The sequence below is a fragment of the Malania oleifera genome, chromosome 8 (assembly GCF_029873635.1).
Source record: "Malania oleifera isolate guangnan ecotype guangnan chromosome 8, ASM2987363v1, whole genome shotgun sequence".
In the NCBI taxonomy this organism is placed as follows: domain Eukaryota; kingdom Viridiplantae; phylum Streptophyta; class Magnoliopsida; order Santalales; family Ximeniaceae; genus Malania; species Malania oleifera.
The window spans coordinates 2,680,166-2,752,254 of NC_080424.1; the positions used below are offsets into that span (position 1 = coordinate 2,680,166).

Below are 72,089 nucleotides of genomic sequence, written 5' to 3' on the forward strand. Positions count from 1 at the left end.
AACCTGGAACAGTAACCTCAAAAAATGAGGCCATTTTGTTAATGGTCACTGTTTCAGTGATTTCTTTACCTTTTCCTCCTGCCACAAAGCACTGCAGCCGTCTGCACCCCTCCCCAGAAGCCCAATAGAGCCCTCTTCTCTCCTCTCTTTCTCTTCTCCTCACCACAAAATCCCATTTTGCACAAGATGGCGAGCTGGCCAAGGCTTGGCCTCATCCGCCATGGCTAACATCTGATTTGCCACCCTTTTCTCATCGTGCAATGCCTCTCCCCTAGCTCATTAGTCATTACCCACTACCTACTGCCCTATAAAAGCCCTCCAACACAACAAAACGGAACAGGGACAGGCAGAGGATACCCTCAATTGTTAAAGTCTGATATTCATTGTTGGCCCACAGCCTAATAGCTTAAGCTTCTAGGTGAAATGGTGTTCTATGTATTCAAAGTCAGGTTGCTAGGAGATCTTGGGTTCTAGTCTTATTGCCCGCATTTATTGTGTGATGTTTAAAAAAATTATTGTAAACCTCGTAATGGGTGTTATCTATTGTGTGTTTATCTCTCCACGTGCTGTTGGGCTGCACGTTCGGGAGAGTGTTAAAGCCTGATATACATTGTTTGCCCATAACCTAATAGCTTTAGCTTTTAGCTGAAATGGTTTTCTAAGCTTCTCTGCAACTGGTATGTATGCATGAATGGCATTTTGATTTGTGCTTGAACTTTTTCTTGTCCCTCTCTCTATCTTTCCTTTTTTCTCTTCTCCATGTCTGCATATATGCATGTGACAGTGTGTATGTGAAATGATGCATGGAGCAGAGGTGCAATGGGTATGTGCAAGAGTTATGTGGAATTCAAATGAATGCATGGTTGGGTGGTGCATGCACAATGCATGTTCTTTGAGTGCATTTGAGATTGATGCAGTGGCAGCATGTGTGTGGGAGGTGGTGCACATGTATGTCATGATGCATGAATGAGATAGCATATGATTATATGTTGCATGGAAAAAGGATGAATGTATGCAATGGCAGTTTGTGCATAAGAAATAGAGTGAATATATGCGATGGAATAGGGATGGAATTTTGCCTACGCCAATGGTCGAGATTCTTAAGAAGGATTTAAAAGCTTGAAAAATCTTTTGGATAAAATGGATTTAGAATTGAGTGACATTGGAGGAAATGAAGTGCATGTGGATGGTGGTAAAAATTGAAAGATGAAGGGACAAAGGGAATTAGAAAATTTGAAGAGCTCAGTAAACTATGATGGAAAGGGTTTGGGAAGGGAATTCCTTGGCTAATATTGTATATTTATTATTTGTTTTTTCCTCTTTTTTATTTTTTCTTTATTTGGTGAACTTTTTGTACCTACATGTTGTACCTTCTCTTCTTTTCATCTAATAGATCTTGTTTTGTTATTAAAAAAAAAAAAATCTGAATGTATATTTATGTGGATGCACATGCATGAGTGTGAGCATGGGGATGGTAATCATGTGCGCATATGGGACATGCATAGGCATGTGCATGAGCATAAAACATGTATGCATGTGTTTGCAGAAAATGACATGTAGGTATATCATGATGCATGAGTAGAAGATAGTATGAATGCATGTATGGACATGAACTCATGATTCATGGATAGGCATGGAGGGTTGAACATGTATGTATATGTATGAAATAGAGTATGGGTCATGTGAGCATAACATGCTTATGCATATATGTCATGGGCCATGTATGCTACATGATGTATGTGTGCATAGTTAGCTTAGATGTGCATATGCATGTATTTTACATAAGAAGTGATGGATGCATGACAAGTATGGAAATGCATATGCATGGTTGAGAGGATGTATAAATGGCATGTAAGCAAAGACATGTATTGGTATGGAAAAATGTTTGAATAGATTTCTATGACTATATGCCAAGTCGTTGTGAAAAAATGCAAATACAACAGCAGCAAGCTTTAAGTCCCACTAGATGGGGTTGACTACATGAATCATTTTTTGCCAATTCACCTGATCGAGAGCGTTTTCCTTTACTAGATTAAGAGTTGTTAATCCTTCTTCCCTACACCATTCATAGTTATTTTAGGTCTGCTCTTACCCCTTTTCATATAAAAAACAATAACTAATTCACTCCTTTTCAAAGGTGTGTTGCTAGGCTTATGTTTAAAATTCCCAAACCATCTAAATAGCTCCTCCCTTATCTTGTCTTCGATCGGTGCTATGTTAGTATGCCTAGATTATTATGTATATGTTCATTCCTTAATTTATCTTTCAATGTTTATATCACTCATCCACCTTAATATTCACATTTTGGAAACTTTTACTTTTTTTACATGTTTCTTAGTTGCCCAACATTTTGAACCATAAAACATAGTTGGCTTTATAGCCATCTATAAAATTTTCCTTTCAATTTTAAAGGTATTCTATGATCGCACAACATGCTTGGTGCATTCCACCATTTTACCCAACTTGTTTTAATTTTATGTATTATATCCTCTTCAGTTTCCCCTTCCGCTTGCATAATAGATCCAAGTTTTCAAAATCTACAAGTGCTATAAATTTCTTGATTATCAAGTTTAATATTTTCTCTACTACTTTTCCTTACGTTACTAAAATTACATTTCATATATTCTGTCTTATTACTACTTATCCTAAAACCTTTATAATCTAAAATGGTTCTCCAAAGTTCTGACTTAGATTCCACTCCACTCTTACTTTCATCAATTAAGACAATATTATCTAGAAACATCATACACCAAGGGATCTTGTTTTGTATATTCCTAGTAAGTTCATCAATCATTAAAGTGAAAAGATAAAGGCTTAAAATGGAACCTTGATGTACACTTGTTGTGATAGGAATATCTCTAGATTCCTCGCCTACATTTGTAATGCTAGTCATTACTCTATCATATGTATCCTTAATGACCTTAGTATATCTAGAGCATATCCCTTTCTTTCTTAAGACTTATCAAAGAAATTTTCTAGGTACTCTATCATATGCTTTCTTTAGCTCAATGAAAAACCATATGCAAGTCCCTCATCAACTTTTTTATTATTCTTAAAAAATAAATAGCTATTGTTGCTAATCTCTCAAGCATAAAATCAAATTGATTCTTTGAAACTTTTGTTTATAGTATTATTCTTTGTTCAATGACCTATTTTCATAGTTTCATTGTATAACTCATAATTTTAGTTCTGTGATAGTTATTAGAATTTTGAATATGGCCTTTGTTTTTGTATGAAAGTGTTAACGTGCTTTTCCTCCTTTCCTCTGGCATTTTTTATAATTATGTTGAGTAGATTAGTTAACCATATACTTCCTTTATCCTCTAAACAATTCCAAACTTCAATTACTGGGTCTTATAGATTTCCTACTTTTTATCTTTTTTAAAGTCATCTTAACTTCAAGGACTCTAATTTTGCGAATAAATCTTCTATATTTATTCTTGTCGTCATTTGTCACTTCCAAGTTCAATCTTTTCTTTTTTATTTTCATTAAATAACTTACCAAAGTATCTTTGCTACCTCTCTTTTGTGTTTTCTTCTCTAGTAATAACATCATCATTCTCGTCTTTTATACATGTTACATTACCTACATCTTTGCATTTTCTTTTTCTAGCTCCAGCAAGTTTTTAATGTCTTTTTCTCCTTTTATATCTAATCTAGTATATAAAGTATCACTAGCTCTATGTTTGGCTTCACCAATAGTTTTTTTTGCATTTTTTCTTGCCTCTTTATACTTTTCATGGTTTTCTATATTTGTAAAAAAAGGGAATAAATATAGTGATAGTTTGATTCTTCGTTGCTGTAGTAAATAGGAGAGAAATTCGAATTTTTTCTCGTCTTTACAAAAACAGGAGAAAAAAAAAAAACAAGTAATTCAAATAAAAAAACTATGGTAAAAAAGAATCCTTTTGTAGCGAATCATTTATTAAAAAAATTGATAAGCTTAACATAACGACTTTTTGGACTTCTTAATCCCACCACCAACTTCCTTTATTACTCGAGTATCTGCCTGTGGCCTCACCCTAAAATCTTTTGCTATCATTATGATAGATTGATAGATTTAGCCATCCTATTCCTTACAGTATTCACATCTATCTTACCCCCTATTGCCCAATCACACTCTTTGATTATTTTATTTTATTTTCATATTTGAATTTTACTATATTTGCTCCCTTCAAGCTCCACTACCTAGTCTTCTTGTGTTGATTTATGTTAGTCTTTCTCTTCCATTTTTTAGTACTTATATCTAATACTAGGACTCTGTCGAAATATGCAAATGCAAACATGAAATAAGGATTAGTATGCATGTGCATGGATAGGCATGGATGTGTGCATGATTTGGCATGAATATACATGGAGATATGCATGAATGGTAGTATATGTGAAGAAAGCATGTGATGGTGATTTTGCTGGCAAGTATGTTCATGAATTTGCATGGGATATGTGTGTGTATATGTGTATATTCAAGCATGTGGAGCAGATATGGATGTATGTATAGAACTATAGATAGTTGTGAATACATGCAATTATGGATGTTCATGAGCTTGAGATCAAACCTGAATACAAATTAGCATGATTGGCTGCATGTATGTGTGAAAGTGTATATAGAGGGTACATGCATGCAAACAAGTGAAAATGAGTGAATTTACACATACCAATGCATATTGTGATGCATGTAGAATGCTAACATGGGCTTGAACATACTTGAGTAGTTGTCTTTGCTATTAGTGTCAAAAATCATCCCCCCCCACCCCCCCCAAAAAAAAATGAGGGTCAAAACCTAGGAGCAAAAGGTTTCTCCAAATGGTAAGATTTTGTGCTTTGTATGCATGTGCTTATAGGATATAATTGAAAAACACATAGGAGGAGGAGTGTCGTCTCCCTAAAGATTTTTTTTTTTGGGGGGCAGGGGATTGTGAGACGCCTAGCACTGTAGTACAGTGTATTTTTTTGTCTTGTTCTTTGGTTAATAGTTTTTGTAGTGGTGGGAATATTCAATATTAAAGGGCTGGTAAATTGAACAAATGTGAAAAGAGTCACATGTCGTGATTGATTCAGCTTAAAAGGTAATCATAGGCTTATCAAGTACCATTTGTTAGGATGGGTGTGTAGGGGATATTAATAACTTCGTCTCGCATATCCATTCTCCCAAACCCTACTCTGATTATGTAGACCGAGACTACTGGTTCTAGGGTTAGCTTAGATGCCAAAATTGGTATTAATTAGGTGATTTAGCCATAACTAGGGCAAATAATAGGTTGATGACGATTCCTTTAGACATTTATAGATCCACAACCTCAAACCCACACTTTCAGTTTGCCGTGCGAGTTGAGGCGGTTTGGTTCATCCCCAGTTCGGGATGAGTCAACAGTCTACTATTGGTAACAACCAAGATCTTTTATCATTGATACTGATATACTTAATAACATTATTTGCTTTATGATTCTTTCATGGAATCTTTTTTTTTTTGACAAGATTTATTTAATTTAACCAATGATATTAGACAGTTGCACCCTCTCTCTCTCTCTCTCTCTCTCTCTCTCTCTCTCTCTCTCTCTCTCTCTGTTGTTTTCTGTTATGTTTCCAGGAAATTTTGGGAATGTCCAGTTGTGGTTCTCTGTTGTAGTGACTTTTGAGTTACCTTCATCTTCAACATGGCACACACAGGCACACTAAAATCATGCAAGAGTGAAGGCTTTAAATTATTTTCTGCTAATTTCCTTGTTCTGTTTAGCATTTGTTCTCTTTCGTCTGGTTATTGCCATGGTATAACTTGTACTTGATCCATTAGGTGGCGTATGAATAGACAGACATCCTCTTCTGTTTTTATTGAGGAAGACAATATGGTTTTTTGACCTGGTTTTACTACCCCACCCCCCCAATTAGGTAACTTGGATGAGAGAGTGAGCGAAAGGGTTTTGTATGATATTCTTATTCAAGCTGGGCGACTGGTAGACTTATACGTTCCTCGAGACAAGGAAACTGCTCGGTCCAAGGGTTATGCCTTTGCAGAGTATGAAACTGAGGAGATTGCAGAGTATGCTGTTAGACTTTTCTCTGGCCTTGTGACTCTCTACAATCGTACACTTAAATTTGCGGTGCGTTCCTGGAGTCTATGCTTCTTACAATCTAGCATTGCACAAAATTTTTTTCTTAAATCTGTGTCCCCTCTAGTGGAAGCCCAGCTTGCTAGAAATGGTATATTAAGTTTCTGGTTTGAGCTTTTCATAGAAAATTGATCTTAATTTATATAGTCATATTTTTTTGAACTGTTTGAACTCTTCTATAATCTGGTTTAGCTTCTTGACAATGACTGGCTTCATCAGTCTGTTTTCATTTAGTGTTTGTGGGACAATAGGGGAGGAAGGGTATTTTTCAAATTTTACCAACCTGGGGAGAATGGCTAGACCTTAAGTCGAATTTTGCTGCTATAGGCTTTTAGCAAAATGATAGAACCACATTTGTTAATTGTCATTACTTTGGTGGTTCATGACTGTGTGGCAATTGTGGGATCTGTAGTAAACAGGGAGATTGCATGATGACTTATCTCTTAGTCTTGCCTTTTTATTTATTTTTATTTTAATCTAACTTTAGGTTTTATCTAATGACATATATATGGCTGTGGAAAAAACAGATATCTGGGAAAGACAAGCTCCTTCCTAACTTGTCTGTTGCAGTCATGCCTGCATCAAATTCACCACTTAAACCAAGGCTTCAACCTCCACCATTTGACAGAACAGAAGATTCTGAACATTCCACGAGATTATCTACCCCAGGCAGTTTTTCAGACTATCCAGTAAATTATTCTGAAGGTGATGATTACTTTCTTTTTTTATTCAATTCTTTTGGTGTGCTATTTACCCCTTCATACTCATCATTCTATTACTGAAATTCTATTTTTTTGGCTTTTTCCGTCATTCTTTTTGTTCCATACATGATGAATAATATCCTTCTCTTTTATCCAGTGCCAGTTTCCCATGGTTTGATACACCATTCTAATGGGTATGGGTCAAATTATGATGGCTACGATTATGGTTACAGTCGAAGAGTTCTTGGGGCAGCATTGGATAGTTTTACCCGCACTAGGTCGAGCCGCTATGATGCCAGTAACCCAATCACTCACTCCTCTTACTGATTTATCTCAGGCTGGTTAGAGATCAAGTCTCAATTGTAGTGCTAAATATGTGATGCTTTTGTATTCTTTGAGCAATTCAAGTTGTGCAGCTGTTGTGTGGGAAATATGCAAGGTTAGTGGAAGATACTCCAGTGCAATTAGAATAGTTTCTGACAGTTAGTCTGGTAGTCATGTCAATTGGTATACTAGTTCTGTTTATTATGTAGTGCTCCCATCTGTAGACTTGTCTAGTGGCATCTCTCATTTGCTTTTGCAAATGGTCTAAACTTGTTCCTTCGATTTTGAAGGATTCTCATCTATATTGGTAATCTGAAACTTATATATCCCAAAAAAGGAATGCCCCATTTCATTGCTCTCCCTCGACCCTGTTCTGCCTAAAAAAATCTAGCTTAAACTTCTAGTGCTGTGCAGAGAATTGGTTGCTGTTTTGTGCTACTGCAACGTTAGTCTACATAGATTTGCTGCAGTTTCGTGAAGTTCAATTTCTTTGCTTCTTATATTAACAAAATTATATGCAACTATTCTCTTCTGATTTTTTTTTTTAATGGATATATAGTTTATCAAGAAGGATGAACTGTTTCATTCTTTGAGATTGGGGCTGTAGCAGTAATTTGGAGGGAGTTGGTTTAATTGGTTCTACTGTGTTGACTTACTCTCACATTTTTCTTGGTTAGCAAAATTTTTACCAGTTTCTATCTCTGAATTTTGCTGTTATTTTCACTAATTCCTGCTATTATTAGCAACTGGTTTTGCACTGTTCAGCCAGTTATTCCATTCCAACTGAAAGTATGCATCATCATCTTCATTTGTTGAAGCACACAGGTTGTGTTTGGGAATGTGGATTTGAAGTCTCAGATTTGGATTTGTATGGATTTGATCGAAATTTAGTACAATTTTGTATTATATTTTGTTCAAATTCACACAAATCCAGATTCAAGCTCCCAAATATAGAGTTTGTGTCTAAATTGAACTCGCGGGAGGGGGTGATAGGGGAAGGTCTGAACAGTTGCTATACTTTACATTGCTCCCTATGAGACAATCCAATTCAATTGTGAGAGAAGTCAGATTATCCACCAAGTGAATAAGGTTGAAGTTCGAGAAAAGAAAAACTTTTTAATCAATTTTGTATGCATATTGTATGCATTGTATGATGACCGAGCAGAACCTGGGAACAAGTAAGGTTATGAGTGAGTCAAGTTAGGTCAATTAGTTGGCCTTGGGCTTGACCTTGTTCAAGTTTGAGGCATGCTCGAGTTACTTGCCTAATTTAATAGGATGAGTATCAAAGAGCGACGCTGGCTGCATACTAATGGTTGGATATAGAGTGGAAAATTTTTGATTTTTTTTTTGCCTCTTTTTGGCAAGTCCTTTATTATAAACAAATTGAACTTAATCTAGTTGTGTTCAAGAATTTAACTTAATTTTGGGTTTGAGTCTATTAATTATGAGGTACATCGGGTTACACAACAACAACAAAATCAAGCCTAGGTCGACTAAGTGGGATCGGCTATGTGAATTCTTTTTCGTCAATTAATGCCATCATGGACTATATTTTTGATAAATTTAAGAATATTAAATTCTTACTATTTCCTCCTCATCGGGTTAGAATTTAATAATTGTATAATCCATTAAGTTTAGAGTTGAATTTCAAACTTCACATATTTAAGTTTATTATATTTAAATATTCTATTGTCTCCTCCAAATTCACTAAATTCAAACGCACACTAAACACAAGTTATTTAATTAATACACATACAAAATTTGGATGAATTAATGAACCATGAAACAGAAAACACATTTGTATCCTAATTTATAAATTTGATTCTATTTCTCTCATTTTGGTTTCATTTATACGTACCAAATGTGTAGCTATATATGAAGATAAAAAATAAAGAAACAATTTAGATGGGACTCCTTTTACTTATTGGGTATGCACATAAAAAAATTAAATTAAAGATTTATGTTGCGTTTGGGAACATAAATTTCGGACCTTGAATTTAGATTTGAGTATCTATGCATTAATTTTAATACAATTTAATATTATATCTTATTCAAATTCAATGGTCTAATCAAATTTAAGGTTAATTCTAATTGTTAATGTGATAAAATGTCTATACAAGTGGATTAACAAGTGCCCGCTTCTATTACTTCAACTCTTTCACATGATAAATTCTAACAGATAATGTGACATCACATTATTTTACTATGTTTGGTTGTTTAGGTTTTGAGACTTCGATTTATATTTGTATAGAATTGGTCACTTTTATGTTTTGTTTGGAATTCGGAAAATATTAGAGTAAAGAAAGGAAAATATCATAAAAAAAAAAAAAAATACATTTTCATGTTTGGTTATCAAGGAAAGTGGAAACAAGAACAAAAAATTTATTGGATCTATGAACAAAATTTTAATTCTACAAGTCATTAATATTTAGTTTTTTTACTCATATTAAAATAAACTATCATTTTTTATAGTATTTAATAGAGAATGAAAGTATAAGGAAAAATGGATTTTCTTCTTAATTTCTTTTCCTTTCCCTTAACTAAAATCTTTAATCCAAATGGATCTTTATGCCCTATTTGGAAATCAGAAGATATTAGGAAAAGGGAAGAAAAATATTAAGAAATTAACATTTAAAGAAAATAAAAAATAAGTCAAATTTATGAATAAAATTTTAATTTTACACATTATTGATATTTAATTTTTTTTAATTTTTTAGTTATATTAAGACAAACTTATGCTATTTAATATAATAGGAAAATATTAGGGAAAATGAGTTTCTTCCTTATTTTTCTTTCATTTGGAACTCAAAAAATATTGAGAAAAAATAAAAAATATCAAGAAATTCACATTTTTATGTTTGTTATCAAGGAAAGAAAAAAAACTAAAAAAAAAAAAAAACCAAATCCATAAATAAAATTTCGATGTTACACATAATTAATATAATTTTTTTAAAAATTTTAATCATATTAAAATAAACTTTCATTTTTTGATAATATTTAAGGGTTCGTTTGGATCAAGGATTTTAGTTAAGAAAAGAAAAGGAAAGGAAAATAAGATGAAAATTTATTTTTTATTATATTTTTCTTTAATATCAAATACTATTAAAATTTTAATATGCTAAAAATTAAGAAAAATCAAATGTAAGTATGTAAAATCAAATTTTTATTGACTAATTTGATATATCTTTTGTGTTTATTCTTACTTTTCTTGATAACCAAGTATGAAAAAGTGAATATTTTCATACTTTCTCAAAAATTTTCCAAGCTCCAAAGATACACTAATAGAGAAGGAAAATGGAAAGGAAAATGAGTTTTTTTTTTTTTTTTTCTGAAGTAAAATTCTTGATTCGAAATTCAAATAGACCCTTAATGAATTTTAATCTGAGCATAACCAGTCAAATTTTTTTTCACAATAATCTCACAATTTTCATGACTATTTATTAGTGGACAAATCAGCCATGGAAGCCCTTGTACGTCGTTGCTCCTTGGTCCATCATCTTGTTGAAATTGAGCTAGAGGAAACAAAGAAACTTATGAAGTAGAGAGAGAGAGAGAGAGAGAGAGAGAGGACCAAAAAGTATTGAACAGTAAAAGTATTGTGAGGAACAGTTATGTTTAAAAATAAGTACTAATTAAAAATTAATATATTTAATTATTTTTTACTTAAAAATTATAATTAAAATTTTAAAGTAAAAAAAATATTGGTAGTAAAAAAGGGGGCTGAGAATTAAAACTAATTAATTGTCATCAAATTTAATGTGTTATTTAATCAAAACTTTTAACTACTTAATTATATTCTGTTAATTAATAGTAATTATATGTTAACATATTCAATTAAAAAATTTAAAAAATTGATTTCTATTAAATATTAAAAAAATTTAATTTCCTTTTAATTACTTATAAATTATCAAAATAATAATAATAATAATAATAATAGTAATAATAACAACAACTGTATCACTTCTCGTGCTAAATTTTCTCCCAGAAAAGTAATTTTGAATCATATATATTCACATGTAAGCGAAACAATATTTTTTTGCAATATTAATATTAACGAAAAATAATGCAATAGCATTTCAAGTAATTAAAATTTGTAATATTTTAGCTAAAATGCAACATATAATTAAAATTAAATAATAGAGATTAAATGCAAATTGTCAATATTTGTTTAGTGAAATATCATATGTGAATGAATTGAAAAGGTTTAATTGCTATTGAATACATAACTTTAATTTAAGAGTGATTATATGTTAATAAATTTGGTTTCTATTTAATGCATAAATAAATTATAAAATAATAAATTTGGTGTCTAAATTGAGACGGAGGACAATAAGGAGACGAAGTTGATGGCAGAGCCTAGCCTTTGCATGAGCAGACCAAGAGTATAATAGTTACCAAAAAGTGGTTTCGGGTTACTTCTCAAAATCTATGTTGAAAATTTCACTTGTGAGCTTATTCCATATTAAAAAATTTGAGTAAATGATGAGTGTTTATATACATGGTTGGACCCAAGACTCAATAGGCTTAAGCTTTTGGACTCATAGAGTCAATTATCTATATACTCCGTTTAAGAGAAACCCTATACTTGAATGTATATAAATTTAAATAAGACATAATACACAATTATATTAAATTTTGTACAAATCTATCTTAATCTAAATTTAATATCTGAAATTTATATATATATATATATATATATATATATTGGGGAAAAATAATAGAAGAGATAAATAAATATTATAAAATTAATAGTAAATAAAAACAAATACTTATAAGAAGTTGAGGTGTGGAAGGATCATTATTTTTTAAGCCAATTTTATACCTATAGAGAAAATATCTCGATTTCCAGGATTACTAAATAAGTTTGATTTTGTGTGCACTTTCAAACGCCAGAACTATTGAGATGTATGTGATTCAGTTACCCAACAAAATATAAATCATAAGAAAGAGTAAAAGATAGAGTTATTTTGAAGAAGAAAATCCCGCTTAAATTATTTTGAAGAAAAAAAAAACGCATCTTCATACGAAGATGGATTAAGACTCATAATTAATGTGAAACGTTAAGGTAACCATTAATATTTGAACAACATTAAAAGTAAAACATTAATAAAAAATAACTTTAATTAAGAGTGGTTATATAATATTTATTAAACAAATATTTGTTAAATTTGAAACATTCAACATATCATTCACAACAAATACTTTGTTAAATTTGAAACATTCAACATATCATTCACAACAAATACTTGTAAACTAAGATATCTTTCCAATCTTGATTAAGCAAAATTACAAATTTCTAACCTTCTCTTTTTGAGAAGTAGGGATATGCATTAATTATGATTTGTGGAGGGGAAGAGTACAATAATCAAAACCCTAAACCCTTCATCCATCTTTATTCTTAAATTCTTGTTTTACTTTATAGAGGGTTTATTCGCTAAATCGCTGCTCTCTACACCTTGCCACACTACTACTAACTACTTGGAATTGGCAGCAAGGTACGCCAGGGGTCCGACGACGGCAGCGTTGATGTACGTGGTGGGCTCCGATTGGCCGTAGTTGTTCCGGTCGTTGGCGTAGTGGTCGCTGCTGTCGGGGCCGCCGACGATGGCGCCGGTCAGCGTGTTGGGGTCGGGGCTGGAGGAGTAGAGGTACTGGAAGCTGTCTTGGCAGTCGATGGGCTGTGGGTGGACCCGCTTTGAAGGGGAGGATGCTCCTCTGTGGTGAACCTTTTGGGGAAAGCGTGTTCCATACCCTACCATGTAGGACATCCCCATGGGGTTCGCCCCTAAAATGTAGTCCACCTGAAATTTCACAAAATTATATTTATTATTTAAAATATATTTTTGTCAAGCTGGTCATGTTAAGCTGAAATTTTTAAAGAAAAACAATATAAATAAAAGAAATTTAAAAATTCTTACGACCAAAAAACATATAGGAGTCATGTCAGTGTACCTGTTGCCTAACAAGGGCTTGGAGGGTAGCTGGGGTGACCTGGTAGGAGCCACAGTTAAAGGTATACCTTGCTGTGGCCATGTACTTGGAGTAGGTGGCGAGCAAGAATGAAATTGCCATTGCATATTGCGTATTGCTTCCATCAGACTTGTACAGTAGCCCCCCTGCATCCATTCCCATCTCCCACTATTAATCTCTACTTTAGTATTATTATATCATTCCACATCTTTCAATATTCACCGATCTTAATCTCAGACTAGTGTTGTAAGAGTAAACAATTATAGAATTTGATAATTAATTAATTAGCTAGTTAATTAACATTGCCCGTGTAATTTGTTGTTGGAAATATTTTGGTCATGAATCCAACAAATCGAGCATGCAAGTGAAGGGAATTTCAAGCTTGGATTGAATGCATTTGAATTTTTAATCCTTTTTCCAAGAACAAGGAGGGTTTTCGAGGGGTTTAATGATGCGAGTTTGAAAACAAGGCAAGTCGAGCTTGTTAACTGAAATCTAATAATTAAAGAAAAGGATTTTTCATTACCTGGGGTATATTGTGTGCTCGAAGAAGGTGACTTTGGTAGAATTTGACAAATGAAATTTTGGGCTGCTTGTGTGAATGGTTGGAAGGTGTTGTCCTTGTTCACCAAAGCTTTCTGAGAAAGGAAAGAAAACTATTTATTAAAAATAAAGAAGTAACTCACAAATGATATCCCTAGTACTGTGAATCATACATCATTAATTTCTGGTTTGATAAAATTTCATGTAATTTCAGGATGTTTGGATTAAGAAATTTGCATTAAATAAGGATGGTGACTTGTGTCGACCACACCAAACTTATTTTGAAAAATCACGCACGTTTTCTATCACAAACTTTTTCAGTGTATTCAATACTATGTGCTAAGCAATCGAAGCACATTGCCATATTTAGATCGGTGGGTCTCATGTGTTTTTACTAGGGCCCACCAAATCAAATCAGTAATCTCTCTCCCTTCTTTTTCTCTCTATGTGCGTGCGTGCGTGCGTGCGTGCGCATGCATAGTCATACCTTTGATAAGAGGACACGAGCACCTGCGAATTTATTGTCCCAACTGAATGTATTGCTTGCGTCGTTGGCTCCGAGTGAGTTTATATTATTAAGATAAGAAGGGTTATTTGTTGCGGTATATAGCCATGCATTCCCCCACAGCAGCTCATCCTGATGATCGCAAATTCAAATAAATAAATTAGTTGCCCAGCCCCATCCACATTTTGTGCCTAATGGGCCTACTGGGTTTCTAAGCTTTCCTCACCATGAAGCCAGAATAGGAGCAGTAGAAGGGGCAGACGACTGATGAAATGGAGTTGCTATATGCTCCCCTATGCTGCATTGCAAACTGCATCACCTTCTGTGCAGTGCCCAGGAGCCTATCTGAGTACCTCCCGTCGACGCTTCGGAACACCATCGAAGCAGCTGCTAGGGCAGCAGCGATCTCTCCGGCGACGTCCGAGCCCGGGTTGTCTGCTGAGACCGAGAAGACAGGCCGACCAGGGCTCATGTCCTCCGGCCGCTGCCAGCAGCTGTGGTCTTGGTAAGGATTGCCTACTTGGACATAGAGCTTGCCCGGGGTGGCAGTGGCACACTTTAGAAGGTAGTCTGCAGCCCATGCAATGGCGTCTCGAGTACTTCGTAATTGGGGGCCCAACTCCTCCGGGTACTCGATCGCCGCCCATGAAAGCAGGGTGGTGGTGAAAGCCATTGGGAGGTTGAATTTTATGTTATCGCCCGCATCGTAGTAGCCGCCCGTTAAATCCACCTATAGCATCAGATTGAGGATCGCAAAAATCTAATAACTAAACAAACATAGAGTAAAACTATCAAGCTAAATTAACATTAATGTCATTATTAGTAAGTATATCAAACCTATCATTGTTAATATCCTAACCCATATATTAGTCTCATCATCGCATCATTATTATATACTCAATTAGTAATGCATCATGACATTAATATTTTAACTTCTCAATCAACATTAGTGAATTAAAATTAAATAATAAGTCCATAAACACACTTGTAGAAAAGCGTTTTAAAAGTCAACACTACTTCCATCATTTCCTTACCATCTTATTGTAGCTGTATGATTCTTACAACCATGCCCGAAAAAAAATTAAAACAAGTAACCTCGAATACATTTTGGGTCATGTTTGTCCTCCTTGTAGTTGGGGGTAATGTAATTTTTCATTATACACAAAGCACTTAAGGAGCTAGTATAGTTTTCATGGCTCAACCTTGCACTTACATATTCTTAGAGGTTTTCAAAAAATGAAAGTTGTTCTTGTCGTGCTTGTCAAACATTGCGTAAAGAGAATCTTAAGAGGAGAAAATTGATTTTACGGATCATTCAGTATTATAATGTAAAAACTTTGATTCGACATGAAGGTCAATCTTAACTTATTATTAAGAGAGAGTTGGAGAGTGAATCACATCCTTTCTGAGTTTGGTGGGGCTGAAAGAACTAAGGACTTGTCTAGATTGAAGTTCCGAATTATAAAAATAATAAAAAAACCTAAAAACATATACTTACATTAGCAGTTGAACCATCTGAAAGTGCAGAGTCGGACCTCCATGTGATTTGTTCGTTGGAGGGAAGCTTGCCAGACCTCTGGGCTTGGAAGAACAGCAAGGACTTAGCTAGGGCATCTCTATAGTTTGGAGAACTTTGGGCACAACTCAAGAGAAAGAGAGGCATGCAGAGGGATAAGCAAAGTAGGGTTCCCCATGTTGTTGCCATTTGCACTTGCTAGCTAACCAAGTGCTACTTGAAAAAATTTTTGGCTTGAGTATGATTGATGCATGGCAGGTGCATTATATAATGGGAGGGATGAGTTTTTTTTACCCCCTCAAAATTGTTTTGCAAAATTTGTAGAGTAAAAAATTTAATACTCAATTTATTATTCATTAATGGAATCAATTCTTTGAACTCGACTGCATAAAAAAGTTCAACATGGAATTCCCACTTTTACTTTCTTCCCAAATTTAAACCACTTTCCTTTTCTTTCACTAAGCAGTCAACCATAAAAAAAGACAAATTTGGCTAGGGTTTTTCTAATTGTTAATGCACTGCCCAATCTACATCCATTTTGTCACCAAATTCTTAATGAAAAAATTTTTAGTGCATTACTTTTATTACATCACATTACTTTTTTCATCCAAACAGAAAAAAAAAAATATTACAACGATGCTTCCTACACATAAGAGGCGTTTGTTTGATCTGAAAGACCTTTGAATAGATGCTATGTTTGAACTAGTTTCCTGAATAAGTGAACTATTAGAAATTAGAACTTTTGTTGGCAGCTTTGAATTTTCTTAAAATTCCTTTGATATAGCCTAGACATGGAAACATGTTCGATTCATATTCAAAGATCTCTTTTTCTAATTTTATCCCTCATTAAAATTTAAATGACAAAAAACTCAATACTCAAGTGATTAAAATTAAAATTATAAATTTAATTTTGTATAGTAATAAATTATATTTTTTATTTATAATTATCAATTAAATATACGGCAAGAAAATATTGTTTACGTTAAATTTAAGACTTTAATATTATGCATTTGTTTATTAATTTTATCAAATATTTATGTTCCTAGAATTAAAAAGGTTAAAATTGAAAAAAACGATACATATTCAAAAATTAGATACCAAATAGTTAAGGGCCAGTTCAAATTCAATTTGGAACTAATCCTCAAAATTTGAATTCAATGCTTAGCACTTAATACTTAATTTACCAACTATCCCATAGTATTTAAAACACACCAATTGTAAGATTTCACATTATCATTGGGCCCACACAATTGAGTCATAATTGTGAAGGACCCCTCCTCCGTAAGTATTTTACCAAGAGAAGCTCACTTACCAAAATATATTATAGATTGCTCTATAGATAGATACTAAAAATTAAGGAGATTAAAAGTTCCTATAACAACAACAACAAAACCAAACCTTAGTCCCACTAGGCGGGATCGGCTATATGAATCCATTTCTGCCAATTTATACGATTATAAACCATTTCTTTTGATAGATGAGATTACGAAGTTTCTCCTCGGTGAAATTTGCAAGGCACCAATGAGCGTTTAATATGATAAAACATAAAGATAAAAATACTTTTGAAGATAGAAAAACATTAAATTTAACCTAAGACATTCGATACATAAATAAAAATATGCATAAATTCCCAAGCCCCATAATTATAATTTATACCTACTTTTTAAAATAATATTGTCCAATACATACATAAAACAGGAAAAAGGTACGAGTAAATCTCGATTCCATCGATCATCAACATGAATTTGCATGCCCATGATAAACAATTAAAAGATTAGTTATTAATGTGATTTTAATATGAAGATTATATTTGAGAATTTACTGAAGGCAAGCAAATTTTAATTTCTAACATTTTTTTGAGTAATTTGTTTAACTTCCCAATTGAGCCTCATTTTTTGAATTTGATCTTTTTAAACATGTTCTATGATCCGAGAGGATGTCGTCTCCGGAATAAGCAAGCACTCTTTTGCTACTCTTAATAGAAATCGTTGCAAATAAACATCTTGCGCGGAAAACATCACAAGTAAGCATCTCTTTCGTGATGCTTTCTAAAAAAAAAAAAAAATTGCAAATAATTACTTTTTGTTATTATTATTTTTTTTTCAAAATTTTCTAAAAAAATGGTTGACTTTTTTCTAGTGACATGAAAATGTTAATAAGATGCAATTTTGACCAAAGTGAAAACATATTATCGAAGTGAAAACTAATAAAAGAAGTAGGATCTATGCTAATCATAACAAAGAAATTCTTAGTTTGTGAGGTTATAATAATCACAATCAACTAATTTAGCCTTATTTTCACTTATTTATTTAATTTTTTAATTACTCGAACTCTTAAGGCGGCACCAAAGCGGGGAAGAATGCGATTTGGTGGCTATCTGCCATATTTGGTGAATAAATTTCCTTGACTTTTTTACAAAGCTGTTTCAAAATTTTGTTTTCATATTCAATAAGTAGCTTCATTTGGTTATATCTTACATTCTTTTTACATATTTGGTGAGTAGTTCTTTTAAATGCATATTTTGTTAATATTTCCTTGATTTTTTTTTTTTATATATGAGTATATTTAAAAAAAAAAATACATTTCCATAAATATCACTAAAATATGCTTCCATATTAATTAATGCATATTTTTCTTAGTTACTACCCTATTTTTTTTTTTATTACATAGAAACTTTAGCCACCAACGAGCTCTTCGGACCCCCTAGTACGGGACCAAACCTACGGATCAGCGTCCTCCACCCCCAGGTCTCACTAATTAGGGGAAAGTCCGGAATGTGGATACGGCTTTCGTGCATCAGTTGGACGTTCGACCAACTCGATCCCTGGGACACATCTCCATTATCATTAATGGTCCCCACTGGCTTATAGAGAACTCTCATCATCCACGGTCCTTGCTAACTCATAGAGCGAACTCTCACCATCCACGGTCTCTGTTGGCTCATAGAATAAACTATCACCATCCACAGGTACCGCTGGTTCCGTGAGTGTATTTACCTAGAATTGAACCCTCGATGCTCCTTCTTACATGTTGATACCTTTTCACCGTGCCATGCCTGTGGTTACTATCCTAATCTTTTTTATATATTTGGTGGATTGTTTTAAAATTTTTCTTGAAGGAACATCTCATTACTACTGACCCGTTTGACACTTGGAAAATGTTAGGGAAAGAAAAGGAAAATAATAAGGATTTCAATTTTTTACATTTGATTTTTTAAATGGTATTTGACATGGAGAGAATACAATAGAGAAAATGAATTTCCTTCTTTTTTTCCTTTCTTTTCCTTTTTCAAAGAAAAATCTGAATACAAACTAGTCATTAAAGTTTGAAACTTTTAGGTTAAAGAAGGTTTCAAAATTTTGTGAAAAGTCAAAAGAGATATGAAACAAAAGATGTACTACTTCTATGCTAACATGTGTTTCCGAATTGACCAAACTAATTGTTTCCTAAATTATGTTTTCATATTTGGTGAGTAGTATTATTATTGAAAAAATTTTGTAACTTTTGCCTAAATTTTGTTTCCATATTTGTCAACTAATTAAATTTTTTTTTTTATAAAACTATTCCTAAATTGCAAAACTATTTTATAATTAAGAAAAATGAAATAACAAGATTAGAAAACTCTATCCATATCTAAACGTAATTTCATTAAACTTGTTCTTGATTTGACGTAGCACAAGTGTAATCTCAATTTGCAACATAATTAATAAGTAAAATTAGGATATAATTAACTTCCCAAAACCTCAATCTCAAAAGTACCTTAATGACGTCGAATGTGAGTGGGCCCATGCTCATACACAGGGCCCACCCACACCCTGTGTCTTTTCAAATACTGATGGGATTAAAATTTGAGCAGCAATATTATCTATCTAATTAGTAAGAATATTTTGCACTGATATATGCCAAGGGTCCGACTGCGGCGGCATTGATATAGGTGGTGGGCTCCGACTGCCCGTAATTGGGTCGATCGTCCGCGAAGTTGTCGCTGTTGTCCGGGCCGCCGGCGATGGCTCCGATTAAGGTGTAAGGGTTGGCGGTTTGCGCATAAAAATATTTAAAACCCTCTTGGCAACCGATGGTGGTTGGAAGAGTTTTCTTTGAAGGCGAGGATGCTGCTCTGTGATGAATTCTCTGCGGATACCGTGTTCCGAATCCATAGTGGCCCACCATGTACGACATTTTCCTAGGATTTGCCCCTAGTATATAGTCCACCTGGAATTTTTCATATTATTTAGGGCCTGTTTGGGTCAAAAATTTTATTTAAAATAAAGAAAAGAAAAGAAAAATAAAGAAAAAATTCATTTTTTATAATATATTTTTCTATAAGAAATACAATTAAAAATGAAAGTTTATTTAATACGATTAAAAATTTTTAAAATGTAAATATTAATGATTTATAAAATCAAAATTGTGTTCATGGATTCGATATATTTTTTATTTTCTTCTTCAATTTTCTTGGCAACTAAATATGAAAATGGATGCCTTGAGATTTTTTTTTCTTTTAAAAATATTTTTCGAGTTCTAAATTGGGTCATAGGGTCTATTTGAATCAAGGATTTTAGTTAGAAACAGGAAATTAAAGAAAAATAAGAAGGAAACTCATTTTTTTACTATATTTTCAATTTATATACCAAAATACACTAAAAATGAAAATTTATTTTACGATGGTTAAAAATTAAAAAAAATCAAATGTTAATGATTCATAAAATCATATTTTAATTCATTGATTTGGTATATTATTTTGTTTACTTTCTTACTTTCCTTGATAATCAAATACGAAAAATTCAATCTTAAGATTTCCAAGTTCCAAATAAGGCGTTAATTTATATGCTATGAAATAAAATTGGGTTCATCACTAAATCGCAAACCTAGTTTTCTTTTTCCTATTTTTTTCTATTAATCTATCTTTAGTTTTACATTAAGTTGGGTTTTAATTAAAAGTACCTACATTTTTGAATCAAACTTCTCATGTTGGATGGAAACAAATATATTTCAATGGAGACGGAATAATTAATTTTTGAGAAAAATATAATTAAGGCCATGTTCTGTCATTTGAAACTATTTTATTTTTTTTTATTTTTAATTCTCTAAATAACAATAAAAATGTCTCCTTATTTTTTATTTTTTAAATTTATACAGAAAAGTCAGAAAATATTTTTAATTATTAATTTTTAGATTTCATATAAAAAGAATCTAAAAAATAAATGATACAAACTTTTTGTAATTATTTGAAAATATAAAAATGGAAAATGAATACTCAAGCAAATCCTAAACATTTCTCAATTTTTCTTTTGTTTGGAGAAATATTTTTTAAGTCATATTCACTTATGGAAAATACTTTTATTTTTCATCTTGATTTTTAAAAATAATTAAAAAATATCACATTATTTTTTAATTTTTTAAATACATATTAGAAACTTAAGTTTTTTTTTGTTTTTTTTTTTTTTGGTTTTTTTATAACCTCAGTATTTTAGCAACCATCGTGCCACTTTGGACACTATAGTGCGGCACCAAATCCGGAGAGTGGAAACTATCTGCTCATTAATGCACCCCTGATAACTTACTGGGGTAAACTCTTGAGGAGGAAACAAATACATGATTTAAGGAAATTACTTTAACTATTAAATAAAAGATACATAAATTGTTATGTGTAATAAGTCTACCTGTTGCTTAGCTAGGGTTTCTAGCTTAGTTGAGGTGGCCAAATAATTGGAGCCACACTTGAAAGTATGCTTTGTTGCAGTCATGTACTTGGCATAGGTGGTGAGCAAGAATGAAATTGCCATTACATATTGTGTATTGCTTCCATCAATCTTGTACATTAGCCCTCCTGCATAATCAGATTAACACCTTTCTTAAGCTTTTTTACTTTTCTTTTCTTTTGGTGGTGCAAATTGTGCATCATAATTTAGATTTTCAAATGCATAATTGCAAGTTATTTCACAAATTAAGGGAAAAAAAATATTAATTTATAAATTTATTTGATCGTGTCAAATTTGAAAAGATTTAAAGAAAAAAAAAAATAAAGATTTCCAAAATTAGATCGTGCGTTTTTTTGAAAATTTCTCGAGCATGGCTGGAAGCTTGAACATGTTAAAATGACTATTGAAATGTTTAATTAACTACCTCTCGTGTATCGTGTGCTCGAATAAGGAGACTGAGGTAGAATTTGACACATGAAATCTTCAGCTTGCCGTATAAATGGTTGGAAGGTGCTTGCATTACCCAGTAGAGCTTGCTACAAAAGACAGAAAAAATAATATTTTCTTAAACGTTAAAAATAAATTAATTCACCAATTAAGTGTAAAATATAAAAAAATTCTCTTGATCACTCTCAAAATTCTTCGGTTTGCTTGGTATTGTGTATCAAGCACATCAACACCTGGATTCCATGTACTTTTAGTAATGAAATCTATAAAACCAGTGATATGTTTGATTCATGTATAGCAAACATATTGAACAATCTCTCTCTCTCTCTCATCCCCACCTTTGATAAGGTATATATAAGTAATCATGCACAATCTTTCTTTGTATGTTCGTACACTTGTACTAGACACATTACTACCATTGATTCGTCTCATGTACCTTCAATGATGGGATCCACAAAATCAATGGTAGTGATGTGCCTCGTACAATTTTGTAACACACCACACACACACACACACACTCTCACTCTCTCTCTCTCTCTCTCTCTCTCTCTCTCTCTCTCTCTCTGTGCGCGCGCGCACATGTTTGCGCATACAACTATATTATTCTCTCTCTCTTTGTGTAGCTATACCTTTGATAAGAGAACACGGGCACCAGCAAATTTGTTGTCCCAACTAAAAATGTTCGTTGCATCGTTGGCTCCTAATGACTTTATACTATTAAGATAATAAGGATCGTTTGTTGCAGTATATAGCCATGCATTTCCCCACAATAGCTCATCCTAAACAACAACAAATCAAACATTAAGTCTCACAATATTTAAAAAAAAAAAAAAAGAGCAATTGAGCCAGCACAATGAACGACATTAATGGCCGGCCCATTAACAATTTCAAACATATGGGCCTACAAAAGAAATGGGCCGCAAACAACAACCGGAATCATTCCTTACCATATATCCAGAATAAGAGCAGTAGAATGGGCAGACAACGGATGCAAGGGAGTTGCTGTAAGCACCCCTATACTTCATTGCAAAGCTCATCAAATCCCTGGCAGTTCTCAAGAGCTTAGCTGAGTAGCCAGCGTTAACCCGCCGGAACACGATTGAAGCGGCGGCCAATGCAGCGGCAGTCTCACCGGCGACGTCGGAGCCCGGGTTCGCTGTCGAGACGGAGTATACGGGGCGGTCCGGGCTCATGTCCTCGGGCCGTTGCCAGCAGCTGTGGTCCTTATTAGGATCGCCCACTTGGACATAGAGCTTGCCGGGGGTCGTGGTTGCACATTTTAGGAGGTAGTCCGTGCCCCATTTTATGGCATCTTGAGTATGTTGCAATTCGGAGCCTAATTCCCTTTCGTACTCTATCGCGGCCCATGACAACATGGTGATGGTGAATGCCATTGGCAAGCCAAACTTTACGTTGTCGCCCGCATCGTAATAGCCTCCCGATAAATCTAACTGCAAAAATTAAAACAATTGTAGTGTCACATTTAAAAAAAAAAAAAAAAAGATTTTTGATATTACTATTGAAAATAAAAGACGATATTGTAAGAAATAATTGTGTACATACGTGACTCATTGAACCATCTTTGAGCCCAGAGTTGAACCTCCATGTCATTAGTTGTCCGGTTGGCAGGGCACCAGACCTTTGGCCTTGAAAGAATAGTATGGCCTTTGCTAGGGCTTCTTTGTATTTAGGGTCCGGGTTCCCTTGGACACAGCCCAAAAACACGACGCAGATGGAGAAGGACAAGCAAAGAAAAGTTTCCCTCATCGTTGCCATTGGCGCTTGCTTAATTGAGCAAGTAACAATTTTGGATTGTCGATTAGCTCATGAGTTTGATTGATGTGCGACAAGTGCTTTATATAGAATGGGAAATTGTTAATCGGCATCAAACAAAACTTAAATTTCTTTTAGTGTCCTTTTTAATGAGTATTATTGGTTTAGTAAATCGCACTAAGTGTTAATATTTTTTTATTATTAATTTCACTGTATTTTACAATGACTTTAATCATTTCTTTATATTATTTCTCTCAAAACACATAGCAAATATTATTTTCCCAAACACCAACTTAAGTATTTTTGAACATCAAAAGCAATTTTGACCCTTGTTTAAGCAAAATTAATCGGCGGTGTATGAATAATTAAAATTGATTTTTTCATGTTTTTCATTAATGCCCGACCACAGCAAAAGAAAGTACTTGAGTTTTTGTTAGGTGTTCAATTAGGGAAAATGATTTTGGATTTCATTGAAAAATTTTCAATCCTTTATCTCTATTTCCTTTAGCCGAAAAAATTATAACTAATAACTATGAATCTTGTTTGTAAACCAATTAGGTAACCGGCCTAATAGAAGCAAAGAATGTTCATTGGTCCCAAAAGGGAAAAGTCTTGTTGGCTTAAAGATATAAATTTCAACTATTGGGTATCTCTAATAATTAAGCTCTATTATATACAAGACAAACTTATTGACCTCCTACACTTTAAGCATTCACACTTTAAAGTGTTAAAAAATTGAATTATTTAATATATGAGAAAGACTTAATGGTGTCAACCCAATTTAAGCGAGGTATCAATATGCGTTTTGAATAATTAGTCGTTACAATTTTTTCTAACATCTCAAAACATTGAGGCATAAAATTTTAATAATGCTAAATATCTATTTAGCATACACTTGATATGGGATCACAACACAATGCATTTTTAGTTTATTTCTGAAATGTAGATTATAAAGCATGCCTGAAATCATGTGTATTGCATTATATATTTTGATTTACCTTTGGACTAGACTAAGTTATTGGTACCAAAACTATTGATGAGTAGTGAATAGAGAATTTTTTTTTTTTTTTAAGAAATAAGCAAAGTGTTAGGCATGCTTGAATAGAGAAGGTGGGAGGTTATTTAAAATTGAGAGAGAGAGAGAGAGAGAGAGAGAGAGCTATATACTCATATGGCTCTTTCTTTTATGTTTCTCCTTTGTCATTTTTCAAATAAAATATTGATAAAGGTTTCCTTTATCATTTTTAAGATAAAAATGATAAAGATAAACAAGTAAAAAGAAGAATAAGCACTACGTACTTAAAACGACCCACTACCTTGTGTAAGCATAATGGTGTGATTACTGAATGTGTGTATATATATTGTATTATTCTTTTGACTATTTTACATACCAAACTTATTTACATATATCACATGATAAATAACACTCATAATAAGGAATGCAATATTTTTTTTTTAAAATTACGGGCAACAAGACTAGAACTCAGGACCTCCTGATAACTAGATCTGATATCATGTTAGATTACTACTTTACCTAAAAACTTAAACTGTTAGGTTGTGAGCCAACAATGTATATCAAACTTTAACAAAGATGATTGCGTAGAGATTTAGTATATAAATGTTGATAATCATGACAAACAGGAACTATTTGTGTGCTATTTAGTTCAACGAAACAAATCGAGGTTAATTTTGTGTTGTCAAAACCAAGCTCAGATGACATTTTTGGCTGTCAACAATTTTGTGACCATTTGAAAATAAATTTTAGGTACCCAAACCATTGATTGTCAATCTAACTTATCCCTTTTGCTTTAAAAAATAGAGTCATTATATTATTTTAATTTTGAAGAGGCCAAGTAAATGAAAATCTTTTTGAAAAGATATTTAGGTTCGGGAGTATAATTGTAAATAGAAACGGTAGTTCTTTTAATTCCTTTTTGATGGAATACAAAGAACTAACACTGTATACTACCCATTCCACGAATGATTATCGTATTTACATTTTTTGTGTGTGTGCGCGCGCGTTAAGAAAAGTAATTCTCTATGAGAAAAAGTTATTTTAAGACATGAAGAATGAGTTGGAGTAGTTGCTGGTCGATTGTGTGCAGAGATCGGTCGACCGCTTGTAGCAACCTTTTGTCCTTCTTTGGTATTTTTACAAAAAAACTCTCTCTACCCCAAACCTATTTTCAAAAGACTTTGGTAAGGTTTATGAAGAGTACTTAATCTCATTAAGACCATACTACTTTATACCTTTCCAAAACGAACAAACATATACTTAACACTTTACAGAGAGAAATTAAGAAAGAGAAGAAATCTAAAGACTTTTGGATTTTGGTTATTATGGCAGAACCTACAATCATAGATTGCCTACATATCCTTCAAAAAGAAAACCAAGTCATCTATAGTTCATAAAAACATTTTCAAATTAAGATCTGGATAACATTTGATGATTTTTTTGAATCCCTTGGAAACATTTGAAACCTTTGGTTGAAAAATCTTCATTTTTGTTTAAAAATTTTGATTTTCTAATAAACTCTTTCCGAGAACAAAGCCTCAAAACCAGGTAAAAGTTGAAAAACATAAACTCTTTCCGAGAACAAACGCTGCCACGTGGCCTAATAGTAAGCACTAATGCCGTTTAAACAACCATTAAGTTAAACCGGCCCAGTTTTAAACCACTAGAACTTCCTATAGCCAGTTCAGTGATTTTTGGACCGGTTCTTTGCAACCCAAAATCGGTTTCTAAGGTTTTTCGACCTTCGGAACACATTGGTAGCATCAGATTTATCAAAATCAATCCTCATATCTTTGTTTTGATATATTAAATTCGATGGCTAATGGTACTACCCAAGCGGTCATTCCACAGTTGACCTGGGAGAATTATGACAATTGGTCGATTCAAATGAGAGTCATTCTAGGTGCTCAGGATGTCATGGACATCATTGAAGATGGGTACAGAGAAAGCCCATCAAAAGAAGCCGAAACAGCTATGTCAGATGCTCAAAGAACGACCTTGCAAAATGATCGAAAGAAGGATTACAAGGGAAAGTCCATAATCTACCAAGGTCTTGATGAGACCACGTTCAAAATCATCGCCTCCGCCAAGACATCCAAAGAAGTTTGAGACTTTCTCCATCGAACACACAAAGGTGTAGATAAAGTGAAGAAGATTCGTCTTCAAACATTGCGAGGTGAGTTCGAATCTCTAAAAATGAAATCTACTGAATCTATTACTGACTAGTATACACGAGTTACAGTAGTATCAAATCAATTGAGAAGAAATATAGAGACTCTCAATGACAAGAGAATTTATGAGAAAATTTTGCGATCTCTAGATCCAAAATATGATTATATAGTTGTGACCTTAGAAGAAACAAAATATTTGGAAACAATGTTCATAGAAGAACTTGTGGGCTCACTCCAAGCCCATGAGTAGAAAGTCAAGAGAAGGAGTGATGATAAAGCACTGGAGCAAACCCTCCATACGAAGTTGTCCTTCACTGCAGATAGATACGACAAAGGGGGGACATCATAGCAAGGAAGAGGACGAGGCTGAGGATCTCGCGGAAGAAATTTTGGAAACTTTGACTCCAGAGGAGGTGGCAGAGGCGAAAGAGGTCCCACTAGAGGAAGATGAAATCAATAGAACTATGTCCCACGAGGCAAAGGACAAGGAAGAAGAGGAGGATACAACAACCACTCGAATGTAAACAAAAGAAACATTCAATGCTACAACTATCATAAGTACAGAAACTATAGCAATGAGTGTTGGGGATGACAACAAGAAAAGGTTAGCGATGAGGCTAACCTCGCTGAAACTGAACATGCAGATTGAGAGTCGTTGATGCTGATGGCACATAATTCAACTCCCTAGGACCAAAGTGTTTGGTACCTTGATTCTGGAGCCAGCAACCATATGACTGGTAGAAAGAACTTATTCTTTGAACTTGATGAAAAAGTTCAGGGGGATATATCTTTTGGCTATAATTCTAAAATCCCAGTCTCAGAGAGAGGAGATGTGTTGATCAAACAGAAGTCCAGAGATCATGCTTACATCTCTAACCTCTATTATGTGCCAGATATAAAGACTAATATACTTAGTCTCGAACAACTCGTAGAGAGAGGCTACTGAATTAGCCTTAGTGATAAGCAGATGGTGATAATAGATGCTCGAGGAAAGCTTGTTACTCGAGTACAAATGGCAAAGAATCGAATGTTTCCGCTCACCATCCAACATGATATGCTAAGGTGTTTGAACGCTATCATCAAAGACTGGCTATGACATCTAAGGTATGGGCATCTAAATTTTGAAAGTTTGAAACAATTGGGAAGCAAGAAGATGATGAAAGGCTTACCCAACATCCATCATCTAAATGTGATATGTGAAAGCTGTATTCTGAGCAAGCAATGCAGAAACAACTTTAGAAAACAAGCCGACTGGAGATCTACCATGCTGCTCCAATTAATACACACGAACGTGTGTGGTCCACTAAGATCATTTTCAAATGGACATAATTGATGCTTCCTCATCTTCATCGATGACTACAGCAGGAAGACATGGGTCTACTTCGTGAAAAGGAAGTCAAAGGTGTTCAACAAGTTCAAAGAGTTCAAAGCTTTTATGGAGAAATAGAGTGACTGCCGCATCAAGTCACTTCGGTCAAACCAAGGAGGAGAATACAAAGATGAAGCTTTCTTGGAATTCCTTAGGCATCAAGGGATTCAAACACAGTTCACACCGACCTACACTCCCCAGTTGAATGGTGTAGCCGAAAGGAAGAACCGCACAATCCTTAACATGGCCAGAAGCATGTTAAAGGATAAAAATGTGCCCAAGAGTTTTTGGGCAGAAGCAGTGTCATGTGCAGTCTATCTGCTCAATCGGTTTCCCACAAAGAGTCTTGATACAAAGACACCATATGAAGCCTGGAGTACTCACAAGCCTAGTGTAAGTCATCTTAAGGTGTTTGGCTCTATAGCCTACGCCAAGATCCCAAAAGCAAGAAGGACAAAGATGGATGATAAAAGAGAGAAGTGTATCCTTGTTGGATACGGCGATAGCACCATGAGATATCGACTCTACAATCCCATCAACAAGAAAGTCTTTCACAGTCGGAATGTTATTTTTGAAGAAAATGAATCCTGAAAATCAGACTAGGCTGAATGTTCCAAAGATGCGGAATTGACACTTGAAGGAGAAGAACCTACATAGAAAAGAGAAGTGGCTATCGAGCCACAAGTTCCCGAGCTACAGACACCTTCACATGGTTCATCACAGAGGAATGAAGCTCCATCACCAATAGAACGTAAAATCTCAGACATAAGACCTAGAGGGGCTCGAAATCTAGCTGACCTGTATGAAACTACAGAACCAATAGAAGAGTATGTTATTTTATACTGTCTGTTGTTGACCAGCGACCCGGTTAGCTTTGAGGAAGCTAACGAAGAAGAAAAATGGAGAAACGCGATGGATGAGGAGATTCAATCCATCAAGAAGAACAAGACTTGGGAGTTGACAAATATCCCAAAGGGCTGCAAAACTATTGGTGTGAAATGGGTCTACAGGACCAAGAAGAATGCTCAAGGAGAAGTTCAGAGATATAAAGCAAGACTTGTCGCCATAGGCTACAAGCAAAAATAAGGGATTGATTATGGAGAAATCTTTGCCCCGGTTTCCAGACTTAAAACCATCAGATTACTAATTTCATTATTAACACAAAATAGATGGAAGATTTACCAACTAGACGTGAAATCAACATTTCTAAACGGTTTTCTGGAAGAAGAGATTTATATCGATCAACCATTTGGATATGTAAAGAAGGGCAAAGAAGATAAAGTGTACAAGTTGAAGAAAGCACTCTATGACTTGAAGTAGGCACCTCTTGCGTGGAACATGAGAATTGATGACTACTTCCAGAAGAATGGATTTGATAAGTGTCCCTACGAGCATGCACTATACATAAAGATGGAGACAGATGGAAGCATGTTGATAACATTCCTATATGTTGATGATCTGATCTTCACCGACAACAATCCAGAGATGTTTGCCACTTTCAAGAGGAGCATAGTCAAAGAATTCGAAATTACGAATATTGGCGAAATGGCTCATTTCCTTGGCATAGAAGTCGTGTAAAGCGAGAAGGGAATCTTCATCTCCCAAAGCCACTATGCAAAAGAAGTATTGAAAAAGTTTGGGATGGACAAATGCAACCCTATGACAACTCCGGTTGAAACTGGATTGGAATTGAGAAAGAATGAGGAAGGAGATGTTAACCCCACATATTTCAAGAGTCTGGTTGGAAGCTTGAGGTATTTGACATGCACCAGACTAGATATACTCTATGGTGTTGGACTTGTCAACAAGTACATAGAGATTCCTGAACAGTCCCACCAGAATGCTGCGAAAAGGATACTCTGATATGTCAAGGGTACCATCACCGATGGTATGTTCTATTTATTAAGAGGTGATTACAAACTTATCGGCTATTCAAATAGCGATTGGGGAAGAGATCTTGATGAAAGAAAAAGCATGACTGGATTCACATTTTTCATGGGAGATACAACATTTACATGGTCTTCGAAGAAGCAACCCATCATAACACTATCATCATGTGAAGCTGAGTATGTTGTTGTCAGCTCAGCTATTTGTCATGGTATATGGATTAGGAATGTACTGAAGTATCTGGAATTTCTTCAAGATAACCCCACAAAAGTCTACATTGACAACCGATCAGCGATTACACTTGCGAAAAATCCAGTTTAACATGAAAGAAACAAACATATTGATACTCGGTATCATTTTATCAGGGAGCATGTGAAGAATAAAGAAGTGGAATTGATATCTTGCAGAACGTATGATCAGATTACTAATATTTTCACGAAGCCACTCAGACATTATATTTTTGTAAGATTGAAGACAATGCTTGGAATGACAAAGTTAGGAGAGTCAAGTTTAAGAGGGGATGTTGAAATAGTAAACTTGTCGATGGACGGTGGCAGCAATGGCTGACAACGGCTGCCGACCAGCCGCTTCTGTTGAACGACGGTCACCAACCTAACCTCCCAGTAGCTTATGTTGATTATTGTGGTTTTGTATCTACTATAAATAGTTGTGTGTGTGCAATGTAAAAGTGTGGTGTGTTGAGAGTGTAAAACCAGTGAGCATGAGAGAGAGTTCTGATTTGAAGTTCTCTGTATTTTTTCATATTGAAATATATTGTTATTGTGTATTTATTCTCACTGAGTTTCAATCACAACCAGTGACTGAGCGTTCCTCTCCACCCATCAGAAAAAAATGCCCATAAAGGAAAAAAAAAAAAAAGATAATTAATTATTTTTGGGATTGGGAGACAAAAAAAAAAAAAAAAAAAAACAAAGGAAATAACATATTAAAAACATAGAAAATTAATTGAATTATAAGATTAAAAAAAAAGATAAAATTTTGAGGAATTAGATCAATAATTCTGCAAAATAAAAACAAACTATATTTGCATTACATGATATTATATAGAATAGCATAAACTATATATTAGAACTTTTACCTATTCACGTAATATATGTCTTATGAAATTACATTGTACTATTCCGAAAACTTGATTAAAGAAATAAATTTAAACTTAATAAATGAAATAAATTTTTATTTATTTATAAAAATTAATGCATTTTTTGGATAGTATACAGAAACGATATTTGAAATTTCACAACAATTTTGGTAGCCCTCGATTATTTGATTCTATTCATTGAAAAGTCGCTATCAGGCTAGATGAAATGAAATTAAAATAAAAGAATATGAAGTATTTTTATCATTTTAGTTAACAAATGTTAATTCTGAGACACCTTCGATAGTTTAGAGGCTGAAAGTGTTGTTTTTAAAAGTTTAAAGAGATATTAATTTGTAATGCATGGTTAGTTTAGGGGGGTGTGATGTAAGTGTATTTTTCGCTTAGTAAAATCAAGGTCGCATATCAAAAATAAAAAGGAAAAATAAAGGTTTAGAGTTAACTCAAACAAGATTAGGTGCTAACTATATCGAAGCTTGAGCAATACAGAGCCGAGTATAGGCTCAAACACAATCTAGTCATCTACAGTATTTGATGAGTCAATGGAAATGATCTATGTTTGGAAAGATTTAGTATTTGAATTTACACTGAATTTCGATAGGATCCAACATAAAATTATATTAAAATTTATTTAAATCCCCCCAAAATTCAAATCCAAAATTTGAAATTCATACTGTCAAACACAGTGTAAAAGTATTTGTACGTGACTCCAGTTATAACTCAAAATTAAACATGATGCGCATGGCTCACACAGTGACTTGAAAATGCAATACAATACTGAATCCCAAATACTCAAAATGTATTCTTACTTGACACTTTAAAAGTTGAAGGCTTGTCAATAGCATTCCTTACCCTACATGCTAACTCATTTCATCTAACATTTTTGTTCTTGATTGTGCATGTAAAACACCTTACAATAACTATAGAGGAATTAATATTTTCCAGCAAAGTAGGCCAAGCTTCCAACAGCAGCAGCGTTGATATAAGTAGTAGGTTCTGATTGGCCATAATTTTCTCGATTATCGTCGTACTGGTCACTTCTGGTTGGACCTCCAACAATAGCTCCTTCGAAGATGTTAGGGTTAGGGTTTCCTGTATGGAGGTAGCTGAAACTGTCTTGGCAACCGATGGCTTGTGCATGGGCCATCATTGAAGGATTTGATGCTCCTCTATGATGAATTCTCAATGGATAGCGTCGTCCATACCCAACCATGAAGGAAATTTTCAAAGGGTTGTCCCCCAAAATGTAATCAATCTGAAATTTCACCAGTCATCATTTGAGGCAAAATAAGAAATTAGCAGTTTCAACACACACACCACTACAGAGAAAAAGCATTAATAATAAGAGAGGTGATGTACCTGACGCTTTGCGAGGCTTGTGAGTGCTTGGGAGGCAATAGAGGAGGAGCCACATTTAATACTAGGCTTTTTTGCTACGTTCATATACTTACCATACGTGGTAAGTAAGAAGGAAATAGCTGTGACATATTGGAGATTACTTCCATCGATTTTGTACATGAGCCCTCCTGCATTTAGGGTTGATCAAACGCACCCAGTCAATTAGTAAATATGGCACGAATTTTTTTAATTAATTATAGTTTTCAAGCTTTCGAGCATCGTGAACTTGGTTACTCGTTGGGAGATTTTTTTTTTCTTCTTTTTTTGCAAACCTGGGGGCTCCAGCCACATCGTCCCACTTTGTATACCATGGTGTAACACCAAATTTGGTTGGGGTGAAGGAATTGAACCCGTGACTTTTGGGTTACCAAAGTCACAAATCGCCCTTACCACTTGAGCTGGCCCGGCTGGGCTTCTTGTTTGGAGAAATTATACAAAAAAACTTATCCCTACATTCGCGTGTTCATGTGTCTATTTTTTTGAATGTGAAACATGTGTTGAACCATCGGTATGCAATCTTACAAGTTGATCTGTATTATAAAATGTGTTAATATCATTGATTATTTCATGAACAAATATGTTTCCATTGTATTAATATTGTAAATTATTTTGTGAACAAATATATTTCTAGTTCTAAACAAATAAGACAAAGCATTTTCAAAATATTTAATTTTGACTAAAGCTAAATCACATTATGCTTATTTTACATATATTGGTAATGATTTGAACCAAAAATAATAATAAATTACATATGCCGAATTACAATTGCATCTGAAAAGGCCTTGTTTATGCTATGTGCAAAGTATTAATTAATTTCTTTGTATTGAAAATTTTTCGTAGTTGACCTTCGAACTCCAAAAAATTTCCAACTTTTACTATTAATCATAATTTAGTTACACCAAGAAGTCAAAATGCAAACATATAATAAATTATATATATATATATATATATATATATATCCTAGAAATTATATATTAGAAGCAAACTCTTTTTTAATCTTTTAAAATTATTTTTCAAATTTATCTAGAGATAAAGGAAAGACCTGGTGTGTATTGCGTGCTTGATGAAGGAGAATTAGGTAAAATGTGACACATGAAATCTTCTGCTGGTTGTATGAATTGCATACAATTCTTGTCTTTTCGCACCAAAGCATTCTACAAGGAAACGAAATTAAAATAAGGCAAAAAATTATAATAATAATTAAAATGCATGATATACTTTTATTGCAATATTACTTTACAATCAATAATATTTTTGGAATAATTATGTTTATTCGGAGTAAAAAGACGCTAATCTCTCATTAAAATTTGACAAAACCGCATAAACTATTGTTCGAATTTCAAAAAGTTTACGAGCTTCTTGAACATTTCATTTTTGAGAGATTTACACCCTTATCCTAATTTGTCATGAGGCTTAGAGGGGATAAGATAAGTATGTCAAAAATTGAATATTATATTGAATTCTTAAAATTTTATAGGAGATTTACATCTTTTTGTTAAATTTTAGAGTAAAAGATACTAGTTACCGGAGATTTGGCAAAAAAGATAGGGACCTGAAATTTTAAAAATGTTACATACCTACACTGGAGTTTATCAAAAAACATAAATTTCTTTTCAAATGACTTATCTTCTTCCCAAAATACAAGAGAGATCAGTGTATTTTTTAACAAACCTCAGTAGAGGTTCTTGAAATTCTTAAAACCTTAGAAAAACTTTATAAGGGTTTCTTATCTTTTTGTCAAACTACAAAAAAGATCAATTTTCTGCCCTAAATTTTAAAAAAGCCTATAAAATTTTTGACATCTTTAAAAAATTAGTTTACCCTTGCTAAGAGAACACGAGCACCGGCAAACTTGTTGTCCCAACTAAAGATGTCGGTTGCATCATTTGCCCCTAGAGAGTTTATAACATTCAAGTAAGATACTTTTTTTGTTGCCGTGTACAGCCATGCAGCTCCCCACATCAGCTCATCCTAAACCCAAAAAAAAAACAAGAGAGAAGTTAGTGGGCCAAATGGGCCAAGCCCAAAACGCTAAAAGTTGGTGAAGTGTCCAGCCCAATGGGCCTATATTTGGTAAAAATGGGCTTGGAGTTGGGCTCGGACTTACCTTGTACCCAGAATAGGAGCAATAGAAGGGGCAGACAATGGACGAAAGCGATTGGCTATAGGCACCTCTATAATTCAACGCAAACTGCATCAGCTTCGCGGCGGTCTGCAAGAGCACCCCCGCGTACTTGGGGTCGGACCTGCGGAAGACCATGGAGGCCGCAGCCATGGCAGCGGCGGTCTCACCGGCGACGTCGGAGCCGGGGTTCGAGGCGGAGACGGAATAAACGGGGCGGTTGGAGCTCATGTCCTCGGGCCTCTGCCAGCAGCTGTGATCGACGTAAGGGTTGCCGACCTGGACGTAGAGCTTGCCCGGAGAGGCGGTGGCGCACTTGAGGAGGTAGTCCGTGGCCCATCGGATGGCTTCTCGGGCGCTGGCCAGTTCGGACCCCATGAGCCGGCCGTTCTCCAGCGTCGCCCATGAGAGCATCGTCGCCGTGAACGCCATCGGGAGCCCGAACTTCACGTTGTCTCCGGCGTCGTAGTACCCACCCGTTAAGTCCACCTGCAAAATTAAATAAATGTGACAATTACTATGGGGAAAGATGGGTGATGGAATCATATATATATTCCATGAACGTCACTCAAAATTTTATAATAATAAAATTGGATGTTTAAAATTGTCGTGATCAAAAACTCCAATATAATAATTTCGAATTTTGATAAGCACATTAATGTGTACTAACGTGATATGTATATATAGCAATATATTATGTTTGAAAGAAAATATTTATGGGCTTACGCGAGCCGCTGAACCGTCTGATAGCCCGGAGTTGGACCTCCATTTCAGTTGTTGGTTACGAGGGAGCTTCCCAGATCTCTGACCTTGAAAGAACAGTATGGATTTCCGTAGGGCGGCTCTGTAATTAGGGTTTCCTTGGGCAGAGCTCAAAAGAGAAAGAGCATATGCACAGAACAAAAAGCAAAAGAAAAATTGGCTCCTTCCCATGGTCACCAATATTGGACTGCTTACTTGGATTAATGCTAGATTACTAACGTAGGTGGGGTTTGCTAATTTGAATTATTTGGTTTATGATGAGTTTATTTATATGTATACAGGGGGGAGGGAGGAATGTCACTAGCGATAAATATGGGGAAATTGGGATTTTTTTTTTACGCATGGTGTTATTAAATTATATGGTTCCTTTTTAGGGTACCATATGTCAACCATAATTTTTTTTCCCTTCCAAAAAGGTATTTTGTTTTACGGTGAAATAGAACCCGTTCTAGAAAATTATAATCATTTAATGTCTAAATTTAGTCTCGAGTTTACAATTTTAGGGCCTAAAAAAGACAAACAATTAATTAAGTATAGCTAATAAGCTAAACATATAAGAGTTAGGCTTTAATTAATGTCTTCGAGAGAAATATGCATCAAGAATAATTCATTCACTTGAGATTTTGAATTCACCAATCAAAGGATATATTGTTAATACTTACATTCATATATACAAGTGAGAGGTATAGTTTAGTGTGTGCCCCTCATGGTATGGACGTCACAACACTTTTAGTGGATCCAAACTTTAATATGACATCCTTTGATTGGTGCAATCCAAATCTTTAATTGAAGAAACGTTCCTTAGAAGCATTTTTTTTTTTAACTTGACTTAAAAAATAAAATAATAAAATAATAAAAAGAAACTTAATCGAGTTGACTAGTTGTTAGCTCAATTGGTTTTAGTGCAATGAACGGAAGTTTCTCCTTATTTTAACCCTTGTACAATTTTGTTTGTTTAATTTGCTTAATTTATAAGTATAATTTTGAAATCAGTACATATCTGCATATATTGCAAATTGTTGTTGTCAAAAAGTGATGCTTCATTTAGATCACTTCAAGACCTATGAGAATGGGAAAAGAACGAACTAATTGGTATATGAGAGGTCTCTATGACATTCAAGTCAATAGGGGGTTTTTTCTAATTGTTGCTTTTGTAAAGATGAATAACTCTAAGAACAAGAAAGCAAGCACCCTCCACTCCTTAGAGGAGAATCCCTAGCTAATTGCACCATGGGCGCAAAATCAACTCAACTTAATTATCCTTATTAGAGAAGGACTCCTAGTCACGTAATCAACATGAAGTTGACTTGATCTACCCCATTTGAGGGAGGTCTCCTTGTCATATAGTTAGCACATGGCTAAACGGATGAACTACCCTTACATGCACATATGTACCTAGGTATCACAAGTCAAGCTTCTTTAGGGTATTACGACTTCTTGTAACTGCTTGTTTTGTGAACATTAGGTGGGTAACCATCATATTATTACTAATGTAGGTATTATTCTTTGAGTTAGATAACGTCTTAGTGAAAAAGGAGATTATGAGTAATAACCTTGAAAAAAATTAATTAATTAAAATTATTAATCAATTAATTAGTTAAACATTATTAAAATAATGTATTAAATAAACAAGTAAAAAGAAATAGTATGAAAAAAAAAGTTAAGAGTAATTATTAATTAATTAATTAATTATTATTAAATTAATTAATTAAATAAATAAAAAGGAATAGTAAAAAAAATTGGAATAAAGATATATATATATATATATATACATTCTTCTCTGGCGAGCTTAAGTTTGATGGGGACATTCCCAGATGAGAAGTTTATTATAATATATTTTTATAAGTTAAAGTGTGTGTGTGTGTATATATATATATATAAGATTTAATAATATAATAATATATATTAAATGTAATAGGATGGATTGGATTTCATTTTGAAATCCAATTCCATCTTTTTCAGCGCCTGCATCTCTCTCAATTTCTCTCTCTGTCTCTGTCTCACTCCTCCGTCATCCTTATCTCTCTCCTCAATTTCGTCGGCCTAACAAGCACCAATCGGAAAATGGAAGGTACCGTTGGGTTCCTAACTCCGCCACCAGCATTTCTACTAGAGCGGATTTATCGTGGAAGCGGCGTAGGCACCACACTTGGAGAAAGATATATTTCTTCTAAATTCTTAATTTCTCCTTAAATATACCGTTAAATCAATGATCAAGCACTACCACGGGGTCCTAGTCATGATCGTCGTCATTTTGGCGTAAGTAAATTTCCAATTAGGATTTTCTAGACCCCACTCCAAAGCGAGAGTAGGATTTGAGGAATTAAGTAAATTGGTTATATTTGAGGATATAACTATTTATTTGGAATTTATGACCCTAGAAAATGTTTAAATAGTATTTTATTTAGGGTTGATTTAATGAAATTAGGATTTTTGATTCAAGATTCGGGTGAGTGACATAGGTATTTTTTAAGGTCCTTGTTGGCGTAGTTCAAGAAACCAGGTAAGGGGAAATTGTATATTAAATTAGGTTTTATGAAATAAAAGATAATGAATTATGTTATAGTTATGTATATGTTTTGGTATGGGTTTTAAAATGTCAATCATGTAAATTATATTTTCTGAGCTTAGGACAGCTTATTTAACTATGTATATGTGAAAGTGAACTGATGAAAGCGAAAGGTATTTTCTGGAAAATTATGTAAGAAATGGAAATTATATTTTTAGTATTTAAATGCTAAATGTGGGTTGGCTTATTTTACAAGAAATATGTATGAATTTTATTACTAAATTGTATGGCATGAGTAAATGTAAGTTATGTGCAGATGTACGTTATATGTATGAAATGTAGGCTAAGTAAGTAATGCATTGAGAATAAAATATGAAATGAACTATGCTGCTTGTGTATATTAATGCAATCATGTAAATGTATGACAGCTGAAAGTCGTGTTAGCAGATTCTAGAGCATTTCTATGTGGACTAACTGATGACAGTTAAAAGGAGCTGTGTTAGCAGATTCTAACTCATTTCTATGTGAACTAACAGATGACGACTAAGAGCGGCTGTAGTACGAATGAATGAAATGAAATGACAATGGAATGAAATGTGAAATGTGAACGATGTAAATGGGAAAGAGTCACTTAAAGTGAAATGTAATGCAATGTTTAAGTTATAAACATGAACATATGTGAATGGTTAAATAATTACATACATAATAATGTATTATGATATTAGAAGTTTCTATGTTCGTAGAACATGTTACGATTGGGCGGGACAAACTCTTCTCCTAAGGGCTTGCTAAGAAAAGTGAGTGCGCTAGTAATTTCAGATGTGGCAGTAGCTAGATAACGTACTAGGGCATAGGAAACCTACTTGTATGGGCGGGTAGATTTCCCTATCCTTGAGACCTTCGCTGGTAAACTTTTGTTTGAGCTGTGTGAGTACAAGATCAATCTAATACTTAAGGGTTTACTGAGTAAGGTGAGTGTCATGGTATGCTTCAGTTGTGACCTCCGGGTTGCCAAATGTATCAGAGCATAGGGGTGCTACTTGTATGGGCGGGTAATCACCCTTATCCTTTGGTAATCTCATGGGTTAAATATTTTGTATGTGTTTGGTTAGGCTCAGAGAATGATTTTAGAAATTATGTTAACGATTTTCAAATGATAAATATTATGTTGTTATATAAACTCATGTTAGCCACACTCTATTTTAATATATTATTACTTCCCTTACTGAGATGTGTCTCACCCAAATATGAATTTATCTTTTACAAGATTTCCTCGAGATCGAGTTTAGAGAGCTCAAGGTTTTATAGCATTTTTTGGAAATAGAAAGAGAAAATAGTATATTTTTATGTTAATTTTGAGATATATAAATTTACATTTTAGGTTCTATGTTTTAAGTTTTCTAAGATACGGATGGTTGAGAATACTGGTATTTGTGGATTATGTTTTGAAGACATGTATATATGTGATTACAAGTGGTGAATAGTTAATTTGGATTATGGATAGGAATAGTAAACTTTGGTATTATATTTGTGGAGATCATATTTATGTTTTCCGCTACGTACATGATATTAGCATGTGGATTATCAAGTTTAGTGACCCAAAACCTCATGAAGTTAGTGGAAAATCAAGTGTACTACTTCTTGTTAGAGGATGGCTTATTACTAACACATGGTGACTAGTTAGCTTTTTGTTTCTCGTGTTGATGACTTAAGGAAGACATTGTTGTGAGAGTATCATGACTTCTTGTAGGAAAGCCACTAAGGTGGCACTTGAATTTGGTATTATTGAAGCAAAGGTACAACTTGTCACACATGTGAGATGAGGTGGTTAAGTATACTCGAACCTATCTCGCCTGCTAATAAGACAACGTTGAGCAAAAGAAGATTGCAAGTATGGCAACTATTCAAGTACCAATGAGACTGTGGGAGAGTCTTACTTGACTTCATCACCTACCCAAATTTGAGGATATAGGATTTATACTTGTAGTTTTTGATAGGTTTTTAAGGTATTGTACTTTCATATCAATGTCATTCTACTTGGAAAAAGAGTCAACATAATTTTTTTCAAGTATATCGTCAAAGTGTCGTGGTCTTTTCCAAACATCATCAGTTACTGAGACACAAAATTCACAGGAAACTTTTTGGTTAAGACTTTTCAAAATCCTCAATTTAAAGCTTAATACCTATTCAAGCTATCACTTGCAGATTGATAGTTGTATGTAGGAGAGATTCAAAAGGTAATTAGAGGAGTACTTGCATCATTTCATCACCGCCAACTAGAAGAATTAAGTTTAATTACTTGATGTGGATCAATTCTATTTTAATGTTCAAATAATCATAACAACCAAGAAGAGTCTGTTTGATCTTATTAGAGGCCTACAATCATTGTTACCTTATATAGTAGATGGAATCATGCTGAGGGAAAAAGTTTGAGAGCTTACACCTTGACCAAATTAAGAATGGAGATAAAATATTGAGATTCCCCAAGCTTACATAAAGAAAGCTAGCAAGTGGATGAAAAAGTTAGCAAATCAAGGGAGAAGACCATTGCACTTCACTGTGAGAAACTTGGTACTTGTTAAGCTCCATCTAGAATATATATCAAGTCACTATAGGTCAGGATAGGAGACCACTTCGCAAATATTTGGCAAAATTCAAGGCCTCTTACAAAATTGATCCTCCATCTTAGATAAGAATGTACGATGTGTTTCACACTACCTCAAGTCATTCATTACCAATACTAAAGATGCAACCCAAAGTTAATAACCAAAGCACCAATAAAGACCTTGCGACTCAATAAACGAGTAGTTAAAGAAATCCTTGCATAAAGATTCACATCATATCAAAGAGACAATGGTATGACTTCTTAGTGAAGTGTTAGGGGCTTGGAAGAGAAAAAATTAATTGAATGTTGACAGAAGACATACAATTGTTTATGGATAAAGGTGAATAGTACTTCCACGTTAGAGTCTAAAAGAAAAATCAAATGTATAAATGAAAAGAGAATGCCATGAGCCAAACTTGTTGAGGGCATTTTGTTTTCTTGTGATCACTATCTTGGACACTAGGTGGCTAATCAACATGTAAATACTAATGTAGATTTTTATTATTTGAGCATGATAATGCCTTAATGAAACAAGGGAATATGACTCCTCAGTTAAAGTAATATTTCATAGTACTATAATAAGACATAGAAAGCTAGCGGAGGGTGGATGTATGTTCATCAATATTGTAAAACTCATTAACTATAAACATGTTTATTGTAATTGCTTCCTTCCCTAAATACAGGTTGCCTATGGAGTTTTGATAAATGAATTGTGCTCCTTTACTGTTTACTACTTGATTCATGTTTAATTTAATCACAAATTTCTTTTAATTTATATTCAATGCTTGAGAGTTTGTTCATATAGTTAAATTACATTTTACTTTCGACTAATTAGTTAAGCTTGTACTCTAAAACTAGTACTATATAGACTTTCACATGGTGTTTAAGCGTTTGGCCTATGACCCCTAGATCACATTATCAGCACATGACTGACCTAACTCGAGGTAGGCCTCCTAACACAAATCGTCATTTGGCAACTCATAGATAAGATGGAGTAACACTCTTGTGAGTTGCCAAGCTAGTGGGGTGGCTATTGGTACATCAATTCTTATAGCCCGCAAATTCACGTGGGTCAAATTGTTGCATAATATTGAGTTTCTATGTGTTTGATTAATGGCAAACAAAGAAAATTAAGGAAGTACTTTATTGTTATCATTATTTTTATTATTTATTTATTTATTTTTCTTTGCTTGGGACAGAGGTCTTGACTTGCCAACAATTTTATGCCAAAAAATAGTAGCAATCTTTTGAAAATTTTTAATTTTGCCATTATATTTTCATATTTCTTTAGCGGAAAGGTAAGTGATTTTCATTTCCCACTTCGTAAGTCAAATTGATGTGACAATATTTATATTTTTAAAGGACTATATAAAATTTCTTTTGCCATTGATTAAAAAAAAATAAAAGATAAAGTGTTTTATTATTTTTATTTTATTTTTATTACTATTATTATTATGAAAAAATATATACACGAGTCCCTAAAATTCTATTGATACTCTAACTTTGAAACTAAAATCATTCCAATTTAATTCTTTCAATTTTACATTTGGACAAGTTTAAGTATTTATTTATTTTGATTAAGAATCTTATAAAAACTAAGATTAAAAGTTTAAGGATCAAATAGTTACAATTGATATTTCAAAGAGTGAAGCTTAATTTAGTGAGACTTTAAAAAATTAATGTAAACTAATATATGCATATATGCATCTATGTATATTATCTTGCTTGAGATGGGGCTACAACCTACCAGTAATGTACGTGCACAAGAATGATGATAACCCTTTGAAAATTTTAAATTTTACTGTTATATTCCTTTATTACCTTTAACGGGAAAGTAAATGATTTCAATATCGACTTGATAAGTCAAATTAGTGTAAAAATTTTATTTTCTAAGTAATAAGAAAATATTTTAAATAAAAAAATTTATACTTTTACAAATAATTAGTAAACTTAAGACAATTGAAATGATATGGATGGAACAATATTTTAAATTAAGATATCGGTGCTAAAGTAATGAAAATGATAGTGTTAGGTTGAGCAAGTGATTCTTTTACTCAATTATATCATATTAAAGCAATAGTCTTTTGTAAATTTATCATTTTTTAAATTTTGTATCTTTTTTAAGGATAATATGTAACAACCTGATTGTTCATGTCATTTTTTTTTATAATAATAATAATAATAAACCTGATACTGACTGGTAAATATATCATGTTCCCTAATATCAAAAAACATATTTATACCTAGGCAGCGGAAAAAATAAAGTGTGCGACTAGAAATGCAATACTAGAATTTCCACTACTTATGCACATCACTCTAGTTTCAAAGTCCAGATTCCCTAAGATCTATACAAAAATACATCTCTCCCAAAAACTACTGACCCTATAAACAAGGCAGAACTGATATCTCCTCTATCTACGAGTTTGGTCCGTCCGTCTAACTGGATCACCTGAAAATATTAAATTACTGGAATGAGACAACGCTCAATAAGACAAAATATGCTATTACCAATGTGTGGCATATGAGTTTCTGTAAACTATATACATATACTGTAATTAACTGAATCTAAAATAACATGTAATAATAATATATAGTGTAATTCACACTTGTGTTTCTTAAAATACGTCTATTACTGAACTTTCTATTTGAATATACTTTTAATAACTATAAGTAATGCTGCTATTTCCTGTACATATATAATAGCTGTGAAAACTTCCCTGGATAAATAACTGTGTGTTTCAAATCCCCTCATGATAAGGTTGTGCAGCCCAAAGATGGGACTCAATCCTGGTCAGCCCTCCAGAATAAGTCAACTAAAACTCCACTGAGGTACAATTGGCTCCTCAACCTAGGTCTGTCCAAGGAGCATTGCAATCGCTCCCCTCCACCTAGATCAGATTACCAAGAAGTCTACAATCTCTCCAATGGCACAATCGACCATAAAATGTCACACTCTATCTAAGATGTGTGGTTGCACTCTCTCCACTATATAGTTACGGTACCGTGCTCTGTGTTGACCTTATATCGGTTTTGATAATGACAAATACTCCTGTATTTAATAAACATCTAGTTTATGTGCAGGTTCAGATTAGCATATCATCAATGGCACACAAAAGCTCAAAGCTTGAAGACATTCATGCTCTTAACTGTAATATTTTTGTTGTGAGTTTGGTCTGTAATAGTAAGTAGGTACTTGGTTTGTAATAAGCTCACACACATCACATGTATGATTTACTACGTAAGCTCAAACAAACCATGAATAAGAAAGGACCTTAGAAAGACCTTAGGGTATTCCTTTCGGTCAACCGAAGGTCGACCGACACCCGACTTTTTTGGTGTCTTCAATTTGGACCCCAAGTGCCCATAGGAAACACACATTTACACATATGTTTGTTAGGCACTTGAATAGGATTTGTTTGGTTCAATACGGGACCGAAATGCACACTTGGTGCACTTTTGGTCGACCGGCCAACACAGTTCACTTTTGGTCAAACTGTTGACCCAGGGCCGGTCGACCGAACTTCACAGTTCATTTCTTGTCGGTCGACCGAACCACCTGAGAGTCAACATTTTGACCTTCCGGTCGACCGACCACTTTTGTACTCCAACTACCTGATCGACCGGAGGGTCTTCGGGAGAATTCCCAGCGGTCTGGTTGATCGAACCATACAGTTCAAAAAGGCCCGATCGATCAAACCTCGAAAGTTTTGGAAATCTCCCTCCCAGGTCAACCGAGCCTTTTAGTTCAAAAGTCCCCTAGTCGACCGAGCCATTTGAGTCCTGGTCGACCGAACCATTTCTGGTCGATCAGACCTCTCGGGTTGCTCCTATTTTTTTACCGTGATTAATAATTTTAAACAGGGTTAAATTGATTTAAATGTCATTAATCTTTTCTAATAATCCCTAATAGGTCCCCAACGGTCAAAATTTTTAGTATGTCTATATATACTCTTTCATTTGGTGGATTAAGCACCGATTAGCAAAGAGATTAAGAAAATCTCTCTCAAACAAAAATACTTTATTTTTGCTTCTCACTGCTTATACTCTTTTGAAATCTACTCAAGCTTATCTTCTTCATCTATCTATATCATTTGTAAGTATATTGAGTATTACTGCTTAGAGGTTTGCTCTCTCATTTGTTGCATATTTAAATTGATTTTTCTTTGAGAGCATAACCTAAGTTTTTTTAGGAGGCTTTACCAATAAGCCTACCCTAAGAAGACTTGTGGTGAACTCCCAAGTATTGCATTCTCATTACAATAACTTAGGAAGTTCATATTTGTTTGGGGCTTGTAAAAATACTTTCAAACATACTCAAATATCTTGTGGTATTCATATTGACATATTTGTGAAAAGGTATCTCTGTGTGTGTTATTTTAATCTTTGTAGCAATATCCATACAAGTCTATATCATCTGCTGGAATACAAAGATTTCATATATCTTGCAAACCAAACATATACATTGCTAGAGCTTCATATACATATATGTATTGAGAAAACTTGTTGATTGAAATATATGGAGTTTGGATAATATCTTTGTTTGAGCACTTAGATTGAATATCCTGTGATACAAAGATTATCTAGGTTTGCACTCTCACGCACTCATTACAACGATAGTAAATCTATTTGAGAGTTGAAATTATTTATATCACACTGAACTTACATTCTAAATCATTTGTGGTGTTTGTGTCTGTATGCATTTGTGGTACAAATCTGCTTTACATGAAAGCACCCATATATTGTACCGTTTGATTGTATATCTGAGAGATTCCAGGTGTGGCCTAAGGGGGCGGTAATCCAGCCCGATAAGGATTGGTGTAAAGGTTGAGGTCAGCCCTGTGATAATTTGACCTGGTTTGTATAGGTGCCACTCCACCCGTTCAAGTGAGCAAGTTAGTGTGATAATCCTTGTGCTGGTTAGCCAAGGTGGGGACGTAGGCAGTTGGCCGAACCTCGATAACATATCTACGTGTCATCCTTTATTTACTGCTTTCTGGTGCTTGTGTGATTAATTAAACTACTTCATTTACTTTCTGATATATTTGTATTATTCACATTAGATTGACCATAGGGTTGTGAACATACTGTTGTTAGGAGGAACACCTAGGGGTTAAATTTTAAAAATACCAATTCACCCCCCCCCCCTCTTGGGATCACGGTAAAGCTAACACTCTGTATCTGATCTGTAATGGTCCATCAGGGTCAAATACTATATATATAATACTCTGGTATATACATGTATTTTATTATTTACCATGATTCTGTTTCTACTGTAATAGTCATAACACTGGAATAATTATTCTGTATAAGGTGTACTGTCTATTATGAATATATACTGTAATAATTTATCTGTATATCTGTTTGTTATGGCTCTTAGGTCTGTATATCATGATGTTCTGAAAACTATATAACTGATTTCTGTAAACTGTATATAACATGCTCACTATAAAACTGTATACTATACTTTCTATTGAACTGTGTTAAATACATAATTCTGTAAAATAATGGATAGTCATAGCTTTAGTATAAATATTGTATAATCTGTTCTGTAAATAATTGTATATCCTATATATCTTAATTCTATAAAACTGTATACACATTCATGATTCTATAAAATTTGTATAAATTCAGTACTGTACTCATATTACTCATGCCACACAACAGTGATAACTCATCAAATATAATTTGTAAAACTATATAATATTTACTCTGAAAAACACCCATAATTTTATACTATTAGCATATCTCCCTAAAATAATGTTAGCATATCCCCCTAAAATACCCTTGTACCCTTGTATGCCTCCTTCTCCTATAAAAGGGATGACCTTGTACATTGTATGTACACAAAAAAGTTTAATAAAATCTGCATTAATCTTAACATGGTATCAGAGACAAGTTAACCATAATTTCTTTTTCTTAAACCTGCTGCTCGCTGCCGTTCCGGACGCCATCGTCATCGCCAAACCGCTGCTAGTCGACATCCCTCTAGTCCCGTCTCCCTTTGGTCTCCATCCGACGTCAATCGTCATCGTATCTCCTCCGCCGATCAAAACCTAACCACCGAAGCCATACAGAATCCTGCCCTGCCTCTTGAGCGCGTACACCACATCCATGGTCGTCACAGTCTTCCGGCGTGCATTCTCGGTGTAGGTCATAGCGTCTCGGATCACATTCTCTAGGAAGATCTTGAGCACTCCACGGGTCTCCTCGTAGATAAAACCGCTAATTCGCTTCACGCCTCCTCTTCTAGCCAGACGTGTCACACCCCGAACCCCGAAATGGGACACAGGGGTGAAAATGTAACCTAACATGTTCTTGTATCATACAAATCATCAAAAGATACAGTACAATGGATGAGGGTCTGACCCCGTGGCGATTCTAGGCACCCTAAACACATTCAAACACAATCATATACGCAGCAGAAAAAACCATACATACATATGCAGTACCATACCAAAGTCTATAAAAGAGCAGACACAATGCTCTATCAAAACATACAAACGAACGCCCATCACATCCCAAAATGGCAACCCACCAAAATTACAGTCCTAGCACTTACCTGGTGCTAAACGCGGTACACCGGCCACTACGCTCCCTACACCAAGACGCTAGTTCCGGTTACACGAAGGACCTGTAAAAATGTACGTACAGCAGGGGTGAGACACCTGTCAATAAGGAAGAACACAGGTTATATTAGTGTGTGGCATTTGAGTGTTATCATTACACAACATACACGCAATTGAATGCAATCTAGTACTAATTTACACAGTGCATACATGCACACACAACACATGATCAACAATCCCAGTATCGTCACACCCTTTGCCTCGAAGCCGGTCCACGACAATCCGGCGTTAGCCCGGCCAACCCACGAAGCACGATGCCACCGGCACATGGCTAATCCCCGACTCCTATGGCATCGTACTGGCGCTAATTGGTGGATCCACATCCTTCGGCCTAATCTGCCGGTATAAGCTCACGCCCTCGGATATAGAGTCGTACACTTTTGCCTACGTGGCAAGCAATAAACACACGCCCTCGGATATAGAGCCGGACACTTTCAGTACCTAGAACAATTTCGGAACCCAGTTCCTACTAGCATTTCAACATATCACACACACATGTATGCTCATATAACCAAACAAACCACACCCATTTGGTAATCTAAATCATAGTTTTTCAAACAAATACAGTTTAAACAAGTCAAGGTATGGTCATCCCAATATCACAGTATAAATCACACATATACTCGGTTTTCAACAAAACCTGGGATTCAGCCCGTCGCCCCTTTTTTTCCAAAACTGTAATAATGAAAAACCCATAGTTTTCCCCGTTAGATCCCCCCAAATGAGTATCAAAAACACATATAGGACCGTGGACCACAGTTCCATCGAGTTCGATTTCAAAAATAACCAATATAAACATAATTCCCCTTACCTTTTCCTCGAATAGCCAATCCCGAACTCCGAGGTCCCTATACAATGAACCGAGTTCCAAAACCTACAAATCACAATACAGAATATGCTCACGATACTGTTACTTACAAAACTACCAGATCAAAATTGAAAATCGAGCCTTATCTCGATTTTTCGCCGAAACTCGAAAATCTCTGAAACAAGATTCTGATCCGTAGAAATTGTAGAGAGTCCTTCCATGATCCTCTTGGTAACTTCAGATTTCCGATTTCCATCAACGATCGGTGAAGAAATCTAGAGAGAGAGAGAGAGAGAGAGAGAGTAATGAGAGGTTGAGAGAGAGAAAGAGAGATATTTTGAAGTTTCTTAATGAGGAAGTAAAGGAAAATCCTATTTATAGCCCTTTGACTTGAGCAATTTCTTCGACGAAATGGTGCCTTCGTCAATGAATTTTTCACTAATTTCGTTGACAAATTGGTGGCCTCGTCGACGAATCTGGGATCTCCGATTTTTTCGAGACTCCTCGGCTTCTCCTCATCGACGAGTCTCTGAATTTCGTCAATGAAAAATGCATGGCCTTCGTCGACGAAAACTGGCTTCTTCGACGAAATCTGCCAAATTCCCAATTTGTCCCTCTCTTATTTATTTAACCCATTTATCATGGTTCGGGTTCTTACAATCTCCCCTCCTTTCAAAAATTTCGTCCTCGAAATTTGCCATTTCTCATTCATAAAGTCATATTCGAAATACACAAATACGATCTACCAACAATAAACTAGCAACTACTACAGCGCAGTGCCATCATACATATACACATACATACCCTCACTTATGGCGGAGGAATACCGTGGTTACATATACAACAGTCTCAGGAGTTCACAATACACACACACACTCCCGACGACTAACCACCTATCCCAACCCACAGTAGGATCATGTACAAGTGCTCAAAACAACTGTGGATACTTCCGGCATATTTTCGTTTCCAGTTCCCAAGAAGCTTCCTCAACCTCGTGGTTTCGCCCCAATACCTTCACTAACGGTATCTCTCTGGTACGAAGCTTCTGAACTTTACCGTCCAGAACCTAAACAAGTATCTCCTCATACGCTAAAGTATCCCTAATTTCCAACTCATCATAACTAAGAACATGTGAAGGATCCAGTACGTACCTTCTCAACATGGATACATGAAACACATCATAGATCCTCAAAAGTGCTAGAGGTAATGCAACTCTATAGGCTACCGGACCCACTCGCTCAAGAACCTCAAATGGTCTGATATACCTCGGGCTCAGCTTGCCCTTCCTGCCTAATCTCATCACCCCTTTCATCGGAGCAATACACAAAAAATACCTTACCTCCCACCTCGAACTCTAAATCACGGCAGCGAACATCTGCATAACTCTTCTGCCGACTCTGAGCTGATCTAATCCTCTCCCAGATCAAACCCACCTTCGCAGACGCCTGCTGCACAAGTTCAGGTCCTAACCCCTGACGTTCACCAACCTCATCCCAACACAAAGGAGATCGACACCTTCAACCATACAACGCCTCGAACGGTGCCATCCCAATACTAAACTGGAAGTTGTTGTTATAAGCGAACTCCACAAGTGGCATAAACTGTATCCAGCTACCACCAAAGTCTAACTCACAAGCTCGCAACATATCTTCTAATATCTGTATCGTCCTCTCCGACTGTCCATCAGTGTGGGGGTGGAACGTTGTATTGAAAGTAAGCTTCGTCCCCAGTGCCTCCTGTAAGCTCGTCCAGAATCAAGAAGTAAACCTCGGATCTCAATCTGACACAATGGACATCGACACCCCGTGCATTCTCACAATCTCATGCACATACAAATCTGCTAGCCTACTCAAAGGATAGCCAACTTTCATTGGTATGAAATGGGCAGATTTCGTCAATCTATCCACGATCACCCAAATTGCATTCTACCCGTGAAGCGCTGGGGGCAATCCGGTTACAAAATCCATGGAAATATGCTCCCATTTCCACACCGGAATAGGCAAAGGCTGCAACGGCCCTGCCGGCCTCTGATGTTTAGCTTTCACCTGCTGACACGTCAGACACTACTCCACGAACTAAGTAATCTGCCTCTTCATACCAGACACCAGAAGGTCTCGCGCAAGTCTTGATACATCTTCGTACTACCAAGATGTATCGTATATATAGAACGATGTGCTTCCTCTAGAATCGTCCTCTTGATCTCATCATCATTCGGAACACACAACCTGGTCTCAAATCTCAACACACTTCCCTTAAAGATGTTAAACTCTGTTACCAGTCCCTGCTGTACCTTTTTCATAACCTCTGCCAACTCTGCATCACTAGCCTGCGCGCTCTTATACGCTCAAATAAAGTCGGTTGGACCACCAAACCAGCAAGATAAGCCTGATGATCACCAACCACTAACTCTATACCTAACCTCCCCAAATCCCGTCTGATGTGACACTGAGTTACAACTACAAATACAGTCGTAGGCCCTGACTCAGCGAATCAGCTACCACATTAGTCTTCCCTGGGTGATAACTGATGATGCAATCGTAGTCCTTAATCAACTCTAGCTACGCCTCTACCTCATTTTAACTCCTTCTGCGTAAAGAAATACCTGAGGCTCTTATGGTCAGTAAATATCTTACACTGCACCCCGTACAGATAATGTCTCCAAATCTTCAGTGCATATACCACAGCAGCCAATTCCAGATCATGCATAGGGTAATTCTTCTCATACTCTTTCAATTTCTGGGAAGCATACGCCACTACCTTACCCTGCTGCATAAGCACACATCCCAAGCCCTTCAGAAACGCGTTGCTATAAATCACAAACCCACCAGCCCCTGAAGGAATGATCAACACTGGAGCGTTAACCAGCCGGTGCTTTAATTCCTGAAAGCACTACTCGCAATCATTGATCCACTCAAACTGAACTCCCTTCCTGGTCAATCTTGTTAGAGGTCCAAAAAAGTTTAGAGAAACCTTCTATGAACCGATGATAGTAACCAGCTAGTCCTAGAAAACTCCGAACCTCCTGCACATTCTTCGGCCTTACCCAGTCGACCATAACTTCAATCTTGCTAGGATCAACTAATATACCATCCCCAGTAACCACATAGCCTAAGAACACAATCTGACTCAAACAGAATTCACACTTCTTCAGTTTAACATACAACTTCTTCTCCCGCAGAATCTGTAACACTAACCTCAAATGTTCTACATGCTCTTTTGTACTCCTCGAGTATACTAGAATGTTGTTAATGAATACCACTACGAATCGATCTAGGTACTCATGGAAACCCCTATTTATCAGACCATGAACACCGTCAGAGCATTCGTCAACCCAAATGGCATGACCAAAAACTCGTAGTGGCCATATCTGGTTCGAAAAGCCGTCTTCGCTACATCCTCCGCTCTAACCCTCACCTAATGATATCCTGACTGCAAATTGATCTTCAAAAAGACCCGCATCCCTTGTAACTGGTCAAAAAGATTATCTATATGAGGTAAAGGATAGCGATTTTTCACAGTTACCTTGTTAATCTCACGATAATCAATGCACATCCGCATCGATCCGTCCTTCTTCCTCACAAACAGTACTAGAGCTCCCTAGGGAGAAACACTAGGTCGATTGAATCCTCTGTCCAGTAATTCCTGTAACTGCTCCTTCAATTCTCGAAGTTCTACTGGAGCCATCCAGTATGGAGCTTTAAAGATCGATGTCTTACTAGGTAGCAACTCTATCGCAAACTCCACCTCACGATCTGGAGGTAAACCAGGTAAATCGTCTGGAAACACATCCGGGAACTCGCTGACTACCCGAATGTCCTCAAGTCTTAACTTATCCTGCGGCTGTTCCTTCATACAAGTTAGGTACCCCTGACATCTGTCTAAGAGTAACCTCCTCGCCTGTAGTGCCGATAGAATCTGTGGCGCTAGACGCACACACGATCCCACGAATTCGTACTCTTGCCCCCTAGGAGGTCTGAAAACTACCTCCTTCCTACGACAGTCGATCACAGCATAACTGGAGAACAACCAATCCATCCTCAGGATCACATCAAATCCCGACATGTCATATACAATAAGATTTACCGATAGCAACTTTCCCTGAATTTCCACTGGGCATTCTATCAACATCTTCCTACAAAAAGATGCACTCCCCGATGGCGTAGTAACAGATAACACCTTATTCATGTCTCGGGTCTCAACCCCACACCGTCCCATAAAATTCACAGACACAAAGGAATGGGTTGCACCCGAATCAAACAAAATAGAAGTTTTATTCGAAGCAATAATAAGGTACCTATCACCACGTTATCTGCATGCTCAACGTCCACTGGAGTAAGAGAGTATACTCTGGTCGGAGCTGTATTCGTCTGAATGATCCCCCGAGGTATCTGATTGCTCCCTCGATTTACATTAGATGCAGGCACATCCCGCCTCGGTGCTCGATAATCACGAGCCATGTGACTTGGCTGGCCATAGTTGTAACAGTTACCCTTAAATGAACGGCACTCACTCTCGTACCGTTTGTGGCACCTAGTACAACGACCACCAGTTTGGCTCATCTGAGAATCCTGGCGCTCGGTATTCTGGAGGTAGCTCGAGCCCTTGTTCCTCTTCTTCCACGATCCCTGATGAGATCCTATCTAACAACCAGAAGGTACTGTCCTCTTCCTTGATTCCTGATCCACCTCATCCTCTCGAATACCACTCTCAATCACCGTGGCTTTATCCACCAACACCGAGAACTCGCGGATCTGAAGCATACCCACCAATCTGCGGATATCCTTCCTCAAACCCTTCTCAAACCTCCGAGTCTTCTCATACTCGCTCGAGATCATACATGGTGTAAAGCGGGACAACTCTATGTATTGAGCCGCATACCCCTGCACTGTCAAACTCCCCTGAGTCAGCGCAGAAAAATCTTCTGCCTTCGCATCATGTACTAAAGCCAAGAAGTATCTGTCAAAGAACACCTCCTTAAAACGGCTCCACGTCATTTCCTCTGAACCGACTCTCTGCTTCTCCAGTAGACTCACCACGGTCCACCATCAACCCACCTCCCCAGACAACTGGAAGGTGGCATAAAGAACTCGCTGCCTATCCGTCCAGTGCAAGACCTCCAAGATCCTTTTAGTCTTCTCCATCCATTCCTCTGTTGTCGTCAGTTCAGATCCTCTAGAGAACGTCAGAGGATGCATGCGTGTGAACCTCTCAATGGTGCACCCCGAAGTAACTGGAGAGCGCTCGTGTCTCCTCACACTTTGCCCGATCTCCCGTAATACCTGCCTCGTCAAACCTTGAGGCATGGAAGGAGACTCATCACTCGCAGTCTCCTCGAAGCCACTTCCCAGGTTATTATCCTTGGGCTCCATTCTGCACACAATAGGAATCTATCAGTATCCCTAGACTACATACAGTTAACACACTGATCCACACTAATCATATTAACTACTCCCTGCTAGGTCTAGGTCTGTCCTATCACACCGACACGAAAGTTATCAATGATCAGCCCTGCTTTTACTGGAATCGTCATCCCAGGAAAAACAAGGAATACCGTCGACAAATCCCGATCTAGCAAAAAAACAACCTTCAACCAACTCTACCCATATCCACATCCTATACTCTGGTATGTACTCACAACTAAGCCTAACCAAGTCTACAAGATCTAGTAATCTGGTTAGCTCTTATACCAAGCTGTCACGCCTCGAACACCAAAATGGGACCTAGGGGTGAAAATGTAACCTACCATGTCCCTGTATCATACAAATCATCAAAAGATACAGTACAATGGATAAGGGTCCTCCCCTGTGGGGTTCCCAGGCACCCTAAACATATCCAAACACAATCATATACTCAGCAGAAAAAACTATACATACATATGCAGTACCATACCAGAGTTTATACAAAAGCAAACACAATGCTCTATCAAAACATACAAATGGGCACCCATCACATCCCAAAATGGCAACCCATCAAAATTACAGTCCTAGCACTTACCTAGCGCTAAACATGGTACACCGGCCACTACGCTTCCTACACCAGGATGCTAGTTCTGGTTACCCAAAAGACCTATAAAAATGTACGTACAGCGGGGGTAAGACACCTCTCAGTAAGGAAGAACATAGGTTATATTGGTGTGTGGCATTTGAGTGTTATCATGACATAACATACATGCAGTTGAATGTAATCCAGTACTAATTTACACAGTGCATACACGCACACACAACACATGATCAGCAATCCTGGTGTCATCACACCCTTCGACCCGAAGACGATCCGCGACAATCAGCGTTGGCTCGGCCAACCCTCAAAACACGGCGCCACCGGCACATGGCTAGTCCCCGACTCCCATGGCATCATACTGGCACTAAATGGTGGATCCACACCTTTCGGTCTGATTTGTCGGTATAGGCTCACGCCATCGGATATAGAGCCGGACACTTTTGCCTATGTAACAAGCGATAAACACACGCCCTTGGATATAGAGCTGGACACTCTCAATACTTGGAACAATTTTGGAACCCAGTTCCTACTAGCATTTCAACATATCACACACACATGCATGCTCATATAACCAAAAAAATCACACCCATTTGGTAATCTAAATCATGGTTTTTCAAACAAATACAGTTTAAACAAGTCAAGGCATGGTCATCCCAATATCACAGTATAAATCACACATATACTCGATTTTTAACAAAACACGGGATTCAACCCATTGCCTCCCTTTTTCTAAAACTGTAATAATGAAAAACCCATAGTTTTCCCCATTAGATCCCCCCAAATGAGTAAACACTCACAGGACCGTGGACCACAATTCCACCGAGTTTGATTTCAAAAATAACCAATATAAACATAGTTCCCCTTACTTTTTCCCCGAATAGCCAATCCCGAACTCTGAGGTCCCTAAACAGTGAACCAAGTTCCAAGACCTACAAATCACAGTACAGAATATGCTCACGATATTGTTACCTACAAAACTACCAGATCAAAAATGAAAACCGAGCCTTACCTCGATTTTTCTCCAAAACCCAAAAATCCTCGAAACGAGAGTCCAATCCATAGAAATTGTAGATAATCCTTCCATGATCCTCATGGTAACTTCAAATTTCTGATTCCATCAACGATCGGCGAAGAAATCTAGAGAGAGAGAGAGAGAGAGAGAGAGTAGGGAGAGGTTGAGAGAGAGAGAGAGATATTTTGAAGTTTCTTAATGAGGAAGTAAAAGAAAATCCTATTTATAGCCCTTTGACTCGGGCAATTTCGTCGATGAAATGGTGCCTTCATCAACGAATCTTTCACTAATTTTTTCTAAAAATTGGTGGCCTCGTCGACGAATCTGGGATCTCCAGTTTTTCCGAGAATCCTCAGTTTCTCCTCGTCAACGAGTCTCTGAATTTCGTCGATGAGAAATGCATGGCCTTCATCGACGAAAACTGGCTTCGTCGATGAAATCTTCCAAGTTCCCAATTTGTCCCTCTCTTAATTATTTAACCCATTTATCACGGTTCGAGTTCTTACAAGACGCCTAATAGCCGGCTTCGTGATTCCCTGGATATTGTCACGAGGAACCTTACGGTGGCACTTGGCTCCTCCCTTTCCAAGTCCCTTGCCTCCCTTTCCATGTCCCGACGTTTCTATACGGTGCACAACACCCTGGGGTAGAGAGTCTCTGTCCTCCCGTCTCTATTCACAGTGCTCAGTGGTTCCGTTGTCGAGACTTGAACCCGGGTCTCTTAGTGGTTCTTTGCGGTCTCCTCCCCTCGTCATCTTGGTTATCTTCTCCGGGGAGAGCAGTAGTAGCCATCCGCCATGCTACAAGGGCAGCAGCCACTATCTATTTAAATTTAGGGGCCTTGTGTTCATTTATCACTCCGGTTTTCCTTTTTCTTTTTTTTTTTTCTTTCTTCTGGGTTAATTATTATAATTTTTGCTCACTCTATTTTGTTGAAGACTAGTATCGGACATAGACAAAGAAGCGGCTGTGATGATGTGGGCATCGATGAGTTTTCCAATTTGAACTTGGGTTTGAAGAATCGGCGGCATTGGGTTTGTTCATAAATTGCCCATTTAGATTTTCAATTATGAGTTCTTGTTATGGATTTATCTTTTGCATGATCGCACTTGGTTACTTATTGCTTTTCGTGACTTTAAGAAGATGATTAAAACTCAGTTTGATCGCACCATTAAAGTCTTTCGGTCCGATAATGCCCTGGAATATAATTCTACCCCTTTCATTGAAGAACTTCGAGAGGTTGGCACCTTATTTCATCGATCATGTCCCTCCACCTCCCAACAAAATGGTCGTGTAGAACGTAAGCATCATCACATTCTTGACACTGTTCGCTCTCAACTCGTCTCTGCATCCCTCCCAGATTCCTTTTGGGATGAAGCTGCTCTTACCGCTGTTTACACTATTAATCGGGTTCCCACCCCTAGTATTTCCAATAAATCTCCATATGAGGCTCTCTATGGAAAGGTACCTGATTATTCTCTTCTCAAAGTATTTGGTTGTGCTTGCTTTGTTTTGCTCCCATCTCATGAACATACCAAACTTGAACCTTGCTCTCGTCTCTGTTGCTTTCTTGGTTATGGCATCGAACACAAGGGATATTGATGCTACAACCCCATAGCCAAGCGTCTTCGAGTCTTTTGGCATGTTCGATTTTGGGAACACAAAATGTTCACTAGTGTCTCTCCATTTTCTTCTGATTGTCCCTCTTACTCTCCCATTTTCACTTATCCTGCCATAGATCCCTCTCCCGCTTTCTCTTCTAATGTAGGTCATGATAGCTCATCAAGTGATCCCTCCACGTCTTCCACTACTGAACCTAGCCCATCTAATGATCATGCCATCGCTTCCACTCCACCTGAATCCTCTGATTTGGATGTCTGTCATTCTAGTCGGGTAAGGGCACCTCCTACCTATCTTAGTGATTATCACTATTTTTCTACTCTTGACTCCCTTCACGAGCCTCGCAGTTATCGCGAAGCTTGTTCTGTTCCTATTTGGCAGCAAGCTATGTCTAAAGAACTTGACGCACTTCATAAAACTCATACTTGGGACCTGATTGACCTGCCTCCTAGTAAGACTGTAGTTGGGAACAAATGGGTGTATAAATGGAAAACAAACTCTGACAGTTCTGAAGTAAGACATAAAGCTCGTTTAGTGGCAAAGGACTTTACTCAGGAATATGGCATTGATTCTGAGGAGACATTTGCCCCTGTTGCTCGCATTACCTCCATTCGCTCCTTTTTGGCTGTTGCCTCTGCCCGACGATGGTCGTTATTTTAGATGGATGTAAAGAATGCCTTCTTACATGGTGATTTGGCTGAGGAGGTATATATACAGCCCCCTCCTGGGTATCCTCATTCTCCTGGTAAGGTCTATCGTCTCCACCGTGCTCTATATGGGCTTAAGCAAGCTCCCCGTGCTTGGTTTGCGAAGTTCAGCTCCACTGTTACACAACTTGGGTTTGCTTCTAGCCCCTATGATTCAGCTCTTTTTACCCGTCACACTGCTACTGGCATCACTATTCTGCTACTTTATGTTGACGATATGATTATTACTGGTGATAATACTTCTGGTATTCATGAGCTTAAGCAATTTCTATGTCAGCAGTTTGAGATGAAAGACCTTGGTTCTCTTCGCTACTTCCTTGGCTTAGAAGTGTCTTCTACCTCTGATGTCCTATAAAAGGGATGACCTTGTACATTGTCTGTACACAAAAAAGATTAATAAAATCTGCATTAATCTTAACATATACTATCTTTAGTGATAAAATTTCTAATTTATCTGGCATAGCATACTTCCTTTACCTAACTAGCTGGAAGGCTCGCCCCCAACTTTATCCTCACACTCACGGCATACTATCCCCAAAATCCTGAAATAATACATATTTCCAATAAATCAACTATATTTCCCCAAGCCTACATACTCATAATTTTTTGAATTATAATTTATCTGAACTCCTGAAAATATTCAATGGGTCCTCAACCCATGCTGTAGTGTCCCAAAAACACCATAGTCCTGAAATCATAACACCCTAATTTTATTCCTCAAAACTCCAGTATATTCCTATATAATTTAAAATTTAAACTCAGGTAAGCCTGATAATACTGATTTTGAATACGTCTATGATGATTTTTTTTATTAAATTTTGTGAGTTATCACCTCCGCAATTATTTCTCATTTTTTTTTTCACATGATCTTAACTAATCCTAACTAATTCACATTTTAAAAAATGGAAATAGTGAAGCTCACATGGGTTTATGTTTGAACTTGAGGATAGAGAGTTGAGTCCATTATACTCAAGGTTTGTACAGTATCGTTGTTGTTTTCTATTTTTTGTTTCTTCACAGTGAAGAAGCAGATTATAAAAACACGTTTGTTTATGTTATTAATTTTCTGCTTCTATTGCTAAATTTCAACAGTTTTGTCAAAAAATTGAAAAACTAGATTTTATAATTTATAATTATTTTGGCAACCCGTTACTAGAAATTTTAATATTCAGAAATAAATGTTTTATATTAAAATATTCATTTTATACACTTCTAAATTAAAATTAAAACTAAAATTCAATGATCATATGAATTTGAACATAATTAAAAGAAAAACATTTATATATTTCAAAAAATAATAATAAAGGCAATTACAAAATACCTTTACTATTTTTCAATTGTTATATCCAAAAAAAAAATTATTCTAAAGTAACTTTCGAAAGTAGAGCAACTAAGTAAAATAATTATAACTAATTTTATTTTTATTATAGTAATATTTTAATGTGTATTATTTGTAATTTTATTATCTTAATCATATTTTTATAATATTATTTGATTTAAAGATAAAAAATGAGTATTTTTAATTAAGTTTTTAATTTATATTAATTGTATAAATGTTAACTAAACAGGTTGTTGATTTCTAGTTTTTAATTCTTATTTCTAATTTTTGGTTTTCGTCTCTAGTTTTCATTTCTTTAATTTTTGACAATGATATTCTATGCATTTACAAAGCTCATTTTTCTATTAAGGAAGTATTAATTTTTTTGAGTGATATTTTGGAAGACATTTTGATAAGACAAAAGCTGTGACTTTGTATTTTTTCAGACCACTTTTTAAAATAGCATCTCAGACGGTTAACATTTTAAAATAAATAAAGAACATATATAGTTGAATGAGAATCCTTTTTTGAGAATGAGATTTTATAGGCAATGATTGGGCAGGTGAGAAAATTATATTCCTTTAAGTTTTTGATGTTCCAAATTTCTCCCCCACTAACAGAGAAAGGGTTTTATAGGGACAAAAATTAGAAGGGTTGGAAGCTTTTCATTTGAGTATTCTTCCTTAAATCAAGGGGGGAAAGCTCCATTTTTATAAAAACAAAGAGGGAAAATCATGAGATAATTGCAAGAAAGATTCCATAATTAGGAGATTTGTATAAAATGGAACAATTTTTTGGTGTCTTTGCATTTACATGTGCTATTTTGTGTCGTTGATATAAAATTTTGCTTGATTGTATTGAATATGTCAATGAATTTTTGTTTGAAATAAGACTAAATATTGTAATGTGAATTTTGAGTTTCAAAGTTATCGAGTATGTGAAAATTTATCACAAATATGGATGTGAATTTGAAGTTGGATTTAATTTGATTGTCGAGGATGAAATTGGACTTCAGTTTGTGTTGGTTAGAATGAGATTTTATTGGGATTTCACATATCAAAATAAAATGAGAGTGCCAAGTTGGAAAATAGTGATTAATTAAGGGCCTTCATTTGAGGGTTTGAGATGAAATTGATAGTTGTATGTCATTCGCAGGGTTTGGCTGGAATTTTGACGTCCAATGAAAAATCTCGTGTTGATTTTGAAATGCATTGAAATTTTGTGTAATAAAAACAAGTGGAATACTATATTTTCAATGTTAGATATTCAAACAACCTTCGTAATGTTCCATAAGAATTTACACAAAATTTTGGTCCATCTTCTTTAGCAATGCGCAATTAATGGTACCCAAATCCAATTTCATAAAATATTTGACCCAGCTCAATTAGTTGAAGAAATCTACTATCAAGGGGATTGGGTGCTTATTCTGAACCATAATAGCTTGGGGTCACATAGATATTAATTTGGGAACTAGGAGTGACATTAGTTTGGTCTAGTTTTGGGAAATTGAGACTGGTCGGATTTGAATTTGAGATTTATTGTGTAATTGGACCTTACTTTGGGAAGTAAGATTTAATTGGACATTTTTTGGAATTAGGGTTGACTTGAATTTGATTTGGGCAATGGGGGTTGGTGAATTGGGCTTGGATTTTGATTACGTGACTGAAATTAGGTTTTAGGTCAGGCATTGGGGGTAAAATTTGGGTTTGATTTGGATAGCGGAATATCTATGAATACTACTTGTATCATAAACAATTCCAATTTATGTTTTTAAATTTATACTTATAATTTAATCTATTATATTAGGGGTGATTTCAATGGACTTGGATGTAAAAATAAAAATAAAAAATAAAAAAAATTTTTTTTTTTTTAAAGGATGAAGTGGATTTTGTGTTTAAGCATTTGGGGTAAAATGGGCTTGGTTTAGGCTAAGGGATGATATTGGGTTTTGAATTGGGCATTAGGGGTGAAATTTGTTAGCATTTTTTGGGAGCATTGTCAATTGGGCTTTGAATTTGGGCTTTTAAGTGAAATTATGCTTGAGGGGGATAAGATTAAATGACCGTTTTTGTATAAATTAAATGATAATCTATTGCTAACCATATGGCCAATTCAAAAACTCCGAATTTAGAACTATGTGATGTTTGATTTGGCATATGTTACACCAAATACTTAAAAAGATAGTAAAATGTTTCATTGAATTAAGTTACTTAAATTTAAAAATATGTCTAACATCGATTTCACTTAATACGATGCTAGACAACACACCTTTTTGTATTGAAAGGTGGGGAAATATGTACAATTAGTATTAACTAAATCAAGACCCCACTATAATTAAATATGATAGCTCCTCGCCAAGTAAGCTAGAGGTCCAACCATAGCAGCATTAATGTAAGTGGCGGGCTCCGAGTGACTGTAGTCTGCTCGATCATCACTGTACCCGTCATTCTGGTTGGGTCCCCCAACAATGGCTCCTGTTAGGACATTAGGGTTAGGGTTTGATGTGTAGAAGAATGGTTGGAACCCTCCGTCGCATCCGATGGCCTGTGGATGGCTTGCCATGGATGGCAAGGATGACCCTCTATGATGGATTTTCTGTGGAAAATACTTTCCATACCCTACCATGTAGGATAACTTCAAAGGGTTTTCCCCTAAAATGTAGTCCACTTGGCGCTTTGCAAGACCTCGTAGGGTTTGTGAAGTGACAAGGAGGTTGCCACAATTAAAGGTGTGCTTAGTTGCACTCATGTACTTGGAGTAGGTGGAGAGCAGGAAAGTTATGGATGTCACATACTGAAGATTGCTTTGAGGAAGTTTGAACATAAGCCCTCCTGCATATATAAACAAAAATGAACATCTCAAGAAACCCATCCCATAGAGCTAGGAATGCCCTTGCCTTTGGGTGTATAGTGTCTATTAACGAAAATGACAATCATCATTACGTGCCTTGGGTGTATTGTGTGGTTGTGGAAGGAGAGTTGGGCAAAATCCGACACATGAAATTTTCAGCTTGTTGGTTGAATTGTTCAAAGCGCTCGTCTCTGCCCAGTAAAGCCGTCTATAGCAAACAGAAGAATTAGAAGTGGACATGTGCTAAAACCCGAACAGCTCGATTTATATTCGACTAGTTCGAAATCAAACCGAATCACCCGAAATCGATAGTGACTTCCTAAAAAAAAAAAGAGTTACCCTTGATAAGAGGACATAAGCTCCAGCAAATTTGTTGTCCCAGCTGAATATGTCTGGTCCATCATTTGCTCCCAAGGACTGTATGAAGTTCAAGTAAGATTTATCCTTTGTTGCTCTAAACAGCCATGTTGCTCCCCACACCAACTCATCCTGAAATGACAAAACCACAAAATCATCATTGGGGCCTGTTCGGCCATCAGGGGCCCAAGCCCAGAATCTAACAAAATCTTCTAATGGGCTGGGCTCTGCCTTTGCCCAGCCCAAATAAGCCCAATGGGCTTTAAAGGATTTACCTTGTATCCGGAATAGGAGCAATAAAATGGGCACACAGCGGGTCCGAGGGAGTCGCTGTACGCGCCTCTGTACTGCATCGCGAACTGCATCACACTCTTCGCTGTCCTCAGGAGCAGCGCCGAGTACTTGGGGTCGACGCGGCGGAACACGATGGACGCCGCCGCGAGCGCGGCCGCGGTCTCGCCGGCGACGTCGGACCCGGGGTTGCTTGGGGAGACGGAGTAGACGCTGCGGACGGTGTCCATGTCCTCCGGGCGCTCCCAGCAGCGGTGGTCGGCGTTGGGGTCGCCTACGCCGACGTAGAGCTTGCCGGGGGTGGCGGTGGCGCACTTGACGAGGTAGTCGGTGGCCCACCTGATTGCTGCCCTGGCGTTCTGAAGTTCCGGGCCCATGCTCTTTCCGTACTCCAGCGTGCTCCAGGAGAGCATGGTGGTGGTGAACGCCATCGGGAAGTTGAATTTCACGTTGTCGCCGGCGTCGTAATACCCTCCCTTCAAATCCACCTGCATTATAACCAAAACCTACTCAAAATAAAAAATACAACATCCTTTTGACTTGACTCTGAATACTTTCTGACCAAAGCATCATAACCCAGAATGTATATATGTGTATACGTATACGTACGTGAGCGAGTAAGCCATCGGAAAGTCCGGAGTTGGACCGCCAAGTGAGCTGCTGCTGGCCGGCGGGAAGTCTGCCGGACCTCTGGCCCTGGAAGAAGAGTAGGGCCTTAGTCAGTGCTTCTCTGTAGTCGGGGTTGCCCTGAGCTGCAGCCCCACCACTGCCGGCGAGGAAGAAGAAAGCTGAGAAGAAGAGGATCAAAGCAGCCCGGCCCAGGAGCATCGCCATTGTTGCTAATGGTGGACTAGGTGTGTTGGATAAAACATGCATGGGGAGCTTCATATATATACAGAGCTAGCTTGAGGGAAATGAAGAGGGCGAAGGAAGAGCAATCAGCACGCGCGAAATCAGGCTTTTCTTTCAATTCAAGGGACGTGCGTCCTTTTCTTTATGAATTCCTTATTGGGTGCTGTGCCCTTTATGAATTTCTTACGGTAACTCATCCTTTTATTAATTAATAATTACTATTATTATAAGTATAAAAATTAATGATTAAAATATAGGGTAAGTTTTGGGATTTGAAAACGTACATAGCTAGCTACGGAAGGTGAAATTCTTTGTACGTAATTATTTTTATTATTACGTATATTTATAATGTGAAATTAATTAATTAATTACGTAAGAGAATGTTTCCACTTTTGACTAACTTACCAGATTGCGTCAATTGTTTAATTTGAAAATAAATTAACTGAGTCTCTTACATACTTAGCTCAATTTGCATTTGCCCAGCAATATTCTAGATCAACTCTCACTTGGGATTCATAAAATTTAGTTATTAGAATATATTAAAGTACTCACCATATAAATTATTTCATTAGTTTTCATTTTATATATACATTCCATATATAGAAGTGCAGGCCCAATCAATTTATCTCCATCAAAAAAATATTTTTGAGACATTTATGAATTTTTTTAATATCCTCTAGGTTTGGCTATATATTATTTATTTGAAACCCAAATCTTTAAATCATAAATTTGTATCATCGCAGGAAAGCACAAAGGAATTTCGAAGTTAATGTGTGAGTGTATGTTTTTAATGATCGAGAGTCTGGGATGTGAAGGGTCTTTCCATTTTCAAAGTTGATGTGTTTTATTGATTATTTTGCGAAACATATGTAGTTTCATTTTCAACATATTTTCTTTTACATAAATATATCAAAATCACTCTTTAAACCTTTAAACACGTCAAAAATCTAGGAAAAAAATTAGATCCTTCAAGAAAACCTACGTGACCCTCCTATTAAGATTTATCATCCAGTGAAAACACATCAAATAGTGAGTTCTATCCAATTATTCATGAGTCCTACTATGTGAGATTCACCGTTTGAATTGTTTTCATTGAATGGTATTATAACCTGCTTGTTGAGAATTTCACTTGTAAGTTTATCCCACATTAAAATATTAAGTGGATGATGAGTGTTTACATATATCAAGTCTATCTATGGACTCCTCTGGTATTGTTACCACTGCTCCCAAAGGACTTAATTTTTTTTCTCAAAAAGTTGAACTGCTGTAACTTATAATATATAAAACAAATTCTAACTTTTTAGGATTATTTTCTTACGTAATTTAATTATGTATGCTAGAGTCATGTATATACGGACAAATTGAAAGAAACTTTATGCCTCTTATCTTTACTTTACGTGTCGTTCGACGCATCTCATCAACACAGAGGGCGTGTATATTAATAATTTTATAAATTTTTGTTTTTATTTATTGTCAAAATAAGGAAATCTCTTAATTTATATATAATTTAATTTTACATATATGTACGTACTTAATTAATAAAACATCTTTACTTTTAATCATTTTCTTGGGCATGCAAAGAGTATACCATCAAGAATTTCACTTCCATTAGTCTATCACCTCATCAAGTGGAAATGATCATTTTTTTTCTTCACTTGGGCCAACCGCATGTCATGTATAATGTCTTGGTCAATAAATTAGAGTTCCTAATGATGACTGAAATTTTAATTGAAAATATGCACGGATCAAATCACAAATTTAAATTCAAATATAATAATCAAATTTATCACTCCGGCATTTATTTTTTATATTTTATGCGATTAATATTTTAAAAATATTAAAAATTGTTTATCAAAAGTGTGGTATTAGAGAAATCGATATTATTTTAATAGATAAGAGTTATATATTTTTTAATATATATATATATATATATATATTATTTTAAGAGATTTCTTTTCTTAGACTCGTTTAACTCAAGAATTTAACTTTTTTTTCTTTTTTTTTTCTTTTCATTGTTTTATTTTGTTATTTTTTTTTAAAATTTTTTTTGAAAAAAAATTATATTCAATTTAGTCCATTGAATTACATTCTATTATGTAACCATAATTAAGATTGTGACAATTTGAATTTCATCGATCCTCCTAATCTTCTACCAGACTACTACACTTTAGTACATAAAAATGAAATAAAATCAGATAAGAATTAGAAAGTAACAATTAAATTTATCATTTGATTTATTAATGATTTCAATTTAAATATTTTGCCCTATTTTCATTTTAAGTGGTGTTTGTGAGAATAAATTTCAAACTTTGGGTTTGGTTCCCGATAAATTTGAACAAAGTATAATACGTTATTATAGTACCCTCAATTTTATTCAAATTTAATATAAATTTAAATTCAAAATCTCTGGAAACATTGAATTATTTAAAAACCAAACAAAACCCTAAAATTCTAAAGAAAACCAAAAAGAAAAAATCACAGAGATGCAGTGGGGGCACCCAATTAATGGGGTAGGGACCATGCAGGCCTGAATTGCAAGGAACAAAATCAACCCTAATCACTTCCCCCCGTGAACGCTCAAGATTGGTCTCCTCCCGTGTTTGGTTAATGCCCGACCGCGGGAAAATTAAAGCCAAAGAAAAAGTGATTAGCTTTGGTCCCTGTTTGGGGGAAAGCGACTCCAACCTGAAAACCGCAAAAATAACGGCAGCTTTGTTTGAAAAATGGGAAGTTTGGGATTTGGGAAATGGGAATTGGAATTCCAATTTATACTGTTTGGGAATTTTGGGTGCGCGGGAGCTGGGAATACAAGGCGAGGATTGCGGTGTTTGAATATGAGAGAGAGAGAGAGAGAGAGAGAGGGCGCCCTCCATGGATCGCGCTGAAGATATCGGCGCCAAAATTATTATAATCATAATTATGTGTTGAAATGCTCAAGGTGCTGCTTTTAGTGGGCATACGCTAATTAATTTCCTTCCTCCTTTATTGGGATCTCCAAATTTGTGCAGTGAATGGTATGCTAAACACATTATTACTATTATTATTATTATTATTATTACTTTTTAAAAAATATATATATTGGGTGGACTCGGGACGTCACCACTATTCTTTTTTTTTTTTTTTAAAAAGGGAAGGGTGACATCTCTATTTATTTATTAATAAACCCTCACTTTTAGCGGAAGAATACTGTGGCTACACGTAAATATCAAGTATATTAACACAGCTCAATCGTGGGCTCTTTAAAGAAAATAGATGGATCAATTGTGTCAGACACATCGTCTTCATTTATTTTGCGGATTTCTTTCGAAAAATATTGAGACAATATTGGGCATATCAAAAAATTATTGTTGTTTGTTTAGAGATTTTTTTTCTGAAAAATTTTGAGTGTGTTGGGTATATTAATATTGTATGCATTACCATCATTCATTTAGTGCCTTTTTGAAAAAAAAAATAGGTGTGTACCGAGTATACTGAGATTAAGCACATGATCGTCATTCATTTGGTTCGTCATGCAGTGAATTTTGTGTGTGTGTGTGTGGGGGGGGGGGGGGGTCGAACATATCACCAACATCCATTTAATGGGTTTGGTTTAAAAATTTTGTACATAGGTATATTAATATCAAGTACATTAACACAACTTATCCGTGGATTGTTTTAAAAAAAAATGGACAAATCGATTATATCAAACACATAATCATCATTTATTTAATGGATTTCTTTTGAAAAAATAGTGAGAGTATCGGATATATCAAACAAATCATCACTATTTATTTAGAGAATTTTTTAAAAATATTTCGAGTGTATTGGGTATATTATCGGATAAATTACCATCATTCATTTAGTGACATCTTTAAAAAAAAAATTATGTGTACCAAATATATCGATATTAAACACAGTATCGCCATTTATTTAGTTTGCTCATCTTTCAGTAAAATTTTAAGTATTTAAAGTACTATATTAGGCACAAACATCACCACTGCCTATTTAGTAATTTTTCTTCGAAAAAAAAAAAAAAAAGTCGAGCACATATGGTTATATCGAGCACATTGCCACTATTTATTTAGTGAATTAAGTAAATAAATAATGGCAACAAACCAATAAGAATAAGTTCTTCCTTTCTTCCCATACTCTTGGACTTCTTCAAAAGATTTGTTGAAGTAAAGTCTTTGTGAAGCTATCAACCATGGAAGGTAGCTAGATTACTTCCAAGTCTTTCATTTGATCAAGGCAAATCCTCAAACCTTGGATTTAGATTCATTTAATTAATGTGATAATCTCAAATTAGTCTAAAAGTAATCTATAGGTCAAGGATTTTATTTGAAAATAATAATAATAATAATAATAATAATAATAATAATAAAAGCATCCATTTTTATTATTTTTTGGTATGTAAATGCCACTTAGAATAGAATAAAATTTCTTTAAAATATAATTAAAATTTTAAAAAATAATCAAAATTAACATTGTGTACGATGAAAAATTTACTTATTGATTTAGTATATAGATTAATTTTCTTTCTCACTTTCATTAATAACTAAATGTGAGAAAATAGAATATTTCATATTTTTCTATTATTTTTAAGTTCTTCAATATTTATAAAAATAATTGAAACTTTGGGGCAAGGAGACACTATTGTAGTTCTTTGAAAATTGAAAATTGAAAATTGAAAATAGGAAATAAAAATTATGTTTTACTGTAAAAAAACTCTAAGGTGTTGTTTGGCTTATGGGATAAAACATATTGCGTAAAATAATATTATTCTCGAGAGTCTCATTCTTTGTATGAAATGAAATGTAGGCCACTCTACAATATTTCTAAAAAATATCTATAAGATAACCATGTAAGTATTTAATTAATTTAACATAAAATTTTGACAGATTTTTTTTGAAAAAAAAATAGTTAAAAGGAAACTCATTTCTCTTAAGATTTGACAAAATGATAGGAACCTCTCCTGTGATTTTAAAAGAAAAACTTGTGTTTTTAAGGCAAACCTCAGGAGAGGTATTTGGAATTATTGAAACCTCAAGGGAGGTCACTAGAACTTTTGAAACCTCATTTTTTGCCCAAAAAATTACCATTATATGTTAAACTATAAATGAATAGTATCTATAAAATATTCAAATTTTCAGCACATGCAAAACTAATCAATATATAATTATGCATATAACAAATTAAATTCATGTTCTAAAAATTTTAACGATCATAAAAAAGGTTGATACTCACAATATATTTGGGAGCATGGATTTGAAATATTGAATTTGGGTTTAAGTGGATTTGGACAAATTTCAAATTTTATATTATATCTTATCAAAATCTATTATAACTCCAAATTTAAATAAGGGTGTGTTCAAGTCAAGTCGATACAGTAGAATAATTGAGCTCAATTTGACTTGACTCGAAAATGTTGAGCTCAAAACTTGATTCGAACTCAATCGATTTCATAATCGTTAAACTTGAATTCGACTTGACGATAAGCTTGTAAACTCAAGCTCGACTTGATTAAACTCAACTAGGTTGTAAATTATTTTTATATATATACTGTATATATAATATGAAATATATTAATAAAATATAAATTATATGATATATATATATATATATAAAATATAAAATAAATAAATTTTAAAAGTTTGATAATACTTGAAACTCAACTCCAGTACTATTATTGAACTCGAACTTGACTCCAATTCGAATAGAATTGAGTCAAGTCAAGTTAAAGGACAAGTCGAGTCGAGTAGCTCACAAGTACACTTGACTCACTTACACCCTTATCTATGTAAATAACATAGTCTTTGTAATAATAGTAGAAATAGTTTATCTTTTATTAATTTATAGTTTTTATATTGTTTTATTGGGAATTTCAAATATGTGCAGCCCTCCTTTCTTCCCATGCTTTTGGACCAAGTCTTTAGAAAATTAATGTATTTCATTGATTCTTTTGGATATTGATGACTTCTTTGACTAGGTCAATTCAAAAATAAAAAATAAAAAAATAAGTGCACATGCATCAACTTTTACAAATTAATTCAGAAAAGGAAAAGTATGTATGCATTGTAGTAGGTCAAGGTTGAGCAAGATTGGGAACATAAATTCAAATTGGATTTATTTGGGAGAGCACAAATCAGAGACCCACAAAGCCAATCATCCCCATATATTAGAAAGAGAAGAAAAGGAAAAGAAGAAACTCATTTTTCTTTTGATTTTGTCTTGATTTTAAAAACTATTAAAATTAAAAATTTATCCTAATATAATTAAAAATTTTAAACTAAATACTAATGTCTAATAATAGGTAAAATCAAAATTTTATTCATTTATTTTTTTATAACTCGGGGACTCTAACCACTATCGTGTTACTTTGAACACTATGCTGCAACACCAAATCCGGGGGGTGAAAATCGCCCGCCCATTAACGCACGCCTAGTGATTCACCGGAGTAAACTCTTGAGAGGGAATCGAACATGTGACTAAATATGTGCCAAAAATGAAAACTACAAAGATCAATGACTAAATAAGGCCACTCTCACACGTGATATTTTTAATATATTTATTTGGTACACAAGAATAAAACAAAATAGAATATAATTTATCTTTATTTCATTTTTGGCATATATTTTTCTATTACATTATTACATTCCCAATTCGGCCCATTCTTACATACCAAATATTTGATAACGTATATATGTTCACTGTTGTTTGATAGTTTATAATGCTATTAATTAAAAAAGAGATAATAGTTTTCAGCTAATTTTTTTATTTTTCTTAATTTTCTTCTTCTACATGCTTATAATTAAAATAAAAGTATCAACTAATGTGTAATTAATAAATTTATATTTCTTAAAAATACCCACAACCCCTATTATCTTAGTTTTTCATTGTTTCTTATATATATGTATGATGTATGCATGCATGTATGTATGTATGTATGTATGTATATGAAGTATAATGGGTTAGGCAAGAATTGAAGTTTGAAACTGAGGGTTAATTACTTTGTAAAACATGAATGGACAATGCACTTTGGGATGGAGAGTGACAGGACAATATTAGTGGATGAAGTGGTTTAATTAGTTCAACCCACGAGCCGGGTTTCAATTTCAATTTAGGAGGTAGTCACAGTACCATTAACTAAGAAGAAAAAGACTAGTGCATGCATGCCCCTCCCGGGTGGGTTCCTTTTCCATCATACATATTTCTTTCTATTAATTGACTAGTAGAGGATGGCTACTTAATAAGTGAGTGTACATTAAGTTTGATTTTGAGGGGAGAGGGATGATGACAGCAGCCATCATTGATTTGCGGGTGATGAGAATACAATGACATGTGAAACACATTGAGCCATTGAAAGAGAGAGAGAGAGAGAGACTGAAGGAGAGAGAGAGAGATGAACAAAGGAGCAATTCCTAAACTTCGTTTCAAAATATAACGATAAATCAGAATTTATTGTTAACGAAAGCTTATCATTAATATCCTATCAATTTTTGATTTTGTATAATTTAAAGAGATGGCTAACCGATTGAAATGACGTCGACACTTCATTTCTAAATCTAATGCATGGTAGGAATTGTCTACGAAACTTCGAAACTCAAAATACATTGCTAGTAGTCTCAAGAACATCGTTAGAATTTCTTCCTCTTTACTAGTCCTTCTATATATATAACTCTTGAGGCATTTAATTTGTTGTATGTGGAGCCTAATTTTCAATATGTTGAGTATTACATGAGCAGTATTTTGGGGAGAGGGCTATCATGTGTCAGCTAACAATGGCGACACGTGACGTTAATATTTTTTATTTTTTATTTTTTTTGAGTTTACTGCAGCAGGGTAAATTTGTTTTTGTTGAAAATGATACTTGTGTAAATATTTTTTTTTATGAAGGTCGCCTTACATCTTCATATAGAATATATTATGCTTAGTTTGAGAAAAAAAAATATATTGAATACAAGGAGGGTCGGGGAGAGGGGTTAGGGATTCTATTTGTACTTATTACTAAATAATAGAATTGGTGAGCTGATCTGAGATGTGGACATATTGTCGAACCTTATAAATCTTGTGTTTTGTGTGTTGTTTTTATTTTTTACTTTTCTTTTATTTGCTTGTTTTGCTACAATTTTTCGTAGCACACTCTCCATCTTTTTTGTTCTTGGACTCTAGGCCTGTTCTCTCTCTCTCTAATTGCAATCAAACCCGATCTCTATGTACACAATATGTGATAATCATCTGTAATAAAAATAAAATAAAATAAAAGAACTTAAAACAGGCCTCAACAATTTCTATGGATTATTTTATAATATTACTTTACATAATTAATTCCGTCAAATTATTTGAAAACCATATTATAGGTCAATTCTTTATTAACCCAAAATCATCAATTTCAAGTCATTAAAGAAAATAGCCCGGCGCCATACACTCTACTTTAATTGCCAACAAATTTAAAATTTTGATAAAACCCAGTAGTCAAAGTCCCAAACTATACTCTGTTTGGATCCATCTGCATAAAGCATTGATGATTGCGTGATTAAGGGGAAACTAGTAAACCAACACAAACACGACTTTATTATTTTATTTCATTTTTCTGTAGGTATAAAGATATATATCATATATTTCTGTGTGTATACTCATAGAAATCCCATACTATACGTGTATGAGCTATCAAAATTTGGACATTATCTCATTTATATTCCGAACATTACACATTTTTTACTTGTAAGAATTTATTTATATACTTGAATCCATAAGTGTAAAAGAATTTTCGTACAATGCACCAATTGATGTGCTTTACTAAATAGGCTATGAATTATTAAAAACATAAAATTTAATTTAAGCAAAAATGTAATCCTACTATTATAGAGTATTTACAACGCCCATCCACCAAGAAAGTTTATTCTATGCAAAAGTGTTCACTAAACAAGATAGGAATTACAATCTTTGAAGAGTTGCCCCATCATTACTCGTGTTTATGCCAAATTTCACTTCTATTCACAATTATAACATCAGGAAAATAAGTATTCTTGACAAATAATTACATATTCAACCTTCTCAATTCCATAATATATAAAGGAATTTAGTGAAGAATGTAATCAACGACTTGGCATGCAATAAAATGGT

General features: G+C 35.1%; 5 protein-coding genes and 1 pseudogene across 5 annotated transcripts in view; 1 reads left to right on the top strand and 5 right to left on the bottom strand.

Moving 5' to 3' along the window:
- Window positions 1-7,291, top strand: part of LOC131161292 (uncharacterized) — a 9,562-nt gene extending 2,271 nt beyond the window's left edge. The window contains exons 2-4 of the mRNA XM_058116945.1: window positions 5,887-6,098; window positions 6,635-6,812; window positions 6,966-7,291. Of these exons, the coding sequence (XP_057972928.1) occupies window positions 5,887-6,098; window positions 6,635-6,812; window positions 6,966-7,135 (560 nt within the window). The 3' untranslated portion in view covers window positions 7,136-7,291. The remainder of the gene's footprint in view (window positions 1-5,886; window positions 6,099-6,634; window positions 6,813-6,965) is intronic.
- A 5,318-nt stretch (window positions 7,292-12,609) lies between these two features.
- LOC131161294 (endoglucanase 3-like) lies at window positions 12,610-15,786 on the bottom strand. The gene is made up of 6 exons (XM_058116946.1): window positions 15,652-15,786; window positions 14,380-14,883; window positions 14,136-14,285; window positions 13,632-13,743; window positions 13,088-13,251; window positions 12,610-12,936 (listed from the first exon to the last, which is right to left on the bottom strand). Exons 2-6 carry the CDS (start codon window positions 14,824-14,826, stop codon window positions 12,610-12,612), a joined length of 1,200 nt encoding a protein of 399 aa, XP_057972929.1. The 5' UTR covers window positions 14,827-14,883; window positions 15,652-15,786.
- A 3,756-nt stretch (window positions 15,787-19,542) lies between these two features.
- Window positions 19,543-28,199, bottom strand: LOC131161788 (endoglucanase 9-like). Its single transcript, XM_058117752.1, has 7 exons — window positions 28,175-28,199; window positions 23,382-23,515; window positions 22,766-23,269; window positions 22,448-22,597; window positions 21,796-21,907; window positions 21,333-21,499; window positions 19,543-19,881 (listed from the first exon to the last, which is right to left on the bottom strand). Exons 2-7 carry the CDS (start codon window positions 23,427-23,429, stop codon window positions 19,543-19,545), a joined length of 1,320 nt encoding a protein of 439 aa, XP_057973735.1. The 5' UTR covers window positions 23,430-23,515; window positions 28,175-28,199.
- Window positions 28,200-32,081: 3,882 nt separating this feature from the next.
- LOC131161295 (endoglucanase 9-like) lies at window positions 32,082-35,582 on the bottom strand. Its single transcript, XM_058116947.1, has 6 exons — window positions 35,397-35,582; window positions 34,656-35,159; window positions 34,370-34,519; window positions 33,591-33,702; window positions 32,510-32,676; window positions 32,082-32,405 (listed from the first exon to the last, which is right to left on the bottom strand). Exons 2-6 carry the CDS (start codon window positions 35,100-35,102, stop codon window positions 32,082-32,084), a joined length of 1,200 nt encoding a protein of 399 aa, XP_057972930.1. The 5' UTR covers window positions 35,103-35,159; window positions 35,397-35,582.
- Window positions 35,583-46,599: 11,017 nt separating this feature from the next.
- Window positions 46,600-57,979, bottom strand: LOC131161790 (histone H4-like; annotated as a pseudogene).
- Window positions 57,980-60,811: 2,832 nt separating this feature from the next.
- Window positions 60,812-62,994, bottom strand: LOC131161296 (endoglucanase 9-like). Its single transcript, XM_058116948.1, has 5 exons — window positions 62,745-62,994; window positions 62,120-62,623; window positions 61,827-61,976; window positions 61,584-61,695; window positions 60,812-61,468 (listed from the first exon to the last, which is right to left on the bottom strand). Exons 1-5 carry the CDS (start codon window positions 62,967-62,969, stop codon window positions 60,972-60,974), a joined length of 1,488 nt encoding a protein of 495 aa, XP_057972931.1. The 5' UTR covers window positions 62,970-62,994; the 3' UTR covers window positions 60,812-60,971.
- Window positions 62,995-72,089: the final 9,095 nt, after the last annotated feature.

What these genes read in the sequence shown, in the direction of transcription:
- LOC131161294 (XM_058116946.1), bottom strand. Translation starts at nt 14,826, where the DNA reads ATGGCTTTCACCACCACCCTGCTTTCATGGGCGGCGATCGAGTACCCG. An exon ending in GCTCCTATTCTGGCTTCATG is followed by an intron (nt 14,286 to 14,379) that starts GTGAGGAAAGCT and finishes TGCGATCATCAG; the next exon opens with GATGAGCTGCTGTGGGGGAA. An exon ending in AAGCCCTTGTTAGGCAACAG is followed by an intron (nt 12,937 to 13,087) that starts GTACACTGACAT and finishes GTGAAATTTCAG; the next exon opens with GTGGACTACATTTTAGGGGC.
- LOC131161295 (XM_058116947.1), bottom strand. Translation starts at nt 35,102, where the DNA reads ATGGCGTTCACGGCGACGATGCTCTCATGGGCGACGCTGGAGAACGGC. An exon ending in GCTCCTATTCTGGGTACAAG is followed by an intron (nt 34,520 to 34,655) that starts GTAAGTCCGAGC and finishes TTTTGGGTTTAG; the next exon opens with GATGAGCTGATGTGGGGAGC. An exon ending in CTCGTGTTCTCTTAGCAAGG is followed by an intron (nt 33,703 to 34,369) that starts GTAAACTAATTT and finishes GTTTCCTTGTAG; the next exon opens with AATGCTTTGGTGCGAAAAGA.
- LOC131161788 (XM_058117752.1), bottom strand. Translation starts at nt 23,429, where the DNA reads ATGACATGGAGGTTCAACTCTGGGCTCAAAGATGGTTCAATGAGTCAC. An exon ending in GCTCTTATTCTGGATATATG is followed by an intron (nt 22,598 to 22,765) that starts GTAAGGAATGAT and finishes GTTGTTGTTTAG; the next exon opens with GATGAGCTATTGTGGGGAAA. An exon ending in GAGCACACGATACACGAGAG is followed by an intron (nt 21,500 to 21,795) that starts GTAGTTAATTAA and finishes CTGATTATGCAG; the next exon opens with GAGGGCTAATGTACAAGATT.
- LOC131161296 (XM_058116948.1), bottom strand. Translation starts at nt 62,969, where the DNA reads ATGGCGATGCTCCTGGGCCGGGCTGCTTTGATCCTCTTCTTCTCAGCT. An exon ending in CTTATGTCCTCTTATCAAGG is followed by an intron (nt 61,696 to 61,826) that starts GTAACTCTTTTT and finishes TGTTTGCTATAG; the next exon opens with ACGGCTTTACTGGGCAGAGA. An exon ending in AACCACACAATACACCCAAG is followed by an intron (nt 61,469 to 61,583) that starts GCACGTAATGAT and finishes TTATATATGCAG; the next exon opens with GAGGGCTTATGTTCAAACTT.